The sequence below is a fragment of the Somniosus microcephalus genome, chromosome 5, assembly GCF_052327205.1.
Source record: "Somniosus microcephalus isolate GS21.2 chromosome 5, FLI_Smic_1.0, whole genome shotgun sequence".
NCBI classification, from domain to species: domain Eukaryota; kingdom Metazoa; phylum Chordata; class Chondrichthyes; order Squaliformes; family Somniosidae; genus Somniosus; species Somniosus microcephalus.
The window spans coordinates 257,988,873-258,060,961 of record NC_140991.1 but is presented as its reverse complement, the minus strand read 5'-3'; the positions used below and the strand labels follow the sequence as shown (position 1 = coordinate 258,060,961).

The window sequence follows — 72,089 nt, the reverse complement described above, 5'->3', positions numbered from 1 at the left end:
GCGCTATTCCGGCGCTGCGGCGCCCGCTGCGGTGCGGCAGGTTCGGGAAGTGCAGGCCTCCTCCTTCCCTTAAGGAGGAGCTGGCTGCACCCGGCCGCGGCCCGCGAAAATCTTTTTAAAAATGAGCCCGGCACCTCGGACAAGTGCCGGGCTTGCTTCTGTTCCGGGGGGGGGGGGGGGAAGTCCGGGGAGGGAGCTGCGGCCAGGCGGCCGGCGGGAAAGCGGCCGGCCGCCGCGGGGCCTTTAATGCGCCGGCGCAAAGTCATGTAAGACTCTGTTGCCAGAGTCTTAGTTGCGGCTGCCACGGGCGAGGCGGCCGCAACTGAATTTCGGCGCTGGGGCCCGTCGGCATGGCAACCGGGACGCTGCGCACACCGATGACGTCATCGGTGCCGGCGCAGCGCTACCGGTGCAACGCCGCTTTAGGGCCCCAGGGAATTTTTGAACTGGCCATAACTCTGGCGCTAGTCCCTCTAGCGCCTCAAAAGCGGCGCTAAGGCAACTCAATTTCTAGGCCTTTATGCTTCCCATTTACTTAGTAATTCGCTGTCTGAAGAATTAAAAGGACAGAATTCAAAATAGTAATTCTCCACACACATAGGGGTTGAAAGAGTGCTTAGCAATCAGGAAAAGTGTTGGGATTTTTCTTAAATCGCCTGTGTTTGTACTACAATAATGACAAGGATCCCAGCTATGTATTTTGTCAGCTTGAATGAAGCTGCGTGCAGCCAATGCAAACATAAGATCAATAGTGCTTGCTTACCTTTATAATGCTTGCCTATCTTTTAGTTTCCAGTTCTGATGGAGGCTTATACTGGAAGTGTTAATTTGTGTTTTCTTTCTACAAATGCTGACCATTCTGCTGTGTATTACCAGAGTTTAAAATTTTAGTTTCTGATTTTTACTTATCTTTAATACAGTTACACCTTCCTTTTCTGGCTGCTAACAAGGCCATAATACTTTAAAATATCAAAACTTATTGATCCTGCGACAGTGGTGTGCACAATTTCAGCTGGGAATGAAAGGGAACAGGAAGCGACAAAAGGCAAAACACCCAGGTGATGCCCTCTGCATTGTTGCAAGGATGTCGTCAGGGCATGCCACAGCAATCCAGTGGGTAAATCAAATACGGCAACAAATAGTCTATATACTTGTAGAGAAACGCAAAATAAGATGCGGGTCTTAAAGAGAAGCACAAAGGAAGGTGGTTCTCATATTTTGGAATCGTTTGGCCATTTTTCATAAAGGTCGTTTTGAAAAAAAGTTGTGGACCACCGTTTAACGAAAGGGAATTCCAACAGTTTGCACAACATTATGGGTTCAGTTCTGTCATCAGCTTGTCAACATATCCACAGTCAAATGGCAAGGCACAGAATGCTGTTAAAATTGGAAAGGCATGTTTAGGAAAAGCACACGGGTCCAACACTGACCCTCACCTCGCCCTTCTTGACTGGAACAATACACCAAGTAAGATACTTGACAGCTCACCAGCAAAACTAATATTTGGCAGACAAAGAAAAACACTGCTCCCTATAGAAAAACTGGAGGTTAAATTGGATAACCCCCAAAAAAAGGCATGGGGATCACAGTGCGCGATTAACCCACGCCCGATCTTTACATTGCAGGCAACACATTAAATTGGGGCTACCTGCTGTTTTACATGATTGCTGCGTGCAACCAGTGCTCCCCGTGCTGTTTGTTGGCTACACGCATCAGCAGGGGGCCCGATATCATGGATGGTTACTGCTACTTAAAGGCAGCCTGCAGCTCTTAAAGTGGAGGCCCATTGCAACTGCAAGAAGTGGTGGGAATCCTTTGTGAAATGAATCTGTGCTGTAAAAGATCGAAGAATGGCTGAACATATGAGAGAGCATGCACCATGGTTTTCTGATAATGCACTGGAGGCCTTGGTGCAAGACATGGAACGAAGGTGAGACACCCTGGGGTAGAGTTTCCGCTAGCTTGCGCTGGTTTATTCACCTGAAATCAGCCAAACCACCACAAAAAATCGAGTAATTTCAAACGCAAGTTACATCCAGCGCAAATCGAGTTTCAGCGCTGGTTTAAAAAACATCGCGCTGGAAGCCGGCCCCGCCCACAAAAGTGGCCACAGCCCTAGATCGAATTAATCACCATGGTGAGTTTTTGCAAATGGTTCCAGTTTGCGGTCCTTCAAGGAGACTCTTTAAATTAAGCTGTATTTTTTAGGTGCAAGGACATTATTAGCCAGCTTTAAATTATATAATTTACTAAGAAACTGACTGTACAGCATTAATCCAGCAACTAGCCTGTAAGACCTTCATGGTCCCTTTAAATGGCGCTGGTCGGGGGTCCTTCATTCCATTTAACGTCATGTTCAGCTATGCAAGGTTACGACAGGGCATTGGCTGGAGTGCGGAGTTAGAACATGGCAGCGGTGGCTTCAAATCAGCGTTGCACACTCATTCGCATTCACCTAGTAACAAGCTGCTTTGCATGTTACCGGCAGTCATTAGGCGTGTGCGCACAATCCCCTTTACCAAGATGGCGCCATGTACACTTCCCGTTGGAAGTGTGCGCACGCATCTTGGACCCCATTTTGAGTCATAGAAACATAGAAACATAGAAGATAGGAGCAGAAGTAGGCCATTTGGCCCCTCGAGCCCACTCCGCCATTTAATGAGATCATGGCTGATCATCCAAATTCAGTACCCTGTCCCTGCTTTCTCCCCATATCCCTTGATCCCTTTATCTCAAGAAATATATCCAACTCCTTCTTGAATATATTTAATGAATTGGCCTCAACTGCCCTGTGTGGCAGAGTATTCCACAGGTTCACCACTCTCTGGGTGAAGAAATTCCTCCTCATCTCTGTCCTAAATGGCTTACCGCTTATCCTTAGACTGTGACCCCTGGTTCTGGACTCCCCCGCCATCGGGAACATCCTTCCTGCATCTAGTCTGTCTAGTCCGGTTAGAATTTTATAAGTTTCAATGAGATCCCCTCTCATTCTTCTAAACTCTAGCGAATATAAGTCTAATCGACCCCAATCTCTCCAGTTGTTGTGGTCCATGTTGGTACAAATTACGTAGATAGGACAAGGAAGAAGGTTCTGTTAAAGGAGTATGAACAGCTAGGGGTCAAATTAAAAAACAGAACCTCAAGGGTAATAATCTCTGGATTATTACCTGAGCCACGAGCGAATTTGGCTAGGATAAATAAAATTAGAGAGTTAAATGCGTGGCTCCAAGACTGGTGTGGGAAAACGGGTTTTGCTTCTTGGGACACTGGCACCAGTACTGGGACAAGAGGGAGCTGTTCCGTTGGGACGGACTTCACTTGGCCAGTGCTGGGACTAGAATCCTGGTGAATCATATAACTAGGGCTGTAGAGAGGGCTTTAAACTAATTAGTGGGGGGGAGGTTTCTAGAGAGCAAATAATAAAAATGACTATGGAGAAGGTCATAGACTTAGGTAGCAGTGGGGGAATTAAAAAACAGAGCGTGTCAGGAAGGGACAGAAGGTATGGAGTAAAAGGTAAAGTAGTAAAAGGGGAAAAAGCAGGAACTAAGTGTCACAAAACATATTTGAAAGTTCTTTATCTGAATGCATGTAGCATTCGTAACAAAATGGACACATTAACGGCACAAATAACTACATATGGGTATGATCTTGTGGCCATTACAGAAACATGGCTGCAAGGTGACCATGACTGGAAATTAAATATACCAGGTTATTTAACAATCAGGAAGGACAGGCAGGAAGGAAGTGGAGGTGGGGTGGCTATGTTAATAAAGGAAGGAATCACTGTAATACAGAGAAATGATATTGGGTCGAAGGATCAGGATAGTGAAACAGTTTGGGTGGAGATACGGAATAATAAGGGGAAAAAAACATTAGTGGGCATAGTCTATAGGCCTCCGAACAGTTGCAACTCTGTTGGACGGAGTATTAATCAGGAAATAGTTGAGGCTTGTAATAAGGGAACAGCTATAATTATGGGGGATTTTAACTATCATATTAACTGGACAAATCAAATTGGGCAGGGCAGCCTTGAGGATGAGTTCATTGAGTGTAGTAGGGATGGGTTTCTTGAGCAGTATGTAACTGAACCGACCAGGGGACAAGCAACCTTAGATTTGGTCCTGTGTAATGAGACAGGATTAATTAAAAATGTCCTAGTAAAGGATCCCCTTGGAATGAGTGACCATAACATGGTTGAATTCCATATTCAATTAGAGGGTGAGAAGGTTGGATCTCAAACAAGCGTGCTGAGCTTGAATAAAGGAGACTATGAAGGTATGAGAGCGGAATTGATTAGAGTGGACTGGGAAAATAGATTAAAGGATAAGACGGTATATGATCAGTGGTGTACATTTAAGGAGTTATTTTACAACTTCCAAAAAATATATATTCCACTGAGGAAAAAAGGGTGTAAAAGAAAACAGCCATCCGTGGCTAAGTAAAGTAATTAAGGATAGTGTCCGACTAAAAACAAGGGCATATAAGGTAGCCAAATCTACTGGGAGGATAGAAGATTGGGAAATCTTTAAAAGACAGCAAAAAATAACAAAAAGATTGATTAAGAAAGGGAAGATAGATTATGAAAGTAAATTAGCAAAAAATATAAAAACAGATAGCAAAAGTTTCTATAGTTATATCAAAAGAAACAGGATGGCTAAAGTAAATGTTGGTCCCTTAGAGGATGAGACCGGGAAATTAATGATGGGAAACATGGAGATGGCAAAAACGCTGAACAAATATTTTGTATCAGTCTTTACGGTAGAGGACACTAAGAATATCCCAACACTGGACAAACAGGGGGCTCTGGGGGGGAGGAGCTAAATACGATTAAAATCACTAAGGAAGTGGTACTTGGTAAAATAATGGGACTCAAGGCGGATAAATCCCCTGGACCTGATGGCTTACATCCTAGGGTCTTGAGGGAAGTGGCGGTAGGGATTGTGGATGCATTGGTAATAATTTTACAAAACTCCCTGGACTCAGCAAAGGCCCCGGCAGATTGGAAAACTGCTAATGTAACACCCTTATTTAAAAAGGGTAGTAGGCAGAAGACTGGAAACTATAGACCTGTTAGCCTAACATCTGTGGTTGGTAAAATGTTAGAGTCCATTATTAAGGAGACAGTAACGGGACATTTGGATAAACATAATTTAATAGGACAAAGTCAGCATGGTTTCATGAAGGGGAAGTCATGTTTGACAAATTTGCTTGAGTTCTTTGAGGAAGTAACATATAGGGTGGATAAAGGGGAACCAGTGGACGTAGTGTATTTAGACTTCCAAAAGGCATTTGACAAGGTGCCACACAAAAGATTATTGCTCAAGATAAAAAATCACGGGATTGGGGGTAATATTCTGGCGTGGGTGGAGGATTGGCTCTCTAACAGAAAGCAGAGAGTTGGGATAAATGGTTCATTCTCAGACTGGCAATTAGTAACTAGTGGTGTTCCGCAGGGGTCAGTGCTGGGTCCCCAACTCTTTACAATCTATATTAACGATTTGGAGGAGGGGACCGAGTGTAACATATCAAAGTTTGCAGATGATACAAAGATGGGAGGGAAAGTAGTGAGTGAGGAGGACATTAAAAAACCTGCAAAGGGACATAGACAGGCTAAGTAAGTGTGCAGAGATTTGGCAGATGGAATACAATACTGGAAAGTGTGAGGTTATGCACTTTGGCAGGAAAAATCATAGAGCAAGTTATTATCTTAATGGCAAGAAACTGGAAAGTTCTGTAGTACAAAGGGATCTGGGGGTCTTGGTGCACGAAACTCAAAATGTTAGTATGCAGGTGCAGCAAGTGATCAAGAAGGCCAATGGAATGTTGGCTTTTATTGCTAGGGGGATAGAATATAAAAACAGGGAGGTATTGTTGCAGTTGTACAAGGTATTGGTGAGACCGCACCTGGAATACTACATACAGTTTTGGTGTCCATACTTAAGAAAAGACATACTTGCTCTTGAGTCAGTACAAAGAAGGTTCACTCAGTTAATCCCGGGGATGAGGGGGTGGACATATGAGGAGAGGTTGAGTAGATTGGGACTCTACTCATTGGAGTTCAGAAGAATGAGAGGCGATCTTATTGAAACATATAAGATTGTGAAGGGGCTTGATCGGGTGGATGTGGTGAGGGTGTTCCCAATGATGGGTGAAACTAGAACTAGGGGGCATAATCTTAGAATAAGGGGCTGCTCTTTCAAAACTGAGATGAGGAGAAACTTCTTCACTCAGAGGGTAGTAGGTCTGTGGAATTTTCTGCCCCAGAAAGCTGTGGAAGCTACATCATTAAATAAATTTAAAACAGAAATAGACAGTTTCTTAGAAGTAAAGGGAATTAGGGGTTACGGGGAGCGGGCAGGAAATTGGACATGAGTCTATGTTCGGAACGGTCATGGCCCTGTGGGTAACGGAGCGAGCCCAGGGGCCATGTAGCCTGGTTCTGCTCCTACTTTTTGTGTTCTAATTATGTGTTAGATTTCAGGAGATGGTTCTATTCCTGTTCCTGGCTGGGGTGGAGATCACCTTTTACAGAAGGTAAGTACTGTAGAAAATATAGGGACAGTGATCTCCTGGACGAGTTTCGATCACCTAGATGGGTCGGAGAGGATTTTCCCAGATTTTTTTCTCCCAAATTGGCCATTGGGTTTTTTATCTGGTTTTTCGCCTCTCCTAGGAGATCACATGGGTTCGGGAGGGATGTAGAGTGATAGTAGATTTGAGGTTAGGATCAGATCAGCCATGATCTTACTGAATGGTGGAGCAGGCTCGAGGGGCCGATTGGTCTACTCCTGCTCCTATTTCTTATGTTCTTATGTTCTTATGTACACCACATCCACTGGTTCTCCCTTATCTATTCTACCAGTTACATCCTCAAAACATTCCAGTAGATTAGTCAAGCATGATTTACCTTTTGTAAATCCATGTTGACTTTGTCCGATCCGGTCACTGTTTTCCAAGTGCTCTGCTATTACATCTTTTATAATGGACTCTAGCATTTTCCCCACTACCGATGTCAGGCTTACCGGTTTATAATTCCCCATTTTCTCTCTACCGCCTTTTTGAATAGTGGGGTTACATTAGCTACCCTCCAACCCATGGGGACTGTTCCAGAGTCTATAGAATTTTGGAAGATGATCAGCAATGCATCTACTATTTCTAGGGCCACTTCCTTAAGTACCCTAGGATGTAGATTATCAGGCCCTGGGGATTTATCGGCCTAAAATCCCATCAATTTCCCTAACACCATTTCCCTACAAATACTGATTTCATTCAATTCCTCCCTCTCATTAGACCCTATGCTCCCCAACATCTCTGGGGTGTTATTTCTGTCCTCCTTTGTGAAGACAGAACCAAAGTATGTATTTAATTGGTCAGCCATTTCTTTGTTCCCCATTATAAATTCCCCTGATTCTGACTGCAAGGGACCTACGCTTCACCAATCTTTTTCGCTTCACATATCTATAGAAGCTTTTACAGTCAGTTTTTATGTTCCCTGAAAGCTTACTCTCATAATCTATATTCCCCCTCTTAATTAATCCCTTTGTCCTCCTTTGCTGAATCCTAAACTGCTCCCAATCCTCAGGTTTGATGATTTTTCTGGCCAAATTATATGTCCTCTCCTTGGATCTTAAGCTATCCCTAATTTCCCTTGTTAGCCACGGTTGAGTCACCTTTTTTGTTTTATTTTTATGCCAAACAGGGATGAACAAATTCTGTAGTTCATCCATGCGATCTTTAAATGTTTGCCATTGCCTATCTACCATCAACCCTTTAAATAACATTCCCCAATCCATCCTAGCCAACTCGTGCCTCATACCATCATAGTTTCCTTTATTTAAATTCAGGACCCTAGGGCTAGATTTTCAGTTGCTTGCGCCAGCAGTTAGCGCCTTAAGAGAAGTGATTTCCGGGCGCTATGCGTGTAGCGCCCGGGCGCAGCGCAGTTTGCGCCCCGCCCCAAATTAAGTTGCCCGTTAGCGCCGGCGCAAAGTTTAGCGCCCGCCCGGATGCGCGCGCAGAAAATGACGTCACATCCTCGTGCAACGCCCTTTGGCCGCCCCGATTGCAAACTTCAGTCGGACCGCCCCATTGTGCGGCGGGCGGCCGGAGCGTTTGGAAAAAGGAACGCAACACAACCAGCGCGGGCCCCGGGGGGCGCTAATTAAAGGGAACGTCCTCTCCAGTATAAAGGCCATCCATTATTTCAGAAAACAGTCTTGTGCAACGCATTTCTGGAGACACAACAAGGAGGATAGCTAACTGGTTTCAAGCAGCAAGAGCCAGGTATTTTTGGACTCAGGCAACAGCGCTGCAAGTGGCCATTTGGAAATTAGAGTGTTTGCCAGGATTTGATGGGGGTTGCATGGGGTGCCAACGCGGAGCTGCAGCTCCATGTCCGTAGGGCTCGCAGACGTATTGTGAGAGGGGCAGCCCTGGCTAGAGGCAGAGGGGGCTACAGGCGTCGGCCACGTAGGCCTTACCCAGTCAGGCTATACCGCCAGCAGCGCTCCTACCTAAACATGAGTGCCGCGCGATGTGTTAAAAGGCTCCGATTCCGGAAGGGGGTGATTGCAGAGATCTGCCACCTGCTTCGCCGAGATCTGCGGCCAAAGCTCAGGTGCAGGACGTCTCTGTCGGTGGAAGTGAAGGTGACAGTGGCATTGAACTTCTATGCCACCGGCTCCTTCCAATACGCTGCTGGGGACATAGCAAACATCTCCCAGTACGGCGCGCATCGCTGCATCCGCCAGGTGACCGAAGCACTGTTCAGAAGGAGAAGCCAATTCATCTCCTTCCCCATGGCCCTGGAGAGCCAGCATCAGCGCGCATTGGGATTTTCCAGACTCGGGGAATTCCCCTTGGTGCAGGGCGCCATTGACTGTACGCATGTGGCTTTGCGGGCCCCTCTGGAGCATGGCGAGCAGTATCGCAACAGGAAGGGCTACCATTCTCTGAATGTGCAGCTGGTCTGTGACCACAAGCAGCGCATCATGGCAGTCAATGCCAGCTTCCCAGGCAGCAGCCACGATGCCTTTATCCTGCGGCAGAGTACTGTGCATGACATGTTCCAGGCACAGCCTCCCCCAAGAGGATGGCTACTCGGGGACAAAGGCTATCCTTTGTGCACCTGGCTCATGACCCCGCTCCGCGCGCCCAGGACCGCTGCTGAAGAGGCCTACAACGAGAGCCATCAAACCACCCGCAACATCATCGAGCTAACTATTGGGGTCCTCAAGCAGCGGTTCCGCTGCCTTGATCGCTCCGGAGGAGCTCTCCAGTATTCGCCGGACCGGGTCTCCCAATTTGTGGTGGTTTGCTGCATGCTACACAACCTGGCTATCCGCAGGACTCAGGCACTGCCACCTGACGTTGGACCAGCACCTCAGGAGGAGGAGCAGGAGGAGCATGAGGAGGAGGAGGAGGAGGAGGAGGAGGAGCAGGAGTACGTTCCCAGGAGGGAGCGACCAGGGCCAAGGGCCGCACGACGCCACCTTATTACACGGTACTTCTAAGCCCCCTGTCAGGGAATGGCCAGGGGCCATGAGGGAAGATGAATGCAGCCGCTCCGCAAGCCCTCAGCCGGCGAAGCCAACAAACACTAAGAAGAACAACCATGGAGACTGCATGAATAAAGATAATTTTTTATTAAACAAAAATGAAAAGCCCTTCCCACATGAATCCCCAAAAACAATAAACGGGCCCCACAAAAAGCCCAACAAACGACTCACTCCCACAAACTGGGGAGGAGCCACTCCACCTTTATTGAAACCGGGCCTCAACGTCGGCCTAACGCAAAAAAAAAGCCCTCCAAAAGCACAACCATGGGCAAAATAAAGATGGCCACCGCCATATTAAAGGAAAGCTGGCCACACCCTCTACTGAGTGGCCCGCGAGGGCGAGACCTTGGCCAGCATTTTGCCTCCCCTGCCCTGCCTGCTGCTCCTTCGCAAGCTCTGCCCAGTGGCTGCTGCGAGGCTGGGGGAAGGCGCCTGAGGCTCAGATGCCCTTCCGCCAGATGCCGCTGGGGGGCGGCCTACACGGCGTTTGGGCCTCGAGGGGCCGTCTCCTGAGTGGCGCGCCTGAGCCTGGCCACCATCAGCTGCAGCCGCTTGCCCTTGACGCCCCAGAGGGGGAATGGCGGCGACGGATGGTGCAATGTGGGCCAGCTGGCGTCTGGGATGCGCTGGCTGGTGCTGTGGCGCGGTGGCACTCGGCCGGGCCCGCACTGCAGGATCCGCAGCAATCAGCCGACGGCCGGCTTGCTGGGATGGTCCAGCGCGGCGCCTGCCCTGGCGATGCCTGCCTGAGACAGCGCGTGTGGCAGCAGTGAGTGGCCCTCTGGTCCTGGTGTGCGCGCGCATCACATCCGCCAGGGTCTTGACGGCATCAGTTAGCATGCGGCCAGTCGCGGCAGTTGCTGCCCCGAACTCGCGCACACTGGTCGCCAGCGACTCGATGGCCTCAGGCATGCGCCCCACCACGCTCATGAGCTCCGTGTGGCGCCGGTCCGAGTCGTCGGCCATCTGATCGAGCTTCCGCACCTCCTCCGAAGTGAAGGTGTCCGGACTGGAGTCGCGACTCTCCCGCTGGGGAGGAGGGGGCCGAACTAGGGGACCCTTGCCGCGTTGGTGACGGCGAGTGTGCCGAGCAGCAGCACTCCCCTCTGATCCTTCCCCCCTTTGGGGGGAAGGCCGCGGGCCACGCGCACGGCTGCTGGGTGGCTGGACGCCACTGGTCCCAGAAGCTGCATTGCCCTGCGACAGTTCCTCCAGGCACTCGTCCAGTGAGGAGGTGTCGAGCATTTCCTCCTCTCCTGCGGGACGTGACTGTTCCCCCGAAGGTCCGGCTTGCTCCTCCTCCTCCTCCTGGTTGGAGGTGCTGTCACTGGCAGCCTCAGGGTCCTGGTCGTCACCAGCTGAAAGCAGGAATGCACAAGAGTAGCTTCAGAGTGAGGAGACGGCGTCAGCGAGGGAGTTAGGACTGGTGGGATTCAGCGCATTGGTGGGACAGTGGCAAAGGAGGTAGCTCGGATGGGCCAGTGCGACGCGAGAGGGCCAAAAGGCGAGGTCCTTACCATTGCCGGGCAGTGGAGGGTCGGATACACCGCACGCTGTGGGGACAATCACACGTGCTCCCATGAGCACACACACGCGCTCCTCCAGCCGAGTGAGCTTCTGCAGCTTGGCGCGGCCACCCCTGGCACGGGCCTGGCGATTAAACGCTACTTTAGCCTGCAAGAGAAAGGACGGGCTGTAAGGGCGCAGTGAAGCCCTGATGTAGTGTGCACTGCCTCCCATGGTGGAATAGCTTGGACAGAGTGAAGCCCTGATGTAGTGTGCACTGCCTCCCATGGTGGAATAGCTTGGACAGAGTGAAGCCCTGATGTAGTGTGCACTGCCTCCCATGGTGGAATAGCTTGGACAGAGTGAAGCCCTGATGTAGTGTGCACTGCCTCCCATGGTGGAATAGCTTGGACAGAGTGAAGCCCTGATGTAGTGTGCACTGCCTCCCATGGTGGAATAGCTTGGCCAAAGTGTAGAGTGCCGAATGGCCATTTGATGCTCATGACTGTCCCAATGCTGCTGGCTGAGGGCTGGCCAAAAGGACTTTCAGGTCCCTTTGCCCATCATGTCAGGTGTACATGCAAGAATGAGGAGGAGACTGGAAAGGCTACTCACCCTCACAATCCTGGTCAGATCGTTGTACTTCTTACGGCATTGTGTGTGGGTCCTGGGGGCCTCGCCGGTGAATGTCACCCTCTGGGCGATCTGCTTCCAGGCTTTGGTGTAGTCGTGGTGGGTTGGATTCCTCCCACTGTCTGGAAACAAGATCTTGCGCCTCACCTCCAGAGCTGTGAGCATGATGTCCAGATCACCCTCTGAGAAGCGCAGGGCACGCTGACGGGCCTTCTCTGGCGTTGCCATGACTCCCTGGGGCTGAGCAGTAGTGTTGAGGCCTCTTTGCAAGGCTGCAGTGTGCAGGGCGTGGCAGCAGACTAATTCGTCCCTTCCCCCTTTAAGAGCTGGTCGGCACCACGGGGTCTGCTGTCAGTGCAAAAATGACCGCACCCGTGCTGCGCCCCGCCTGGGCGCTATCCCTCTGGACCGCCGGCTTAGCGCCTAAAGAGAGTAGTGGAACGCCTCTTTTAGCGCTCCACCAACCTCTTAGGGCGAAGCCACTGAATTCCCGGCAACGGGGCGCTACTTTGGGGCGGGCGCTAACTTCGGGCGGGCGCTAAAGCTAGCGCCCCAAAACTGCCTAAACTGAAAATCTAGCCCCTAGTCTCTGAGTCAACTACTTCACTCTCCATTTTAATGAAGAATTCTATCATATTATGATCGCTCCTCCCCAAGGGGCCTTGCACAACAAGATTGCTAATTAATCCTTTATCATTACATAATACCCAGTCTAAGATGGCCTGATCGCTAGTTGGTTCCTCAACATATTGGTCCAGGAAACCATCCCGTATACACTCTAGGAATTCCTCCTCCACAGTATTATTACTAATTTGGTTAGCCCAATCTATATGTAGATTAAAGTCACCCATGATAACTGCTGTGCCCTTATTGCACGCGTCTCTAATTTCCCATTTAATGCCATCCCCAACCTCAGCATTACTGTTTGGGGGTCTGTATACAACTCCCGCTAACATTTTCTGCTCCTTGGTATTTCTCAGCTCTGCCCATACAGATTCCACATCATCAGAGCTAATATCCTTCCTTACTATTGTGTTAATCTCCTCTTTAACCAGCAATGCTACCACACCTCCTTTTCCTTTTTACCTGTCCTTCCTGAATATTGAATACTCCTGGATGTTGAATTCCCAGTCTTGGTCACCCTGGAGCCATGTCTCCGTAATCCCAATTATATCAATACAAGTCTTAAAATACAAGTGCCCCACGGCCCAATTTAGCCCCGATTGACTTCTGAAACCAAAGCTGGCAGGGGGTGTAAAAGCGCAGTACCTCAAGAAAACCCAAGCAACCCAGTTCGACAATAACTAGGTTGATAATTAGAGAAGGAGATGCTGTTATTATTCAGCCAATAAGAAAAAGGAATTGGAAACCAGCACAGTAACAACAGAAAATGGATACCAGATCCTGCATTGTAAAAACTGAAGATAGGAAGGTGCTCGGGAGGATCTCATGACACCTGCAGAAAATGAAACCATTGTTTCCAAGAGTCCAGTTACATAAACACAAGTAGAGCAACTTGCCACTCCACAGTTAACATACCACAGCCACAACAGAAGGAAGGGCCATGGTTGGTAAACAACAAGACATTGAGACCAGACAGCAATTGGAGCCTATGATAGAAAAGCAACCCCCCCCCCCCGCACCCACACACATCAACAGTATCAATAACAAGTTATCCAAACAAGATGTGATAGACTAAAGTCACATAATGACAATTTTATCTATCAGTGACCCCTTGTTTGAAATGTTAACATTGAAACCAATTAATTTAACAATTGATAATAAATATTATCATTGTTGTTGATGAAATGTTCTAATTTAAAAAGCTTAATTTCATTCATATTGGTGTAACTTTGAATCCATAGTTAAGTACGAGAAGTTCCCTCTGACCTGGAAATATTTGTGTGATTGACAGCTGTGAACCATATACTAAAAATTACTGATGAATACAAACCACTGGTTTTGAAGCTCTGTAGTCTTTTCTAGTTTGTTACTAGATGAACTTAATAACAAATTTCCCATTAGGGAAAGGAAGCCTAAAGAGGGAGCAGGAGATTTGCTAGGCTTTTGACAGCTATATAGCAAGCCTTCCAGTTCAATCATGTGTTGCTTTTGCGTGACCTTGCTAACATTAAAACAAATGTCTGGACAGGCGTTAGAAACTGCCAAAATATCTCTTACACCAAATTCCCTAATGTGTAGTATTACCAGAACAAGCCAAACTGTAACGCAAACCCCGTGCACAATTTTGATCACATAATGTCAAAAAACGTACATACGAACAATACCACTGTGTCCAGCCATGGACCACAAGTCACAAGCCAGTACATCACAGCTGTGTGTGAATGGCCAGCATTGAAAGACAGCAGCTGCAATCAAGCTCTGTGGTTTTTAGTGTTAGAGTACTATCAGCCAGATCCAACTCGTGCTCTGGGTCTAAACCAGGCATCCATCCAGTTCCTCCCCACACGCTGCTATAAATACAAATACTGTCTTATCTGCGTTAAGCCAGCTCACTTCCTACGACACATGTGATGCTGTCATTAGTAGCTTCTATTTACTGGGCTGGTCCTAATTGTGTTTGTTAAGCCTAACAAAGGGTGCGTGCTAGTTCTGTAACGGACATTCAGCATTTATCTGTCAGCATTGTGGTTTGTTTGTTTTATTGCTTTGGTCGTTAAGTTCTACATTGTGTTTTCAGCTTTTAAACTGGCACCAAATTTTACATTTTACATTTTTCAAAATTAAAAAACGGGAAAAAGAGTTTCAGAAATTGTTTTCAATGCAACTGTAATTAAAGTCAAGGAAACAATATAAAGGACTTTTTTAATGTAAAACTAAATATTTAAAGGATATGGTAGTTTCAGCCTTCACCACATCCTTGAAATCCTGCAACATATGATATTGTATAAGGGGTAATTTTATAAGATTGCACTCCTGGCGCCCAGCCTCATCCGCTAGGAGTGCTTATTGGGAAGTTGTGCACACAGCCCCCATGATCTTCTGCCCATTCATTTCAAAGTCAACAGAAAATTATGTGTGTGGGGGTTGATGGGGGGGTGGGCGGGGAGCATGTAGCCGAATTCTAAATATGTCCGCGTGGTGGCTGAGGCTTGGAGCTAGGAACAAAAACCCTACAGTGTACACAAAGAGCTCACTGTGTTGGTGTGTGCACTGTAAACCAAAGCTAAACAATCACCAAAGCACTTTATACCAGTCAAACAAAGATAGAACCATAGAGGTTTAGAGCATAGGAGGCCATGTGGCTCATCACGTCTGTGCTGGCTCTTTGCTGGCATAATCCAAAACTAATCCCACTGTCCTGCTCCCTCCCCATTAGATGGCATTAATATAGTATGTGTGACGTATACTGAGGAGTGGGATTTAGGGATGGTACATCATTTGTAGTTGGTCGGTCTTTTCTCCCTGGCTGTCTTGTTCTGGCAGTGTTAGGGAAAAGGAAGGATGGGCTTGTTGGTTATGGAGGGCTAGAAAAAACTATTGTACAATTGTTGGGGCAGTCTCCTGGGTTAGTAATAAAACTCAAGCTAAGTGGGATCAACAAAAAGAGCCTAAAAGTATTAGGATGGCATCCTAGCAACTGAGGTACCACTAGTAGGCTATGTAAAGGGGAAGGTTCCTTTGTAGATCAGCATAAAGATATTGGCAGCAAGTTACCCTCAAGCTTGATCGAAAATGTACAGTTGAGAGGCAATGTACATTGCTAATGCCCGAGCTAAGGCTAGTCTGAATCACAGGAAAGTAGACTCACAGCCTTTGAAAGAAAGAACTTGCATTTATATAGAGCCTTTCATGACCTCAGGTCATCCCAAAGTGCTTTACAGCCAATTTAGTATTTTGAAGTGTAGTTACTGTTATAACTGTAGGGAAATACAACAGTCAATTTGCACACAGCTAGATCCCACAAACAGCAATGAGATAAATTACCTGTTTTAGTGATGTTGGCTAAGGGATAAATGTTGGCCAGGACACCAGAAGAATTCCCCTGCTCTTTAAATAGCACCATGGGACTTTTTATGTCCACCTGGGAGGGCAGATGAGGCCTTGGTTTGTCTCATGTTAATGATGGCACCTCTGGCAGTGCAGCTCTCCCTGCACTGAAGTATCAGAACAAGATTATGTACACAAGTCTCTGGAGTTGGGCATGAAACCATAACCTTCTGACTCAGAGGCAAGAGTGCTTCCATTGAGCTAAGGCTGACTCTTTGAATCAGAAACTGAGTCACAGAGCAGTGGGAGTTTAGTGATAGGAGTTTGGAAGAGGTCCTGAGTCAAGAAGGCGTCAATGGAAAGGCCAGGAGCCAAGCACTATAGTTCAGGAAGCTGATCCCATGATAAGTCATTGACATTGAAGGCAGAAGAAAGGATAACTGTGACAATGCTAATCCAGGGAAAGAGAATTAACTTTGTTCACAACAGGATGTCCCATTGACCTGCACTCTGGTCCTATAAATCTACTGTAAAATAAAAGTGTGACTGAACCCCATGTTTGATAAAAAAAGAAGCTCCAACTTGAAGGAAGACCACAGTGGTTAATCCTGCCGTACAGGCCTGAATAAAAGGGAGTGAAAGAGGATAATTTTTAGCTCTGAGATGAAATGGCAGATTTCCAGAGCAGGAACAGGACAGAATCCAGTGAAGATTAAATGGTAATATAGATAGCAACTGCAAGAATAGAAAAGCTTGACTAAGTAATGGATTACAGTTCAATGCTTCTTTTTATAGCAAGATGTTGGGCTATTACCAGAAGATTTTGAGAAAAGAAAGCATAAAAATAAATTATATCCATCTATTATAAGTGAAGCCTTAACCTAAACCAAAATGGCTTTAGATTGAATAAGAGTGACTGGAGTAATTACAACATAGGTAAAAAATAGCATGGGGTATTTTATGATTCGGTGCTCCCGGCATGGAGCATTGCGTGACAAGAGCGCATATTTTGAATTCGGGTGCCGACTTTTAGCATATCGGATTTGCAGCCCAAGCAATGTTCTGTCGATTAAAATTAATGGACGGAAGACCATCCAGGTCCTAAGTAAAGCATGTTGACAGTGAGACCCGAAATCCTGATATCTTTTGAAACTCTGCCAGGAGCACTAAATTGTAATATCTACTCCCATGTGTGTATTGATAAAATATGGTGTCAGTGTTGAGTAACCCCTAATTAATAAGTAAACTGGAATACCTGACTCTCCTATAAAGGGCCTGTTCAATAACCTTGTGGAGACAAGTACATGTCAATCTGAAACCTCAACAAAGCTGACCAATAGCTTCACAAAAGCTGACACTGTCCCCGGAAAGCAAACAGCCTCAAAACAGCCTTAACTGTAGGCCTATGATAAGTAAAAACAAAATAGCTACATTGAAAGTGCAGTGGGACAAGAGCATCACATAATGGCCCTGAATCTGCGGTCAGCAGCAGAACAAAGGCATTCTCTGCTGGCCCCGAAGAAAGCTGCCCACAGAGATCTCGCAATCTCTGTGATGAGAAGTTTGGCTTTTTCGATGCGTGAGTGATTTCAGCGCAGTGTAGTGGGGAATCCCTAATGCAATCTGCTGTGACGTAAACAAGCCTTTTAAGCAGCCAATCAAATTGCAGAATTCTCACAGAAAATGGGACCAGAACCAGGAAATGAGAACCTGCTTTTATCCTGACTTTTTACAGCGAGCAAAACAAAGATTGGGGCTCTCACATGGGGATAAAGTTGAACCTGAAATATCATGAACAAACTTTTAATAAAAATTATTATTTTAAAGTTTCTTAAAAATTGTAATTTTTATCATAATGGAGAAATTTGACAGTCCACAAAATTAAAATTAGTTTTTCAGGGCCATAACATTTATGTAGAAGTCAATACACTGTTGAAACCCTAGGTTACACCCAATCCAACAAGGCATAACAATTAATGGGGTATTTAACAGCGATAGGCCTAGAAATTCGATTAAGCCTGAAAACGGGCGGTGTCACCGTGGACCAAGGTTAATGACCGCCCACAAAAAAGCGCACAGGCAGTACTGGTATTTTGGTGCTGCCTGCTGATTTAAATGAGCACAGCGCAGAACCTCCCGTGCAACGGCGGTAAAATCAGCAAGAGGCCGATGGTCGGGTCTAAAGGATTTGTGCACCGTTCTCAGGAAATCGCAATTTCTTAAAGTGAACTGCAATATTTCCGGTTATGTTCCTCGGTTGACAGAGAGGGTATGAAAGATAAATCAAAGCGTAAAAATATATTACTCTGTCATATTTTAAAGAATGCAACCAATATTTCCGATTCTACTCCCGAGACTACAAATAAAAGCAACCTATTCTTTTAATACACATACATTGTGAATAAGCTTTGTTATTTCAGAGGCTTTTCACTATAAGTCTTTTTAGGAGTATACCCGGATAAGCATTTTGAAAGGGCAATGGTGTGCTGGAATTGGGAGATTTGTTTGCAATACAGGATGTCAGAGCCGGCACAGGCGATCCATGATTCCTCCCTGACTACACCAAGAGATGTGAAAAGTTTACTGGATACCCTGAACACCTGAATAACGATACAAGTAAATGGAGATGTACAAATTCCTTCAGAAACAGGAAAAAGTCGTTCGGTCTCCTTTCATTGAAAAAGTAATAAGCACACACCTGTTACTTCAGAGGAGCAGGATGCATATTCAATACGAATGTTTGAAACAATAACAGTAAAAATTTACAAAGCCCAAATATCATTTCATTTCCAGTTTACTGACACAGCTGCAAGCGACAGTAATGGATCGGGCCTTTAGATGCAGTACAAGTCCCTCAGACTGTTTGTAACTATATGTTGTTCTGAACACATCACGTGCCAGAACTCACTGACCTGCTCCGGTTGAGTGCTGGCATCAAAAGTGTATAGAACAGGCATTCAATAGGCTGATGTGTTTCTGCAGCAATCACCATGAGCCATCTCACTGGACTGGACATACTCTGCAGAGTTATTGAAGACTTTGGCAGAGATCTATAGATCTCTGCTGCTTTCGCCCAGCTCTACGCATTGGCAACGGCTGCACGCATGGATGCGCTTTGGAGAGGGTGGTAAGAGGAGCGGTGACGTCCAAAATCGCTGAGCGTGTGTCGACGATTGCCGTCACGCTCCTGGTCATTAAAATATTTGCGGCGAGAGCAGACAACAGCAGCGCTCCCAACCTGCCCAATATGGAGGCCGCTGCGTTCTGCTTGCTCCAGAAGTGGGCAGAAGCAAGGAACAATGGAACAAGAAGCAAGGCCACCATTTTTTCTTCAAAACCAGCCTTAATGGCCGGCGCCAAATGTTCCAATTTCTAGGCCCAAGCTTTTGTCAGTTTCACTGATTTTAATGATTTCACTGATTTCCGGCTATGGGGGCAGGGGTTGCCACGGCGCAGCCAGTGTCAGAGCAGTGAATGACTGACCGCAACCTCAGGATTTCTGTGTTTAGATGCACATGTGCTACATCCTGAAGTTGCAGACAGTTTCAAAGGGGTAATAACAACGAACGCTCTTAGTTTGCCGTTATTACCCAGCCCAAATTCCGGCCCAATGTAGGATACTCAAACATTCTACCATTTGCGTTGCATTAGATTAATACGTTTTTTTTTAATAACTAAAGTATGTGAAGGCGTGTTTTGCAGTAATAGTGGATTTAGACATTTCTGACGATTGTTTTTCTAGAGGTGTCGGGGAACAGCTGCCCTCCCAGAAAATGTTGATTTTTTATTTTGTATACTTTATTGGTACATTTCGCAGCATTTTGGAGATTACGACAATTCTGCTTTTCAAGCTGAAAATTTATCTTGGAAGGGCTGCCGATACATGAAATGTAAAGGTAAAGGAATTATACTATTACCTGCTGACCTGACTCAATCATACTCCTCAGTAGGGCAATTTAGCAGTGTAGTTTTCAAAGATTAAACCCACTTGAAATATTCTATTTTAATCTTCATTTTAAGAAGACTCTTTCAATAAGTGGAACAAAATAGCTGGTACAATATCCCGTAGCAATAATATAATTCAATATAATGTAATAACAATAATATAAATGAAAGAACTTGTATTTATATAGCGCCTTTCGTGACCTCAGGATATCCCAAAGCACTTTACAGCCAATGGAGTACTTTTGAAGTGTAGTCACTGTTGTAATGTATGAAAAACAGCAACCAATATGCGTACAGCAAGATCCCACAAGCAGCAATGTGATAATGACCAGATCATCTGTTTTAGTGATGTTGGTTGAGGGATAAACATTGACCAGGACACCAGGACTCCTCTGCTCTTCTTCAAAAATAGTGCCATGGGATCTTTTATGTCCACCCAAGAGGGCAGACAGGGCCTTGGTTTAACATCTCTTCCAAAAGACAACACCTCCAACAGTTCAACTCTCCCTCAGTACTGCGCTCCCTCAGTACTGCACTGGAGTGGCAGCCGAGATTATGTGCTCAAGTCTCTGGAGTGGGACTTGAACCCATGACCATCTGACTCACAGACACATGAAAAGTTAAAATAAGTTAAAAGGTATGAAGCTGTCTCAAATGCAGTAATTTTCCAGCTCCCATAATACGTTGTACTTTCTGCACCATTTGAACTGGACACAAAGGCCTAGAAGATCCGTGGGTGTCCAATCCCAGCAATTACACCAGAATCACACCACCGCGGAATTTCATAGCAGACCCCACCAAACCTTGCAGGGTTGGAGGAGGGAACTCTACGAGTGGGCTTTCGGCGGTTTGATGGTGCATCTGTGCACTCCCCCACTAAGGTCCCCGGTAACATTGTCATAAGATGGCCACTCGTGTGGGTGATGGGTAAACCACATGGAAGAAAGATTTGACTGCCTGCACAGCCCCTTTTGACAGAGAGTCACTTTAAAATGTGAAAGAACACTCCTCTCCCCAATCTTCAGATCACAACCGCAGCCTGGACCCCCAGGTTTATCCTTCTTCTACGTTACAACGCTGACACCCTTCAAAAGTACTTAATTGGCTATAAAGTACTTTGGGACGTCCTGAGGTCGTGAAATGTGCTATAGAAATCCAAGTCTTTCTTTTTTTTTCTACTGCTATTGGCCATGTCTAAACTGAGGGCCTAGGAGCAGGAACTCCTGTTGTAGGGAGTCGCTGCCCTGGCCTTGCCTCTCAGTACATCAATGAGTGGGCAGAGGTTTCAACCCCACAAGGTGACACAGTTAAGGCTATGATCCAGCGTATCTGGGTCCCGGCAGAGTTTGTAGACTCCCACCGGACTTATGAATGGAGTTCACTTGAACAACTACGAATATCTGGAGGGCCAAAAGCTTCACTGAAGTTATCAAAAGGTCTTCACATACTAGCTAGAAGAGTTCCCCTATTGCCTCTTTGGTAAAGCACGCTCTTCTGCAGAAAATACTGTCTGTGTTGCTCCTCACTGAGAGCTTTATCTTTGATGGGGTGGAGCAGTAATGTCTTGATGGGCGCAACCTCCTCATTTGCAGTAGACATAATGGCGGAGGAAAAGAGTCTTTAAACTGATTTCTACGTTCTCAGCACTATGGTGCTAACTACATGGAGCTGCACAAAGTGCTCTTTCACTGTAATGCTGCAGTATGCTGATGATTATCACAGACATGGTACCGTACAGCTGTGTCTGTTTCAGTGTAAGCTCATGTATATGTATGCTGTAGTGTTGAAGCTATGATATCGGTAACGGGCAGCAAACATAGAGTTTATGCCCTTCCAGACTTGGATTGTATCTGAAAAAAGCATTTGGAGTTGTATAACACAAGGATGTAATTCTGATGGGTATAAGTTTGTCCTTTTATAACATTGTGAAGCATTAGTGGGTATAGGTCTGTTACTACATAACACTCGAGTGAAGGGTGGGGTAGCCACTAACAGGATAGGTCGGGTATTTCAATTTCTCAAGGTGGTGGGCGTACACTTCCCAGCAATACGGACTCTCTGGGCTCGATTTTGCCAGGCCCGAGGAGGCGGGATTGGAGGCGTGTGAGGTGGTAAAATCGCAAAAAAATGGCGGGCGGGCCCCATCCCGCCTCCAAGCAATTTTCCCAAATGCGTGTTTTCTGACCCTGTTTCCATCCTGCCTCCAAGAGGCAGGATAGGCCCTTAAGGCCGTTAACAACCATTTAATTGCCTCTATAATCACATTTTGAGAGGCCTTTCTGATTTTACCACTTTTCCCATGTCCTGCACGTCTCCTCTGGAACACGCCAGTGAATCCTGGCGACCTCACAAGTGGCCTGCTTATTAACAGCTGCAGCTCCACCATTAAAAAGGAGTTTTCAGCAATCATCATTTGCAGGTGGCAGAACTTTGTTGTCTCAGGTCTGGGGGAACGTTTAGCAGGCATACCCATTGTTGTGGAAGTTTGGAGCCTGACACCCATCTCCAGTGTGATCGCCTGGGAAACCTCTCTCGCCACCTTGACTGAGCGCTTCCTCAACTGAGGCATATACCAGAAGCATGGGAACCATTTATTTCCTTTCCTCCTGGACATCAGATTCGGGCGAAGACCAGCCGTGGCAGCAGCAGAACCATGAAGAACAGCACCACCAACAGCAGCAGCAATGACAGGAGCACCAAGCTGCTGCTCACCCACCTGAAGCTGCACAGGCCAGAAGGCGCCAGCGCCCGACCACATTGCTGCCCGGGATGAAAGGGACGCCCTCATCTTGGCCAGATTTGCTTAGCCTGCACAATCAAACACTTTTGCCTCGCACCTTCTTATCAGATCATCGACAATGGCCAAGAACCTGCGGATTCCTATCATTCTGACCACATACTGACAATTGCAAGTCGCCCTAAGCCCTCAATGTGGAAGTCCCATTAGCGAAATGACACACGCCACAACTGCAACAGTTTGCCATCAGAATTTTTTATGACAATAAGCAACTGATGGCTTTCAAAATTAAACACAACATTACACCCAAGTCACTACCCTTGTGATTACTTGTGCATTATCTTCTTCTTACACGTGGTGCTTCCCCTGTTGCTTCAGCAGATGTGGAGCCCCTTGCTCACTTTCTTGCTGCTTCTGTCTCGACACCTTTGGCGGGCGTCCTCTGGGGTTGCGAACCTGTGAGGTCTCAGCAACAGTCTGCTGCTCCTGCGGCTGTGCAGGGATTGAGACGCCGATTTCAGTTGGGTGGGGACTCTGGTGGGGCTCTGACCGACGGCTCTGCAGTGGCATGGTCGTGTGAGCGCTTGGAGAGGAGCGCCCCCTTCCTCCTGGACAGTGGAGACGGGGGCTCTCGATGGTCCTGTGGGGAATAAAGGAAAGAGTTAGAGATGTGAGGTAAAGGTTGCATGCACATTGAATTGTGCAGATGATCATAAGTCAATCTGTTAGAGCATCAGAATCATTATCAGTGACTCATGCAATGTCAATGAGAGAGATGCCAAACTATTCTCTCACCAGCTTGCTGTGATGCGCCCGCCTGTCCGTTCCCGACTTGGGAATCCTCCTTGATCCCGTCAATTTAAGGGCCGCCTCCTCCGAAGTGGTGAGCTGGTCTACTGAGGGTGGCCCTCCTCCTGTCCTCGCTCTTTCCCTCTTATTGTGGGCTCTCTTTTCCTGCAATGAGGGACAAAAGTGGAGTTTGAATGAGAATGAAGGAGTGAGTGTAGAGAATCCATAGCATAGATGCTTAGAAGGAGACAAAGGGCTCTCCCTGTGTGTTGTAAGTTGACATTGTATCACAGTGATAGAGAGTGTGAGGGCTGCATGGTCAAATAGTTAAGTGAATGTGACCATAGAGAGGATAGGAATGGGTAAGGATGCAGGGATGTAAGTGTCAAGTGGGATGTGGAGGAAGAGGTTGGCAAAGTAGAGTGCTGGTGAGGAGAGGCGATGGGGATCAGATTGAGGGTGATGGGAACATCATATTCATTTTTCCTGTGCAGAGAAGGTCATGAAACCTCTTCCTGCATTGCAGCCAGGTTCTGCGGCTCATTGATATGGAGTTGACCTCCTGGGGCACTTGCAGCCACACAGCTTTTGTTGTATCCATGTGATAATAGAGACACTGAAGGCAGGAGTTGGTTTCACAGGTGTTTACTGAACAAAGTCTGGAGGTGAACTAACTGATACAACACAATATACAGGCTTATATAGCCCGAGTGGCCATTACCGGCATTACAGTACACAGGGGGCTCTTAAAGGCACATACACTACAATTCCTCCCCTTTTAGCCAACCAGTACATAATATTTTAAGTAATCATTAATTACATGTTACAAGAACAATAATCTACACATTGCTGCAGTTAATCAATTATAAGTCAGTCTCTCTGGAGGCTTCCTGACTCGGTCCGGATAACGCCTCGGTGGTGTAGTAGTTTCTGGTGGTGTAGTAGGTTCTTTTGCAAGGCTGATTCGACTTGAATGCCAGTGTCGGGTTCATCTGGTTCCAGTATCACCGGATCGGAGGTAGATACTATGGGTATCTCTACTTCATCATTAGGCGTATAGAGTTGTGGTGTAGGTTGTCCCTTTTCGGATGACTCTATGATCTGGTCACCATGGCGCCTTATTATGCTTTCTCCAATGTCCACGGTATACATCAGCGGTCCTAGTCGTGTGCAAATAGTTCCAGGCTGCCATTTCTCGGTATGGTAGTCCCGGGCCAAAACTTGTTGACCTATCTGGAAGGTTCTAGTTGGCCTTTCATTCATGCCTTGAAATTGCCAGTTCTCCACGTCCCTTCTGATGTTTGGCTTGATCAAATCCAGCCGGCATCTTAGGCTTCTATTGAAGAACATCATGGCGGGAGTTTGGTTTGTAACCATATGTGTTGCATTCCTGTATGCAAACAAGAAGTTATCTACCTTATGCTGAAGTTTTATGTCTTCATTACCCATGGCCTTTATGGCCTTCTTGAAGGTCTGGACAAACCTTTCAGCCAATCCATTGGTGGCGGGATGGTATGGGGCGGACGTGTAGTGCTTAACCCCATTGTTTTTTAAGAACTTCCTGAATTCTTCGGACACAAATTGCGGTCCATTATCAGAACAGATCTGTTCAGGCAGCCCATTCCTGGCAAATATGGTCCTTAATACTGTGATGGTTTTTTCCGTGGTGGTGGAGGACATCTTTATTACCTCCGGCCACTTGGAGTGTGCATCAACCACGATTAAGAACATTGAGTCCATAAATGGACCAGCAAAGTCGATGTGTACCCTTTGCCATGGAGATGAGGGCCACTCCCATGGATGTAGAGGGGCTTGTGGTGGAGCGTTTTGGACCTTCTGGCATCCTAGGCAGCTCTTGGCCATTTCTTCGATGTCTCCATCGATACCTGGCCACCATACAAATGCCCTGGCTAGGTTCTTCATTTTCACTCCACCCAGATGCCCCTTGTGAAGCTCCTTTAGCACTTTATCCTGGAGTTTGGGTGGAATCACCACTCTGGATCCACACATCAAGGTTCCTCGGCACACTGACAGCTGTTCTCTTCTTTGCGAGAATGCTGGCAACAGTGGTTCGCCATGTGCTGGCCATCCCTTCACTGTTAAATCGTAGACTCGTGAGAGAGTCGGGTCATTTCTCATTTCCCTTTCAATGGCAGAATTTGTTACTGGTAGACATTCGACTATGGTAGAGTGGAACATCGCCACTGGGTCTACTGTAGGTGCCTCTTCTACCGTTGGCAACGGTAGGCACGATAAACCGTCAGCATTCCCATGCTGTTTTGATCCTTTGTATTCTATGTCATATTGGTGTGCCCCTAGAAAAAGGGACCACTTCTGTAGCCTTTGCGCTGTCATAATGGGAACACCCTTTTTAGGGTTGAATATGGAGATGAGGGGTTGATGGTCAGTCAACAAGGTAAATTTTTGTCCGTGTAGGTAATGGTTGAATTTCTTCACTCCCCATACCAGGCTGAGTGCTTCCCTGTCGATTTGGGCATAGTTACGCTCAGCTGAGTTCAATGAGCGTGATGCAAAAGCTATCGGCCGTTCCAAGCCATCAGGGAATCTATGCGATAATACCGCTCCTACGCCGTAAGGGGGTGCATCGCACGCCAGTCTGATTGGCAGTGATGGGTTGTAATGAGCCAAAACTTCCTTGGACGTGATTAAGTCTTTGCATTTATGGAAGGCACATTTACAGTCTTCGCTCCATTTCCAAATTACTCCTGTTTGTAGCAGTTCATTAAGAGGGTGCAGAAGAGTTGATAAATTACTATAATAAATTTTTACCGAACTTATCAATCCCAGGAACGACCTTAATTGTGAAACATTTTCAGGTGCTGTGGCTTTTATGACCGCTTCAATTTTTTCAGGTGACTTATGCAACCCTTCCTTATTAATTATGTGGCCACAATATGATATTTGTTTCTGGAAAAATTCGCACTTGGGGCGATTTGCTCGTAGGCCCCGTTCTCTCAGCCTAGTGAGCACCTGCTCCAAATTGGCAAGGTGCTCGTTGTCGTTTCCTCCTGTTACAAGGATGTCGTCTAGGTAGCATTGAGTCCCCGGAATCCCTTGGAGGACTTGCTCCATAGCTCTTTGCCAGATAGCTGGAGCTGATGCTACTCCGAAAACCAGTCGATTGTACTGGTACAGGCCTTTGTGTGTATTTATCGTGAGATACTTTCTAGAGGCCTCTTCAACCTCCATCTGTACATATGCCTGTGCCAAGTCAATTTTGGTGAAACGTTTCCCTCCAGATAGTGAGGCGAAAATATCTTCTATCCTCGGAAGAGGATACTGTACCATGTGAAGGACCGGGTTTACAGTCACCTTGAAGTCTCCACAGATGCGAATTTTTCTCTGTTCTTCAGATTTATCATTATTCAATGTTTTCTTCATGACCGGGACGATGGGTGTTGCCCACTCGCTCCAATCTATCTTGGATAATACGCCTGCCTTTTCCAAATTCTCCAGCTCTGCCTCGACTGCTGGACGAATTGCGTATGGCACCGGCCTTGCCTTAAAAAACTTGGGAATTGCCGCATCTTCCACTTTTATTGAGGCGGTGATGCCTTTCAAGGTTCCTAGTTTCTCTTGAAACACTTCCTTGGCGTTGGCCAAGATGTCTTTTAATCGTTCAGGTATGACGTCATCATCATTTTTTTTCTTACTGGTCACCGTCAGTGCCTGAATGGAGTGCCAGTCTAAACGTATCTTCCTGATCCATTCACGTCCCAACAGCGGTGGACCACCATCTTGTAGAACGTATAAATACAACTTCTGTATTTCCTTGCCGTTGTATACAACAGGCACCCTTATTTTTCCTTTGGGGTATACTTTCTGCCCCGTATATGTTTTCAAGATAATGGATGTGTCTTTTAAAGGTATATGCGGGAATAGCCGCTCGTAATCCCGTCGATTTATGACGGTCAGAGCTGATCCTGTATCTAGCTCCATTTTAACTGGGGACCCTGCTATCGTGAGGGTAACCCAAATGGTCTGGTAATCTTCTTTGGCAATTACATTATGTAATTTGAGACAGCTTAGTCTCTTGTTTCCGGAGTCGCTATCGCCCTTCTGGTCTTCGGAGCTACTGTCCGTCATCATTTGTACCTTTCTGTACTTTTCTTTATTGATTTTTTTTTTCCTGTCTGTGGATTGTTTTTGTCCAGATCAGCATACCCGTGCAATGTGTCCAATCTTTCTGCATTGCCTGCATGCTTTGTCCTTGAAGCAGCAGTCCCTCTGGTCATGGGTGGATCTGCTGCAGCGATAACATCTCTCGAAACCCTGTGTCATTTCATGGGTGCCGAAGTCCTGTGTCTTTTGCTGTATCTCTGCAGCTCCTCTTGTGGCTGCTTCGTATGATACAGCCATACTGAAAGCCTTGTCCAGTGTCAAATCTTTCTCAGAAAGCAACCTTTTCTGTGTTCCTTCACTTAGGAGACCGCAGACGAATTTGTCTCGAAGAGAATCTGCCAGTCCTGCCCCGAATTGGCAGTGCTTTGATAGCTTTCTTAATTCGGTGAGGTAATCAGCGTTACTTTCATTCTTGTGCTGATTCCTCTTGAAGAATTTGAATCATTCCGCTATCAGCAGCGGTGTTGGGTTTAAGTGCTCCTGTAGGGTATCAACAATTTCCTTAAAATTCTTGTCCTTTGGTTTGGCTGGAGTGATTAAGTTTCGTAACAGCCCGTATGTCTTTGCGCCCATTAGATTTAGAAGTACTGACGCCTTTTTATCATTTTCTATTCCATTTGCTGTGCAATATACCTCCACTCTTTCCACATATGTGGTCCAATCCTCTATATCGTTATCAAAAGCATCAATATTGCCAGCCTTAGGCATCCTGGAAAAAAAATGGCGCTTCCCGTGCTTTTCTTTCTTTCCTGCAGAAAAGATATGGCGCTTCTGCTGCTGACAACGCTGTTTTCCGCGGTTTTTTATTTAAAATTTTTTTTTATTTTTATTTACAGATGGAGACTCGTTCCCGCTGGACTCTCTGGGACTTTTCCCCCCCTCTGCTAGGTCCGAACGCCGACCTGCTTTGCAGCACCGGCCATCTCCCGAGTGCTCCCCCCCGTCTGTTTCTGCTTGCCTCCGCCTTCGCTGCTTGGCCTCGCCGCAGAGCCAGCCGATGGAGCCCCAGCCCACCCAGGAAGGATTATTGCAGTACCTGCCACCAGCTCGGCTAGCTGGTGAAACCACAGTTTTTTTTTCTTGCTTTTCTTCGACTTTGGACGTCTGAGGAATCGATGTCCTTGAGGTGCTGTCGAATTGCAGGTAAGTCCGTTTCCAATTCGTCGCCACTGTTGTATCCGTGTGTTAATAGAGACACTGAAGGAGTTGGTTTCACAGGTGTTTACTGAACAAAGTCTGGAGGTGAACTAACTGATACAACACAATATACAGGCTTATATAGCCCGAGTGGCCATTACCGGCATTACAGTACACAGGGGGCTCTTAAAGGCACATACACTACAGCTTTAGTCTGCTGGGGTGGCTTTTTTCTCCCTGATGAAGGGAACAGCACCTCCTTATTAGATCTTGCTCTCTGCACCAGAGCTTGGAGGGAGGGCTCATCAAAGCGAGGTGTAGACTTTTGCTTACTGGTCGGTAAATGAAGTCCTTCATACAATGTCCAAAGCGTTTCCAGTTTCCAGAAGAAGCAAGGCTGCTTGCAGGCCTTAAATCCAGCAGCACTGATGACGTCATCGGAGGCGACTTTCTGGATGGAAAGGCTAATTCATAGATTCATAGAAGATAGGAGCAGGAGTAGGCCATTCGGCCCCTCGAGCCTGCTCCGCCATTCAATGAGATCATGGCTGATCATCCAATTTCAGTACCCTGTCCCTGCCTTCTCCCCATATCCCTTGATCCCTTTAGCCTCAATAAATATATCCAACTCTTTCTTGAATATATTTAATGAACTGGCCTCCACCGCCCTCTGTGGCAGAGAATTCCACAGGTTCACCACTCTCTGGGTGAAGAAATTCCTCCTCATTTCAGTCCTAAATGGCTTACCCCTTATCCTTAGACTATGACCCCTGGTTCTGGACTCCCCAGCCATCAGAAACATCCTTCCTGCATCTAGTCTGTCCAGGCCTGCCAGAATTTTATAGGTTTCGATGAGATCCCCTCTCAATCTTCTAAACTCCAGCGAGTATAAGCCCAATCGACACAATCTCTCCTCATATGTCATTCCTGCCATCCCAGGTATCAGCCTGGTAAATCTTCGCTGCACTCCCTCCATGGCAAGAACGTCCTTCCTCAGGCAAGGTGACCAAAACTGCACACAATACTCAAGGTGCGGTCTCACCAAGGCCCTGTACAACTGTAGCAAGACACCCTTGTTCCTGTACTCGAACCCTCTTGCTACGAAGGCCAACATACCATTTGCCTTCTTAACCGCCTGCTGTACCTGCATGCTTACCTTCAGCGACTGGTGCACAAGAACACCCAGGTCTCTTTGCACTTCCACTTCTCTCAATCTATTGCCATTCAAATAATAATCTGCCTTCCTGTTTTTGCCACCAAAGTGGATAACCTCACATTTATCCACATTATAGTGCATTTGCCATGTTTCTGCCTAATCACCCAACCTGTCCAAATCGTATTGGAGTTTCACGACATCCTCCTCACAGCTTACCCTCCCACCCAGCTTTGTGTCGTCTGCAAATTTGGAGATATTACATCCAATTCCCTCATCCAGATCATTAATATATATTGTGAACAGCTGGGGTCCTAGGACTGATCCTTGCGGTACCCCACTAGTCACTGCCTGCCACTCGGAAAACGACCCGTTTATTCCAACTCTTTGCTTTCTGTCCGCCAACCAGTTCTCTATCCAAGTTAATACCTTGCCCCCAATCCCATGTGCCTTAATTTTGCACGCTAATCTCTTATGTGGGGCCTTATCGAAAGCCTTCTGAAAGTCCAAATACACCACATCCACTGGTCCTCCCTTATCTATTTTACCAGTTACATCCTCAAAAAATTCCAGATTAGTCAAGCATGATTTACCTTTTGTAAATCCATGTTGACTTTGTCCGATCCTGTCACTGTTTTCCAAGCGCTCTGCTATTACATCTTTTATAATAGACTCTAGCATTTTCCCCACTACCGATGTCAGGCTTACCGGTCTATAATTCCCTGCTTTTTCTCTACCACCTTTTTGGAATAGTGGGGTAACATTAGCTACCCTCCAATCCATGGGTACCGTTCCAGAGTCTATCGAGTCCTGGAAGATGACCAGCAATGCATCTACTATCTCTAGGGCCACTTCCTTAAGTACCCTGGGATGTAGATTATCAGGCCCTGGGGATTTATCGGCCTTCAGTCCCATCAATTTTCCTAACACCATTTCCCTACAGTTGGGCCAGGGGTTCCCACACGCTGGAAATCAATTGCCTAATTAGGGGAAAATCGCAATTTTTCAGCACTTCACTTCGGAGTCGGGGTCCTGATACGAATCCCACCTGACACGCCCCAGTCTGCCCCCACTGGCAAAATCGAGCCCATAGAATTATCTCCCGAATGTCTAACTGTCTCAAACTATTGTGAAATATCTGTCTCATTGTACTGTGAAATGTCTGTCTCATTCTATTGTTAAATGTCTTCCTCATTCTATTGTGAAATCTCTGACTGTTTCATTGTGGTATAGTACATCCCTCTTTGCGGTTCTGCCCTACTCCTTCACATTCGATTGGACCAGTCCTACATGCTCAGTACATAAATCCTTGGCTCAGCATTGGGTGTACTGCCAAATGCATTCCCAGGTCTTTGATACAGATCAAATCATATGCTATTCTCTGCCAGCTGCTTTCAATTTTGTAGATCATTCCTTTTATTAGTCTAAGTTGCTTTCAGACTCTATTATTGACTGTGGCATCCTCAGAGGCAAAATTGGCAACTACTTCTAGGTCTGTTCTGTAGTACTGCTTAAAAGAGACAGTGCTGGATTACGGACGCATTTTTGGAGAGGAACATCACCACGATTCTGCCATCGTCAGAGTGCAGCTTCAATTCATTTGGGTGTGCTGGACAGTCCGGCAACAACAGGGCGTACCATTTCAGCCCTTTCCTGGAACCTGTAATTCTCCAACAGAAACATGTTCCCCTCTAGGAACTGTCTGCTGCATTTGGGTCTGACTAAGATTGGGCTGGGTCGAATCAAGCGGGGGATGAGGGGTGGGTTGGTCGCTAACAGGGTCAGGTCGGCCGGAGAGCTGCGAGCTGCTGGGCAGTATTGGGTCAGGCAGGGAGCTGGCTGCAGCAGGGTCAGATCGGAAAAAAGGATAAAAGATCCACCCACACTGGAAAATTCACTGATCAAAATTCTGCGGAAACACTGACAAAAGTCAGAGAGCGCAAGTTTGTTCCTCTGTTAAAATAATTACATCCAGCGATACTTTACTATTTTTACAACTCAAGGGATAATCTTCTGGATGAATCCCCACAGCTCTCCACCAAGGACTAATCTGTGCCACCAATTGTGGGAGCCATGCCAAGCCGTTTGGCCACACACATAGGAACATAGGAAGATAGGAACAGGAATAGCCCATTCAGCCCCTCTAGCCTGTTCCACCGCTCCATTCGATCGTGCCTGATCTGTATGTCAACTCCATTTACCTACCCTTGTTCCATATCCCTTGATACATTACCTAACAAAAATCTATCGACCTCAGTCTTGAAACTTTCAAAGGGAAGGGCCATCGCTGCAGGCTCTGCATTGGGACCAGTTAGCTGGTCCCCAATGGCAGCTGAGATCCGGCCTGATCAGCCCCATACACTCCAGCAGAGTGCCGGGCTGATCGATCGCGGCCCAGGAGATTTGAAAAAAATTGAAAAACACCATTTTGGAAATTTTCCTACTTACCTCGGCAACCTCCCTTTTTTCTTCCGCCCCCGAAGCGCCCGGCCTCCCGCACAACGCCTCCTGCAGCTATCGGTGTTTTTGCCCGCTGATGCTGCATGGGGTGGAACCGAAGTTCAGGTCCAGGGCAATACCGGGGCAACGCGCACTGCAATGACGTCTCAATCTCCAGGTGCAGGAGCCCGTGGCGCAAAGTGTTACCGCCGCCACAAACCACCTGGCCAAGTTAGCGGGAGTCGTTCACCCGGCCGCGCCCGGGCGGTAAGCCGTCAGCGCCCCGTTATCGCCCCCCAGAGGTGCTAACGGGAGGCTAATTTCTAGCCCCATTTGTTTTAGAGATGTTGGTTGAGGGATAAATGTGGGATTAGTGAATTTACCCTGTTGTGCAAGACAAATGTCTATCATATGATTTTCCGTAAGTGTGTAGTTCTGAATATTAAGCATTCAAGCCCAGAAATCCTGCTTTTCCGACTACACACTTATGGAAATTCAAATGTGGGAATGGCCAGGACACTGGAAGGTCTCCCCTGCTCTTCTTCAAAATAGTGCGGTGTGATCTTTTACATCCATCTGAGAGGGCAGATGTGGCCTCGGTTTAACGTCTTATCCAAAAAACAGCACCGCTGACAGCCTAGATATTGTGCTCAAGTTTCTGGAGTAGCGCTTGAACCCATGGCCTTAGAAGCAAGAATGCCACACTGAACCAGGGTGTAGGTTCTATTATAGGCCTAGTCAAAGGGAGCAGAAAAATCAATAGAGGAGATTGATTACCTCGTTAACGTAGGCACTTTGTCCCCTAGAGGAAATTCACAAAATTGCCAGCCGTAGCTCTTCAGCTTTTCCCAGGTCTCCGTTCTGTCATCAGGACAGCATGCCGATTTTCCCATCTACCGTTGGGGCGGGCACCTCTGATGCATCAATACATGCACAGGATGCCCGTCAGAATATTTACACCGACCCCACAATTTGGACATGGTTTATGCTGCGCTCCACAGGCGGAAGGGAGCTCCACTCAACTGCACTTTCCGTCGGAAAAGCAGGACTTCTGGGCATGAATGCTTAATATTCAGAACTACACACTTACGGAAAATCATATGATAGACATTTGTCTTGCACAATAGGGTAAATTCACCAATCCCACAATTCCAGCAAGGAGTCATTGGGAAATTAGCACATAGTCTTAGCTCTATTTCTGACTCGTGCGCAAGTCCTTGCTAGGAGCATGGGTTTGGTCAATTTACCCTAATCTAAATGTTAGTTCTTGCCTGCCGTGTTTTCAGAAGACACATCACTTGAAGGAACCTCTATAGTGTCACATGTTGTTGGAAATGACACATCCGCAAAGGTGGAAGTTGACACTGTGGCATCAATCCCTGCAGACGGGGCTTTGGAAGATTCTGAATGGCTAGATCCTGGAACTGGGAGGATAAAGCTCTCTAGCCTCTAAGTGTGGTGAATTGATTAGTGACTAAGCCAACCTGCTCCTCCAACTGCACAACTGTGTACAATCAAATTGGATGATGTGATGCTGAGGCCCCAAATTTCCTTGAGGCCAGTGGTGCACTCTCAACATCAAATGGCAGGGAGAGCGGCGAAGGGAGCAGACAATTCACCCACAGAGGGCCTGATGTAGAATAGAAGGCAGGGCAGGCACGATTATGCCAAATTTTCCGCAGCTCCTGCCTCCTATACCCACAGCGACCTGAATACCAGATAGATACTGGCAGTCAGGTCATTTGAGGGCCACAAGACTGACCAGGCCTGGGTCTTAGTCTGGAACACCTCAGAAGATGCAGATTTCCACTGATCCTTCAAACTTCTATGAGTCATGCCAGCTTCACCACCCGCCCCCCACCCCTGATCGACTGGGAAATGCCACATCTTCCTGCCATCTCTCTAGCCAGCAGCCAAGGTGAGCCCGAACCGATGCAGGCAGCCACCAGGTTTATTAGAATGAGCATGTATCCAGCAGAAGTCAGCAGAGGTCAGTGGCACTTCATGATTATAAACAGAAAATGCTGGAAACACTCAGCAGGTCAGGCAGCATCTGTGGAGAGAGAAACAGAGTTAATGGGCTGGATTTGGTGAATGGAGATGAGTTGGAGGCGGTGTAGTGTATGTACCTTTAAGAGAGAACTACTTTTACAGCTCCTGTATACTGTAGTACCGGCAGTGACCACACCTGTATATAAGCCTTGAGCATGCCTCTGTACCCCAGTCTTGAGACTACCCTACTCCAGTAAATACCTGTTGATTGTTAAGTTACAGCATCCGTGTGGTTATTGAAAAACATCATACTCTCAGAATCACGGATCTAACAGTAGCGACGAGTGTCGATTCAAATCTACCTGCAACTCTGCATTTCCCTTCGAGGATTCGCTCCGGAGGGCGGTGGAAGAAAGTCGCGGCCAGAAGCACGGGCGTCGACCACGAGCAACCGCCCAGTCGTCCGGCAGAGAGTGAACATCGCAGGGGAGGCTGTGGAGAGCCGGGCTTGGTTCCCCAGCCACGACGATCAGCAATAGACTGACGAAAGGTACAGCGCAGACCCTTCCCGGACAGCGGCGGCTGGAGCGGACCGACGGCGGAGAGAAAGCCGAGCAGCGTCGACGGGGCAAGACAGAGGCGCAGCCGGGGGTTGAAAACCGAGCGGCGTCGAGGAAAAACAAAATGGAGAGAGAGAGGGTAAAGCAGCAGTCAGGTTCAGGACCGAGCGGCGGAAACGGGAAAGGCGCACAGAAAAAAAAACAAAAAAAAATGCGCAGAGCACAGCCAGGGCTCAAGGGCTGAACAGTGTCCGCGGGGAGAAGCAGGGAGAGTGCGGGAGATGCCACTGAGCCGCGGAGAAGAAGGAATAGCGTGGGAGACGCCATTTTTAGAAGCCGCAGCGGAGAAGAAGGGTGAGCGCGGGAAGGAAGGAAAGCGCGGGAGACGCCATTTTGTGCCAGTGGAGAAGAAGTGGAAGCGCGGGAGATGCCATTTTTGACAGTTAAATCACACCCAGGGATGCTGAAGAGTGGCAATATCACAGCGTTCGACAATGAAGTCGAAGATTGGGCGACATATGTGGAACGTATTGAGGTGTACTGCAGGGCGAATGAAGTGCCAGATGCTAGGAAAGCACTGGTTTTGTTAAATTCCATGGGTGCAAAAACTTATGGGTTACTGCGAAACCTAATAACCCCAGAGAAGCCTGTGGACAAGAATTTTGAAAAAAAAGTAGAAATCCTACAGGACCACTTAAACCCCACACCGCTGCTGATAGCAGAACAATTTAAGTTCCATAAAAAGAACCAACACAAAGACGAAAGCAATGCTGAGTACTTAACGGAACTGCGCAAGCTATCGAAACACTGCCAGTTTGGAGTGGGACTAGCAGATACGTTAAGGGACAAGTTTGTGTGTGGGCTGCAAAGTGAAGGAACCCAGAAACGGCTTCTATCAGAAAAGGATCTTACGCTGGACAAGGCTTTCAGTATGGCAGTATCACACGAAGCAGCCGCAAGGGGCGCTGCAGAGATACAACGGAGACCGCAAGAATATGGCACCAAAGAAATGTCCTATGGAACAGGGAGGTGCTATCGCTGCGGCAGAACAACACACGACCAGAAGGATTGTTGGTTCAAGGACCAAGTGTGCAGACAGTGTGGAAAAGCAGGACACATAGCAAGAGTATGCAGGTCTGGGAAGAAAGCCAACAGTAAGGAATCTCCACAGGAGAAGTACAAAAAGGTACACAAGGTGATGGACAGTAGTTCAGATGAACAGAAAAGTGACACCGACTCCGGAAGCAAGGAGCTGGGTTGTCTGAAACTACATAAGGTAACCAAAATGGAGGATCACCAGACTATCTGGGTTACACTCAAGATAGACGGAGTCCAAGTGAAAATGGAATTGGACACAGGATCAGCCCTAACAGTCATAAACCAAAGGGACTATAAGCGGCTATTTTCACATATACCCTTGAAAGCTACAGAGATTGTCTTGAAGACGTACACGGGGCAAAAAGTCTACCCCAAAGGAAAAATAAGGGTGAAAGTGATATATAAAGGCCAGGAAATACCTAAAATGGATATATATGTATTGCCAGATGGAGGACCACCACTGCTAGGACGTGAATGGATCCGGAAGATACAATTAGATTGGCATTCCATACAGGCACTGAAGGTTGAGGCCAAAAAGGATGACAACGTCACACCTGGACGACTGTCAAAAATGCTAACTGATGCAAAAGAAGTGTTCCAGGAGGGACTCGGAACACTAAAAGGCATAACAGCAACGATTAAAATAGAGGAAAATGCAAGCCCAAAGTTTCTTAAGGCCAGACCAGTGCCTTATGCAATCAGACCAGCTGTCGAAGCAGAGCTGGAAGGATTGGAACATTCAGGAGTACTGTCCAAAGTAGACTGGAGCGAGTGGGCTACACCCATCGTTCCTGTAATGAAGAGGTTGTTGAGTAATACGCCTGGGGAACCAAAGAAGGTCCACATCTGTGGGGATTTTAAGGTGACAGTGAACCCAGTCCTTCACACGGTACAATATCCGCTTCCATGAATTGAGGATATTTTCGCCTCGCTATCTGGAGGTAAACGCTTCACCAAAATTGATCTAGCCCAGGCGTACTTGCAAATGGAGGTAGAAGAAGCCTCGAAACAATACCTTACGATTAACACTCATAAAGGTCTCTATCAATACAACCGGCTGGTGTTCGGGGTAGCATCAGCTCCGGCTATTTGGCAAAGGGCGATAGATCAAGTCCTGCAAGGGATTCCAGGGACCCAGTGTTATTTGGATGACATCCTGGTCATGGGCGAAAATGACAGTGATCACCTCGCCAACTTGGAGAAGGTGCTCACCAGATTAAAGGAATATGGGCTACGAGCTAATCGCCACAAGTGCGAGTTTTTCCAGAAGCAGATCTCGTATTGTGGCCACGTCATCGATGAAGAGGGGTTACATAAGTCCCCTGAAAAGATTGAGGCAGTAGTCAAGGCTCCAGCACCGGAAAATGTGTCACAACTGAGGTCGTTCCTCGGGCTGGTAAACTACTACCATAAGTTCTTATCAAATTTGTCCACGGTATTACACCCACTGAACACCCTACTGCAAACAGGGGTACCATGGAAGTGGAATGCCGAACGTAGACGAGCTTTCCAGAGGTGTAAAGAATTGACCACATCAAAAGAGGTTTTGGCCCATTTCAACCCAGCGCTACCAATTCGTTTGGCATGTGATGCATCACCCTATGGTATTGGAGCGGTGCTGTCGCACAAATTCCCAGACGGGTTGGAGAGGCCAGTAGCCTTTGCGTCTCGGTCACTAACCTCAGCCGAGCGCAACTACGCCCAGATTGACAGGGAGGCCCTCAGCCTAGCATGGGGAGTAAAAAAATTCAACCACTATCTGCATGGGCAGAAGTTCACCTTGCTGACTGACCACCAACCACTTGTCTCCATCTTTAATCCTAAGAAGGGCGTTCCAGTGATGACTGCACAACGGTTACAAAGATGGTCCCTGTTTCTAGGGGCGAATCAATATGAAATAGAATATAAAGGCATGAAACAGCATGGAAACGCTGATGGGCTATCGCGCCTGCCACTGCCTACTGTGGAGGAAGCACCAGCAGTGGACCCTATCGAGATATTTTATTCGTCAATAATTGAACGATTGCCAGTAACGAACACGGATATAGAGAAGGAGACCCGCAATGATCCGACGCTGTCTCCGGTATATGATTTGACGGTGAGGGGATGGCCAACACATGGCGACTCACTGTTGCCAGCATTCTCATCCAGAAGAGAACAGCTGTCAGTATGCCAGGGGACAGTGATGTGTGGATCCAGAGTGGTGATTCCACCCAAGTTAAGGGAGAGAGTGCTAAATGAGCTACATGAAGGTCATCTGGGGGGAGTGAAAATGAAAAGCCTTGCTAGGGCTTATGTGTGGTGGCCGGGAATCGATCAACAAATTGAAGACCTAACCAAGAGCTGCTCAGGATGCCAGAAGGTCCAAAATGCACCACCACATGCCCCTCTACACCCATGGGAGTGGCCCTCCTCTCCATGGCAACGGGTGCATATTGATTTCGCTGGTCCATTCATGGACTCAATGTTCTTAATAGCCGTGGATGCTCATTCGAAGTGGCCTGAGGTGATAAAAATGTCCTCAACCACTACAGAGAAAACGATTGCAGTCCTACAGACCATATTTGCCAGAAACGGCTTGCCAGAGCAGATTTGCTCTGATAATGGACCACAGTTTTTGTCCGAAGAGTTTCGAAAATTTATGAGAAGGAATGGGGTAAGGCATTACACATCCGCCCCATATCATCCAGCCACAAATGGATTGGCTGAGAGGTTCGTACAAACCTTTAAGAAGGCGATAAAGGCCATGTGTGACAATGAACTTCCACTACAGCATAAGGTGGACAATTTCTTATTAGCCTACTGAAACGCGACACATGCAGTTGCCAACCAGACCCCGGCCATGATGTTCTTTAACCGAAGGTTGAGATCTCGTCTGGACTTGCTCAGACCAAATGTGCGAAGAAATGTTGAGGATAAACAATTCCAGCACATCAATGAGAAGCCGACAAGGAGCTTCAATGTAGGACAACCAGTCTTGGCCCGTGACTACCGAACAGAGAAATGGCAACCCGGAACGATATGCACAAGGCAGTGGCCATTAATGTACACAGTGGATGTCGGGGAGAACATTGTGAGACGCCACGTCGATCAGATCTTAGCGTCACAGGAACGAGTCAACCCCATGTCTCGAGTACCTGGGGATGAACCCGACATACCGATAGCATCTACCTCAGAACCAGTAGCAGTGGAAACCGATGAACTAACCGATGAAAAGGGGCCAGAATCGCCTCCGCACCAAGAACAAGAACCTCAGGAAAGGCGCTATCCCGAAAGGATCAGGAAGCCGCCCCAAAGACTGAATCTATAAATGGACTATTGTTGTTTAATGTACATGTTAAAGTGTTAATTGTTATTTGAATATGATGGGTATGTGGCGACATGCCACCATTGGACATAATCCGCTCACGGCGGCACGGACAGTTTACGCAGGCGCACTGCCGGCAGCAGCCGCCCCCAGCCGTGGGCCCTTTCCTCCGGCAGCTTGTTTCCCGCAGGGACAGGCTGCCGGGAGCACTTCCTGTCTGGGGAGTATTTAAGTGGTTGCGCGGGCTTTTCAAGCTCTCTTTTTGCCATGATGTAAATTAAAGCAGTTGTGTCCCATCAACTCTGGTCTCGACTCCCACGTTTGCCACGGTATCTCAACACTGGTGACCCCGACGCTCAGGACGAATCCTAAGCTAGCATGGCGGATACAAACGCAGTCACGGTTAAACTACCGGACTTTTGGGAGAACCTGGCCGAGGCCTGGTTCGTTCAAGCCGAGTCCAGATTCCGGCTGAGAAGCATTACAGTCGACGCCACGAAGTACGACTACCTCGTCGCCTCTCTCACCTGCGCCACAGTCCCTAAGGTTTGGGCAGCGCTGCAGGATCCACCAGAGGAAGGCAAATACGAACATCTGAAGGCTGCGCTCCTTAAAAAATTTCAGGCGTCCTCCTACCAGCGCAACTGCCAACTCCTCGACCTCCCAAGCCTTGGTGACGCTTCACCATCAGACCTGCTTTCCCACATGCTGTCCCTCTCGGACGACAAAAAACCCGGCGCCCTCTTTCGCACGCTTTTCATTCGGCTGCTCCCCGCCAGCATCCGCCCGCTCATTGTGGAGTCTGGCTCCATGGACCTGAATGAGATAGCCGAAAAGGCCGACCGGCTGCTCTCCGCGCAGACCGTCCACGACGTCGCGCCCGACCTCACGGCAACGACCACGCGGTCCCCCCGGCTCACTAGGCCCGACCGCCCTTCCACTCCGGGTCACTGCTACTACCACACCCGTTTTGGCATTAGGGCCCAACGCTGCACGCCACCTTGCACTTTCAAATCCCTCCCCGCACCGGCCCCCACGATGGCCGCGGGGCAAAAGGGGCCCCTACTGTACGTCACCGACGACAGCACCAACCGCCGATTCCTGTGCGACACAGGAGCCCAGCACAGCATCACCCCCGCCTCCGCCCTCGAAATCCAACGCGGTGCACGGGGTGTTACGCTGGCTGCAGCCAATGGCTCTGACATCCGCACATACGGCACCCACATGGTCATGCTCGACCTCGCAGGCCGGCGCTACCGCTGGGAGTTCCTCACAGCCAAGGTCCTCTGCCCACTCACCGGCGCCGACTTCCTACGCGCCCACGGCCTCCTTGTCGACATTCCGAGGCACCGCCTCGTCGACATCAACACTATGGCCCCCATCCCTGGCGCAGTCACCCCGGCCCGTTCGGCCGGCCTGACAACCTACTGCCTCGCCAGAGCCACGGACGACTACTCGGCACTACTAGCCGAGTTTCCCGCCCTCACTAACCCGACCTTTTCGGCCAAAGCCGCCAAACACGGTGTGGAGTACTATATTCCCACCACCGGCCCCCCGGTCGCTGCCCACGCCCGCAGACTCGACCCGGCCAAGCTGGAAATCGCGCGGGCCGAGTTCACCACCATGGAGCAACTCGGCATCAGCAGCCCTTGGGCCTCGCCCCTCCACATCGCCCCCAAACCCGGCGGAGGCTGGCACCCCTGCGGGGACTACCGCCGCCTCAACGGTGCCACCACCCCCGACCGATACCCGGTGCCGCACATCCAGGACTTCTTGGCCCGATTGGCCGGACGAACCGTCTTCTCCAAGGTCGACCTGGTGCGCGGTTACCACCAAGTCCCCGTACACCCCGCGGACATCCCCAAAACAGCCGTCATCACCCCATTCGGCCTGTTCGAGTTCCTGAGGATGCCCTTCGGCCTCAAGAATGCAGCCCAGGCTTTTCAGCGCCTTATGGACTCAGTCCTCCGGGACCTGAACTTTCTATTCGTCTATCTAGACGACATTCTCGTGGCCAGCTCCTCCAAACAGGAACACCTCGAACACCTTCGCATCCTGTTCGGGCGCTTAGCCCAACACGGGCTTATCCTCAGCCCGGCGAAGTGCCAATTCGGCCTAGCCGAGATCGATTTTCTCGGCCACCACATCACTCCTGTTGGGGCCGTCCCCCTGCCCAACAAGGTGCAGGCCGTCCAGCAATTCCCCCGCCCTAAAACCATCAAGGGCCTCCAGGAGTTCCTCGGGATGGTGAACTTTTACAACAGGTTCATCCCCAGAGCTGCAGCCTTCATGAAGCCCCTATACGATTCCCTCCGAGGTAAATCCGGCAAGATGGCCGTAGCCTGGACCGCTGACACGTCAGCCGCCTTCGACGCCACCAAAAACACGCTCGCCGACGCCACCCTGCTCGCGCACCCGAGGGCTGATGCCCGGGTCGCGCTCACCACCGACGCCTCCGACCATGCGGTCGGAGCCGTGTTCGAGCAGTGGGTCAATGGCATGTGGCAGCCACTTGCCTTCTACAGCCGCCAACTGCGCTCCCTGGAGGTCAAATACTCTACTTTCGACTGCGAGCTTCTTGCGCTCCACCTGTCGGTCCGCCATTTCAGGTTCCTCCTGGAGGGCCGCCCCTTTACCGCGTACGTGGACCACAAGCTGCTCACATACGCGATGGCCAAGAACACCGACCCCTGGTCCGCTAGGCAGCAACGCCAGCTCGCGGCCATGTCCGAATTTACCACGGACATCCAGCACGTCTCCGGTAGAGACAACGTTGTCGCCGACTGCCTTTCCCGTCCTGCCATCTGCGCGAATCACCTAGCGGTCGACTACGCGCAACTAGCAGCAGCCCAGCTCACGGACCCAGACCTCCTCTCGGCGGCTACCAGCCTGCCAGGGCTACGCCTAGCCAAGGTCGCGCACGGGCCCGAAGCCACGGCAGTCACTTGCGACGTCTCACTCAGCCAACCCAGGCCGGTCGTCCCTGCAACCTGGTGCCGCCACATCTTCGACGCACTCCACAGGCTCTCCCATCCGGGTTCCCGCGCATCCGTTAAACTCCTCTCCCAGCGCTTCGTCTGGTGCGGCCTCAGCAAAGATGTTCGGACTTGGGCCAACTCCTGCCTCACCTGCCAATGGGCTAAGGTGCAGCTGCACACAAAAGCACCCCTGGGAGGCTTCGAGGTACCCAGCCGCTGCTTCGACCACGTACACGTCGATATCGTCGGTCCTCTGCCGCCATCGCAAGGCCAAACCTATCTACTCACGATGGTCGACCGCTACACACGCTGGCCTGAGGCAGTACCGCTGACCTCCACCACCACAGCCGACATCGCCAGGGCATTCGTTAACACCTGGGTCGCGAGGTTCGGCGTACCAGCCGACATAACCTCCAACAGAGGCGCCCAGTCCACCTCCGAACTCTGGACGGCCACAGCACGCAACCTCGGGGTGACGCTCCACCGAACCACGGCGTACCACCTGCAGGCCAATGGGCTGTGTGAACGCTTCCACAGGTCACTCAAGGCCTCACTCCGCGCCAGCCTGCAGGGCAGTACTTGGACTGACCGCCTACCGTGGGTGCTACTAGGCCTACGCACTGCGGTCAAGGAAGACCTCCAGTCCTCAGCAGCGGAGTTAGTCTACGGACAACCGCTGCGCGTACCAGGCGAATTCCTTCCGGAGGCTACCACGCCTTGGTCGGCCGAACAGCAGCGGCTCAACTCTTTCTCTTCCGCGCAACAGTTCGCCCCACTTCCGGTCAACCGACACGGCGAACTCGCACCTTACGTTCCGCCAAACTTACAGCAGGCACACTTCGTCTTCGTGCGACATGACGCACACTGCGGACCCCTGCGAGCCCCATACGACGGATCGTACGAGGTACTACAAACCGGGGACAAGGTCTTCAAGCTGTGACTCGGCGACAGGGTCGAAACGGTCTCCATCGACCGACTCAAACCAGCACACACAGATCCAGGGGAACAGGTCCCCGTGGCCCGACCTCCAACTAGAGGCCGTCCCGCCAGCAAGCTAGCACAGCCGGCGGCGAACCGCCCGGCCCCACCAACTAGACCGGCGGCCACTCAGAGCCGCTCCAGCAGAACCATTAGACCACTGTCACGACTCGTCCACTCCTCCTAAGTGAATTCTGGGGGGAGCTCTGTGGCGACATGCCACCATTGGACATATTCCGCTCACGGCGGCACGGACAGTTTACGCAGGTGCACTGCCGGCAGCAGCCGCCCCCAGCCGTGGTCCCTTTCCTCCGTCAGCTTGTTTCCCACAGGGACAGGCTGCTGGGAGCACTTCCTGTCTGGGGAGTATTTAAGTGGTTGCGCAGGCTTTTTAAGCACTTGTTTTGCCATGATGTAAATTAAAGCAGTTGTGTTCCATCAACTCTGGTCTCGACTCCCACGTTTGCCACGGTATCTCAACAGGTACTACTAATCTAAAAGGGGAGGAATTGTATTGTATGTACCTTTAAGAGAGAACTACTTTTACAGCTCCTGTATTCTGTAGTACCGGCAGTGACCACACCTGTATATAGGCCTTGAGCATGCCTCTGTACCCCAGTCTTGAGACTACCCTACTCCAGTAAATACCTGTTGATTGTTAAGTTACAGCATCCGTGTGGTTATTGAAAAACATCATACTCTCAGAATCACGGATCTAACAGGCGGGACTGCTGCTTGTCGTGTCAATGTCCCGCCTCCATCCTCGCATGACCATTCAGAGGGATTTTCCCCTGATTGAGCTTGTTAAGCCCACCCTGCAGGCTCAGCAGGCCAATTAGGGAGAAAGTCACTGACAGAGCACGTCAATGTCAGACGTGCTATTTGTCAAGTCTTCTTGAAAGAAGAAATGTCAGCATTTGACAGCTCTGTGAAGCTGTCAAACACTGACATTCTCTGTAGTTTGATGAGACCTTGGGCTAGAAATTCAGTAGGCTTTGCGCCCAGTTTTCACCCAAAGAGGGCTTTTGCGCCACTTGCTGAGCTTTCGCCGATATTCAGCGCTACGGTAATGGCGGCGTTAGCCAGTAGCGCTGCGCCGCCACCGATGACATCATCGGTGTGCGCAGTGCCCCGCTACCGCCCCGCTACCGGCCCGACCGCCATATTTAGTTGCGGCCGCCTCTTCCGCAGCGGCCGCAAACAGCGATCAGAAAACGGGGCCGCACTGTAGCCTTAGTGGGGTGCTTTAAGGTGGAGGTGCGGCCAGCCGCTTTTTCGGCGGCCGCCTGCCCGCACCTCCTTCCCCGGCCTCCTCCACCCCCCCCCCGCGGCATTGCCGGCTGCTTTCCGCGAACCCGGCACTTCTCCGTGGTGCCGGGCTCATTTGCCGGCACTATCCAGCGGCGATCTCCCCGTTGCAGGCACCTCCCCCTTAAGAGAAGGAGGAGGCCTGCAGTACCACAGCCTGCCGCTCCGCAGCGGGTGGTGCAGCGGCGCCTAGAGCGCTGAAATTCAGTTTCAGCGCCCCAAGCGGGGGCGGGCACACCCTGGAATAGTGCCCGGTTCCGACTTGGGGCGCAAAAACTGAATATCTGACGGGCGCAACTGGCTCCGCGCTCAGCGCTAACTTTTGGGCGCACGCCAGCTGGCGGGCCCGAAGTGAATTTCTAGGCCCTTGTGTTCAGGACTCATCAAACCTTTCAACTTTGTTGATTTCACATGACTGTTGGTTCGGAGGTTCCAACAGCCAGTCTGTGAAATTGACAAGGAGGATGTCGACTCTCCCGATCCAGCACGGCTGAAGGTTGTAGGAAGAAAACAAGTTAAGTGAACACTTTTTAAAACTTATCACTCACCTTGCATACTTACCACTCCACACTTGCACCCATCACTCACCTCTACACCTTACTTCCAGGTACCTCCGACCGCCGCAGGTCTCCTCCACGTCTCCTCCAACCCGTTGGGGTTCTCCAAGGTCGGGAAGCCTGAACTTGAAAAGGTAAAATGGCACTAATCCTTTTTTCTGTTAACAGGCAGTTAAAAGAATGAAATGCCTTTCCCGCCTCCAGGAGACGGGACCCGAAGCAACCTGGCAAAAGGGTACGGAGGCGGGATGGGGGCGGGTTTGCCATCCGCCCCCACTTTCTCCGAATTTACCGGCTGTCCCGCCTCCATGCCCACCTCCTCGGGGCTTGGAAAATCCAGCCCATTAATGTTTCAGGTCGATGACCTTTCATCAGAACTTCAGGAGTCCTGTTCCATTGCAGCAGCAGAGCAAGGACAAGTCATTTCCACCCCTGCCATCATACAACTGTGCCTGTGAGTGAAATCAGACTACACTGTCCCCAGATATCAAATAGCTTTAAAGCGTAAGTCCAATGTTTTTACCTTGTGCGTTATATGTATGGGAAAGGAGTGAAGAAGAGTCAGCATTGATCCATCATGGCTAATGTGTTGTGGTATCCCCTTCACTAGACTCCCTGACTTGTATGAGACATCCAGAGATAGCTTTGTGGTACATCTTGCCAAAGGTATCAATCATCGCCTGACTAAAAGCCCTTTAGAGTGAACCACAGGGGCTCGATTTTTCCATTGGGGGCGGGCTGGAGCGTATCAGGTAGTTTTCGTGTCAGGACCCCGACTCCGATGTGAAGTGGGAAAAAAGTGCGATTTTGCCCTAATTGGGCACTTGATTTCCAGCGTGTGGAAACCCCTGACCCAATGAATCTTTTCATACAGAAAGTCGCCGCCGATGACATCATCAATGCTGCTGGATTTAAGGCCTGCAACAGCTTTGCTTCTTCTGGAGACTTTAAACTTTATGCCCATTGTTGTGATCGCTTCATTCAGCAACTATATCCAGCAGTAGGCCAAAGTGTGCTCCAAGGGTCGATGAAGTCTCCCTCCAAGCTCTGGTGGAGGGAGCAAGATCAAATAAGGAGGTGCTCTTCCCTTCCCCAAGGAGGAAAAAGCCTCCCCAGCAGACTAAAGCTGTGTGGATGCAAGTGGCCCAGGAGGTCAACTCAATCTCTATGTGCCGCAGAACCTGGCTGCAGTGCAGGAAGAGGTTTCATGACTTTCTCCGCACAGGAAAAGTGGGTATGACTTTCCCATCACCCTCAATCTGATCCCCATCGCCTCTCCTCACCAGCACTCTGCTTTGCCAGCCTCTTCCTCCACATCCCACTTGACACTGACATCCCTGCACCCTTACCCATTCCCGCTCTCTCTATGGTCACATTCACTTTAATATTCTACCATGCAGCCCTCACATTCTCTATCACTGTGATGCAATGACAACAACTTACAACACACAGGGTGATCCCTTTGTCTACTTCTAAGCATCTATGCTATGGATTCTCAACACTCACTCCTTCATTCTCACTCAAACTCCACTTGTGTCCCTCATTGCAGTAAAAGAGAGCCCATAATAAGAGGGAAAGAGCGAGGACAGGAGGAGGGCCACCCTCAGTAGCCCAGCTCAACACCTCGGAGGAGGCGGCCCTGGAAATCGCTGGCGTCGAGGAAGATTCGCAAGTGGGAGATGGACAGGCAGGCGCATCACAGCAAGCTGGTGACAGAATAGTTTGGCATCTCTCTCATTGACATTGCATGAGTGACTGATAATGACTCTGATGCTCTAACAGATTGACTTATGATCGTCTGCACAATTCAATGTGCATGCAACCTTTACCTCACATCTCTAACTCGTTCCTTTACTCCCCCACAGGACCATTGACAGCCCCCATCCCCACTGTCCAGGAGGAACATCCTGAGTTTCAAGACTCCTCAGAGGAAGCTGCAACCTCTGAGGGCATAGCGTCAGCAGAATTCAGCGCAGCCAGCACCAGCGCAGACACTCACACCTCGGTGAGACCTTCGCGAGATAGAGTAGTGTTGTCACCTGGTGTATCATAGCTCACAAGGCAGCATCAGCAGATGGTAAAGACAGAGACAGCAGTGGAGAGTCCTCATCGGAGGGCGCAGGACTCTCCCAGCTCGGCTCAGCTGCATGTCGACCCTGTGCCTCCGGGTCCATCCAGAAGGAGAGCGGTGCTGGAAATCCAGGAACAGGTGCAGGAGTCTCTGGCAGGTTTTGTCTCCAGGGTCGCTGCGAGTGTGGAGCGAATGGAGGAGTCCATTGCGAACATGAGCAGAGCCTTTGTGGTGGCATTGGCGCATGAACGCAGTGACATAATAAAACTCACTACACACTTGGTTTGAGCATAAAGCAAGGCTTTAATCAACTTGTTTCAGAACATGGAGGTTGTACTTCACTAGTTCCTTGTCTTACAAAATGTCCCTGGTAAGCTGGGCCCACGCCCGAGTATTTATATTCCTTGGACGGCGCCACCAGCTGGCCGTCCAGCGTTATTTCATGAGTAGTTTCTTGATGATGATGAGATTTATAACATTCTACCTGCCTAAAAGATTTGGAAGTCTGACGACTTCCTCTTAACGGATTAGGCGGATCACGAATAGCCGCAGTCTTTTAGATTTTTGTTTATGGCTAGAAGGCACGTCTCCCCGGACCGTGTCTTGGTCCCTGGGCTGCTTGATCTGTACTGGTGGATCGACAGGGCCCGTGTTGCTCTGATCAACCCGAGGGAGGCTGGGGAGATCGTGACTCCGGGTGCGGGACTCCACAGGCGCAGAACTGGCTTCATCCTGTTTGATAGCCGGGGATTGACCGGCGTCCTGGCCTCGGGTGGCCATCCCATGGGGAGTGCTTGGCTCCCCAAGTGGATCCGGTGGGGCAGCTGGCAGATCTCTCGATGTCCCAGGTAGGGCATCATCTTCGGGGGAGCGCAGAGTGTCGGCACCATCCCCATGGGTCTCTCTATCAGTTGGGTCCGTGGAACCAGCTGGACAGGGAGCCAGGTCCCGGAGCGAAACGGTGAACTCCCGGCCATCAGGGTACCGCACGTGCGCATACGTGGGATTGACATCAGTGAGTTCTACCTCGTCGACGAGAGGATCGTTTTTAGACGATCAGACGAATCTTCGGAGCAGCACGGGGCCGGGAGCTGCCAACCATGATGGTAGAGACATCCCATGGGTGGAGCAACGCTGGAAGCTGAAGAATCCCTCGTGAGGTGTGACATTGGTAGATGTAGAAAGGAGAGACCTGATGGAATGCAACACGTCAGGGAGCATAGTTTCCCACTGCTGGACTGGTAGGTTGCGTGACCTCAGCACAAGATGAACAGCGTTCCAAATGATAGTGTTATATCTCTCAACCTGTCCATTACCGATGGGATAGTACAGTGTTGTTTTACTTGTGGCGATTCCCCGTTGGGAGAGATAACTTTTGAGTTCACTTGACATGAAGGAGGGACCCCGATCAGAGTGGATGAAATTGGCCGTACCGCAAAGGGAAAAGACTTTATCAAGGCATTTGATCACTGTGGAAGTAAGCATATTGGGACAGGGGAAAGCAAAGGGAAAGCGTAAATATTCATCCACCATAGTCAGTAAGTAGGTGTTTCGCGTTGAGGAAGGCAATGGCCCTTTAAAGTCAATGCTGAGTTGCTGCATAGCGTGTATGAGCGAGCCATCCGATGGATGGAAGAATTGCAGTTTTAATTCCGCACAAAATCTACAGGAGGAGCACGTTCTTTTCACATCTTCCGTAGAAAATGGGAGATTTTTAGATCGCACAAAGTGCAACATACGGGTAACGCCAGGATGGCATAAGTCAGTATGAAGATCCGCAAGATTCGAAGTTGACATAGAAGAGCAGAATGCACGCGTGAGGGTATCCGGGGCCACATTCTCTTTGCCGAGCCGATAATGTATGGTGTATCCAAAGGCGGCCAATTCCATCCTCCAGAGTTGTATTTTGTTATTCTTGATCTTAGTGAGTTTCCGGTTATCCAGCATAAAGGCCACGGAGCGCTGATCGGTTATAAGTGTGAAATGGCGACGAGCGAGAAAATGACTCCATTTACGTACAGCTTCGATGATGGCCATAGCCTCCTTCTCGACAGGAGGATAATGGAGCTCGCTACCCTGCAAAGTTCTGGACAGAAATGCAACGGGTCGACCACCTTGATTCAAGCTAGCAGAGATCGCCACATCCGATGCATCGCACTCGACCACGAAAGGAAGATTTTCATCAATGGAACAAAGCGTGGCTTTTTCCAGTTGTCGCTTGAGGAGGTTGAAAGCTGAAATAGCCGTTGCCTCCAATGGAAATGACTTCGCGTGAAGCAGGGGCTGGCTCTTGTCGGAGAAGTGGGGTATCCATTTCGCATAATAGATGAACATGCCGAGTGCCCAATGAAGAGAGCCAAGATTTGTAGGGGGAGGGAGCTCCTGAAGCGGACGAAGTCGCTCCGGATCCGGTTTGATGACACCGTTGCCCACCCAGTAGCTAAGGATGTTGACTGATGGTACTGATTTCACAGATTTGGACTCATTTAAGGTTAAGTTGCGATGACAGAGAACATCAAAAAATTTCTGGAGGTTGGCATCATGCTCCTTCTGGTCATGACCAGCAATGGTGATATTATCCAGATATGGAAAAGTGTCCGTTAAGTTCTCCTGTTTGACTAGGCTATCCATTGCCCATTGAAAGACGGCCACCCCATTGGTGACCCCAAATGGAAGGCGACAAAACTGGTAAAGCCGACCATCGGCCTCAAAGGCCGTATACTTTTTGTCAGAGTCCTTTAAAGGTACTTGATGATATGCGCTCTTTAAATCAAAGGTTGAAAATACCTTGTAGTTAGCAAGGTTATTGACCATGTCATCGATGCGTGGTAGTGGGTAAGCATCCAGGACGGTATACTGGTTAATAGTTTGCGACTAATCGATGCAAAGACGTTTCTTGTGTTGCTTCAGGGGATTTTTGACAACAACGACTTGAGCCCGCCAGGAAGATGAACATGGCTCAATGATACCGTCAGCTAGAAGGCGAGAGATTTCTGCCTTGATAAAGGATCGATCATCTTGGCTGAAACATCGTGATATTGTGACTATGGGCTTACATCTGGGGGAAAGATTGGCAAACAAGGAGGGCTCGTCGAACGAAGCCGCCGAAAGCGCACAAAACGGTACTTTGGAAATAGTAAGCTCCGGCTTTGACCCTCCAAACTCGAAAGTGAGTCTTTTGTGTTGTTTCTGGAAATCCTGTCCCAGGAGCACATCACTGCATAGGTTCATGAGCACCCTGAGCCAGGTGGAGAAATAAGTGCGGCCATTGAGAATAAGGTCGACAAGACAAAAGCCGGAAGAATTGGTGGTCAGTGTCGTCAGAGCCATTGCAATTTCCCTGTCCGAGGGGTAAATACGCAGTTTTAACTTACTGACAGCCCGCTCACTAATGAAGCTATCAGAGCTGCATGAGTCGATTAGTGCACTCAAAATGTGTCCATTTACCGAAACCTTTGTGGCTGCATGGGACAGACTTTGGGGAAAAACAGCTGTGATGGGAGGAGGGGCAGTTTTACCCTTGACAGCTTAATAGTGGTTCTTGGGGGAGGAGCAGTTTTATAGATTGCAGCTGTAACCTTAGTAGTGGCCCTTGGGGGAGGAGCAGTTTTATAGATAGTAGCTGCAAAACTAACAGGAGCTCTCGACCGGTATACCTTAGAAAAGTGGCCTTTCTTACTAGCAGCGGCTCTTGACTGGCATACCTTAGAAAAGTGACCTTTCTTGCTGCAATGATTGCAGGTTGCGTTACGAGCAGGACAAAATTTCCTATAATGGAACGCACCTCCACAGAAGAAACACTTCCTTCCAGATTGCCAAGATGCCGCTAGGGCGGGGTCGTCATCAGTGTATGTTTCTAGGATAGGGTTGTCATCAGCCAGGTTGGAGTCGTCATCCATGAGGGCTTCCGCCCGAGGCCTATCGAAAGAGTCACTAAAAGTGATAGCAGCAGCCCGTGCATGGGGTGAAAGATAGGTATCTGCATTCCTCTTTGCTAAGTCCAGAGAACATGCCTGGTCATAGGCAGCCTGTAACTTGAGGGTTTTATTCTCCAGCAGACGCTGACGTATGAAGGAAGACGCAATCCCATTAATAAAGGAATCACGAATTAACTCCTGGTACTGCTCAGCTGTAACAGCTTTAAGATTACAATCCTTGCTGAGCCTGCAAAATTTCTGAAGGAATTCGTAAAGTGATTCCCCAGGTTGTTGTCGAGTTGTGGCCAGTAGATGCCGAGCAAAAATTTCATTTGGGGACTTGACATATAGCTGCTGTAGTATTTGGATAGCGGCGTCATAGTCTACACAGTCTTCGATATAATCAAACACATGAGGGGATAAATAATTAGCAAGTATCTCTAATTTTTCAGGAACATTCTCACCACACACCCTGAGGAAGTTGCTGAAAGTACGATACCAGTGTTTCCATACCTTAGCAACTGTAAGTGAATTCGGGTCCAGGTCGAGACGGGCGGGTCTGAGTAGTTTCTCCATGATGGATCGATTACTTGTCTGAGTTCCCTTCTATGGTTCGAGTCGTAGCTGGCTGTTCCCGAAATCACCCAAAGCGTGGAGTCGATATCAAGTTGATTAAATTGACGAAATAAAACTCACTACGCACTTGGTTTTGAGCATAAAGCAAGGCTTTAATCAACTTGTTTCAGACCATGGAGGTCTAGTTGTACTTCACAAGTTCCTTGTCTTACAAAATGTCCCTGGCAAGCTGGGCCCACGCCCGAGTATTTATACTCCTTGGACGGCGCCACCAGCTGGCCGTCCAGCGTTATTTCATGAGTAGTTTCTTGATGATGATGAGATTTATAACACGCTTCACCACGGAAAGGATGGCAATCTCCATGAAAAGGATGGCTACGGTAGAGGAGAGGATAGCTACGGCCATGGAGGAGCTAAGTCGCCAGAGAGTTGAAAACATGGTCATTGTTCAGAATAGACTGGCGTGTCTTGAGGAGCGATGGTCAGCTACTGAGCATAGAAACCAGACCTTCATGGAAGTGCTCTGGAGTAGGACTTCCAGTGCAGAAACGGGTCCTCATGGCCCCCCTGTAGTGCAGCAAGGTGCTGTCAAGCCACTTGCTAGCTCTGAATTGGGGCTGACCCATGAGAGGGATGTTGGTGGCAGACAACAAGGAAGTGGGGGCTCCTCTCCAAGCACTCACATGACCATGCCACTGCAAAGCCCTCGGTCAGAGCCCCACCAGAGTCCTCACCTGAGATGGGCGTCTCATCCCCTGCACAGCCACAGGAGCAGCAGACTGTTGAGGAGCCCTCACAGGTTCGCAACCCCAGAGGATGGCCACCAAAGGTGTCGAGACAGGAGCAGCAAGAAAGTGAGCAAGGGGCCTTCACATCTGCTGAAGCCACAGGGGAAGCACCACGTAGAAGCACACGTAAGAGGTAGATAATGCACAAGTAGTCACAAGTGTAGTCACTTGGGTGTTATGTTGTGTTTATTTTTGAAAAGCCATCAGTTGCTTGTTGTGATAAAAAATTCTGATGGCAAACTGTTGAAGTTGTGGCCTGTGTCATTTCGCTAATGGGACTTCCACATTGAGGGCTTAGGGCGACTTGCAATTGTCAGTATGGTGGTCAGAATGATAGGAATCCGCAGATTCTTGGCCATTGTTGATGCTCTGGTAAGAAGGTGCGAGGCAAAAGTGTTTCATTGTGCAGGCTAAGCAAATCTGGCCAACATGAATGCGTCCCTTGCATCCCGGGCAGCAATGTGGTCGGGCGCTGGCACCTTCTAGCCTGTGCAGCTTCAGGTGGGTGAGCAGCAGCTTGGCGCTCCTGTTGTTGCTGCTGCTGTTGGTGCTCCTGTTGTTCATGGTTCTGTTGCTGCCACGGCTGGTCTTCATCCAAATTTGATGTCCAGGAGGAAAGGAAATAAATGGTTCCCATGCTTCTGGTATATGCCTCAGTTGAGGAAGCGCTCAGTCAAGGTGGGGAGGGGGGTTTCCCAGGAGGTCACACTGGAGATGGGTGTCAGGCTCCAAACTTCCACAACAATAAGTTTGCCTGCTAAAAGTTCCCCAGACCTGAGACAACAAAGTTCTGCCACCTGCAAATGATCATTGGTGAAAACTCCTTTTTAATGGTGGAGCTGCAGCTGTTAGATCCACTTGTGAGGCCGTCAGGATTAACTGGCGTGTTCCAGAGGAGACGTGCAGGGAAAAGTGTTGAAATCAGAAAGGCCTCTCAAAATGGGATTATAGAGGCACTTAACTGGTTGTTAAGGGCCTTAAGGGCCTATCGCACCTCCTGGAGGCAGGATGAAAACGGGGTCTGAAACCCCAATTCTGGGAAAGTTGCTTGGAGGCGGGCTGGAGACAGAATCGGAGTCGCTCACCATTTTTTGCGATTTTAACACCTCACACGTCTCCAATCCCGTCTCCTCAAGCCTGGCAAAATCGAGCCCCAGGTCTTCATCTTTAAGGGCTTGGGTCTGGTTCATTCTATCTTCTGATTCAATGTTATATGGTATCACCTAACACAGATTCCAACAGTTTAGATGGGGAAGAGTCTGTGAGACATAACAAAGTCTAGTTCATTTGGACAGCTCGAGAACTGATGTTTTTCCTATTAAGAATGTTCCAGGAGACAGGTGATCATAATTCATTTAAGAACATAAGAACATAAGAAATAGTAGCAGGAGTAGGCCATTTGGCCCCTCAAGCCTGCTCCGCCATTCAATAAGATCATGACTGATCTGATCTTGGCCTGAACTTCACTTTCCCGCCCGCTCCCCATAACCCTTGACTCCCCTGTAGCTCAAATATCTGTCTATCTCCACCTTGAATATATTCAATGACTCTGCCTCCACAGCTCTCTTGGGGAGAGAATTCCAACGATTCACGACCCTCAAGAGAGAGGAAATTCCTCCTCATCTTATGTACCTCAAGCACGTTGAGCACAGAGAGCATTTCCAAGATATTCCAAGATATTTCCTAAGTATCATAAGTAAGCATAATATAGAAGAAAATAAAAACTGCTTGATTTATTATTTCTTGTTAATTAGCACAGTTATTTTAAACCATTATACACATAATTTCCCACAATGTGAACAGACAGGGAACATGTTTCCAGAACATTATACCAGACTTTTTCCTTACTAGGATTAATGAGGGGATGGGGTAGGGTAGGCCTATCAGTACCTCAAGTATTGATGGTCTTCTCTTATCACTAGTACATTGCCCGTGGCATTGCCCACAATAAGTTGATGAATATAACATTTTTGGATACAAAATTGCAACAGAATTGGGAGAGAAATTTCAGAGACTCACTCCACCAAGCCACCTAGTGGGCAGAGCCTGCACTACATTGTGACAGTTGACATGGCAAAATTGAATGGGAAATGTTGACAAAGCAATCTATAATGGTAAATGCGGACAGAAAATTGGACCTACAGCGAAGACAATGGGAAATAAGATTTGTAGACAAGAAGTGTATGATCAATGCAAGATTTTAAATAATTTATAGATGTACTGTTTTCATTTTCGTAACATGTTTTAGATTGTTGATTCTGCATTACCTTGTACCATGACTAGTTTCACTGACATATTATTTGATGGCCTACCATAGCCAGGGGCTACCAATGTCCTCTGTTGCTCTTGTGCTAAATCCATGGGGGTCATTTTAATCTAACCCATCCGATGGGAAACTGACGAGGTCGGATCAGCCATTTGTTTTGCACCCTACCCAATTGTAGTTTCAATTTCATTGTGCTACCTTCCATCTTTGTAGGTTTCCCACTGGATTAGGTTAAAATGAACCCCCCCCCCCCGCCCCGGCCCATGTTTTAGTTTAATCTGAGGTAAATTTTATGAGCTGGCACTACCAGGGTGCAGACTCACTCAAACAGGACACAGATCAGGCAATAGGGTGTAGAGGGTCATTGTACCCATTTCCTGACATGCTTGGTCAGTAATTAAGGTTCTCCACCAGTAGTAAATTCATAAAATCGGCCTCCCAGTCCTAATTTTAGTCTCATCCATTGATCCCAAATGTGTTTTTGTTTTACTTGGAAAAAAAATTTAGTCAAATATTTAAGGGTAAATGTTATGATTTTGCAGTCCCCGCACAGAGCTTTGCATGACACAAGCTCGTATCAGGAATCCAAGCCAAAGCTAGCATGACCTCATTGTGCCCCTTCAATTTTCCACCCAAAGTAGTTGGCTGCCCATCGAGTGCATTGGCCCTCCTGCCCAACTTCCCAGTACATGCTCCAGGCACACGAAGCTCTCTGCCAAATCACAAGATTGGCTCCTTCAATTTTGATTTTGATATTTTCACTTCAAAAAGAAAATAAAAGACTTGCATTTCTATAGCGCGTTTCATGACCTCAGGATGTCCTAAAAGGCATTACAGCCAATTAAATACTTTTAAAATGTACTCACTGTTGTAATGTAGGAAAAATGACAGGCAATTTTGTGCACAGCAAGGTCCCGCAAACAACAATGAGATAATGACCAGATAATCTGTTTTTAGTGATGTTGGTTGAGGGATAAATATCATCCAGGACACTCAGGCGAACTCCTCTGCTCTTCTTCAAAATAGTGCCATGGGATCTTTTACATCCACTTGAAAGGGCATATGGGGCCTCAATTTAACATCTCATCTAAAAGATGGCACCTCTGACTGTGTAGTAGCCCTCAGTATGGTATTGAAGTGTCAGCCTAGATTTTACGCTCAAGTCTCTGGAGTGGGACTTGAACCCACAACATTCTGACTCAGAGGGTCAGTCTCTTCAAGATATTTATTTCAAAATTTAGGCTCCAAAAAATGTTTTAACAATCCTGTTTCTCATATTTTTCACAAAAATGCTGAGAAATAATCAACAGCTTAATAATGCTGAGTAACAGCTGAGACTTTGTTCTTCAGGTTGAATGTTCACCACTTTTCTAAAAGTTGGGGATTACTGACCGACGGTCTAGTCTTAGAAATATATATATATATATTTTAGTTTCAGGCTTGTTTATTTTTGAATTTTCATCTTATTTTAGGTGTAAGGGAACATTTTGAGCCTCCGCTCCAAGCAAAGGGGTCAGAGATAGGGATGTAACACTACAAAGCAAATTCTGCAACCTGTGCTCCTGTATCGCCAGGCTCCACACAGAGAATGGAGACTCAAAAAATTAGCACTATGGTCTTCAGAAGAAATTGGTGTCGATTTTGACTTTGTGCGGTAATGTAAAACGGGTGATGGCGAATTGGTTGTCTGTTTTACATCTCTCCTGATTTTTATTTCCATTGAAGTCAATGTCGCACAAAATCAAAATCTGTCCCGTTGAGTCTTAATTTGTTGCCAAAAATACGTTGTTTTTATCAATTACTATTTGGTCCTCAATTTTACTGACAAGAACAGTACTGTCCTATGCACCCTTCAAGAAACGTTTTAATGTTTAATAGGCTTCTTATCAACATACTCACTTTGGATCTATTGCTCCGTCTTCTGCATATCATTGGCTTGATCCTAAAAGGATCAATTATCCTTGAAGCTGCCATGACCTCCAGCAGCTGCACGATGCATTCTCTGACTCACGACTTGCCCCCTCAGTGCCTGACTCACACAGACTAGCCTCTGCTCTCATTACTGATTCATATGTTACTTTCAAAGGCTGAATTTTCTTCCTCTTTTATATATTTTTGCCTATGAGAAATGTCAGTCCCACTGACGGAATCCTGTGATGGTGATATTCTTAGCCGACAGTCTACAAGAACATACCACGGCAGTTGGGCTACTTCCCATTTCATCTTTTCAACTCAGCCTTTCAGATAAATCAGCTGCTTGTTCTTAATTTTTATTCTGCCACTGTTACATTTCTTATTCCGCAGACTGGAACCACTTGGAAGAAAAAGGGCAAGGTTTCTTGCTGTCTTCAGAGTGTACTTGACGACACTGGAAATGTTATGATCTAGAGCTCCCAGCACAAAGATTCTTGGGATGGGAAGTGTGCACATTGGGAATTTGGGCGCGAAAGTCAGTGTGCCCATTTTGCGGCCCACAAATGTTTCCCCCAATAAAATTAATAGCTGGAAAATTGTTTCCACTGGCAGGAGGATCGGTAACCAGAGGACACAGATTTAAGATAATTGACAAATGAACCAGAGGGGAAATGAGATTTTTTTTACGCAGCAAGTTGTTAAGATCTGGAATGCACTGCCTGAAAGGGTGGTGGAGGTAGATTCTAATAGTAACTTTCAAAAGGGAATTCAATATATACAACAACTTAAATTTATATAGTACCTTTAGGGTAGTAAAACTTCCCAAGGCGCTTCACACGAGCAATTACCAAACAAAATTTGACACTGAGCCACATAAGGAGATATTAGAACAGATGACCAAAAGCTTGATCAAAGAGGTAGGTTTTAAGGAGCGTCTTAAAGGAGGAGAGAGGTGTAGAGAGGCGGAGAGGTTTAGGGAGGGAATTACGGAGCTTAGGTCCTAGGCAGCTGATGGCACGGCCGCCAATGGTCTTGTACTGAAACCTATGGAGGCTGTTGTGCTAAATCAGTGCCCGTACACAGAATAAGTTTGCATAGAAATTACTGAACGTGAACAATTATTGCATGGTTCTTCACTGATTTTAACTTACACTGTGCAGTTATCCACAATGTTTTCATTTTTTGAGGAAGTTATCAGGGAAAAGCTGTAAGTTTAAAACAACATTCAGATTTATTTTTCTCTCACTGCACAATTAACCCGATTTCTTGCGGGAGGGGTGGGGCATATTCCACAGTTGCCAACAACCATCTAATATCTCACATAAGTGGCTATCCTTCATGTGTGAACCTACTTGTGTGACTGTTGGCAGGCTATTAAAACAAGGAAGGCACCTCAGCCGAGGCCAATCCTATCTTTACCCAGCCTGCATGGAGGCTTACTTCCCAGCTAGAATAGCAATCAGGAAGGCGGGACTGACTTGCTCCTCCCTAACTCAATGTTACCGAGGTCAATTGTGCCACGCCAACTGCTGGCCCCGTTGAAGTCAGCTAACTCAGCAAGGAACAGGTCTCAAACCTTGGACTATCTTGGCTATGTGACTCAGGTTCACTCTGTGCAGGCCAACTGAGCTACCGGGGACCCGGTTATCAAAGCATTATTCCCTGAGCATCCAAAATATAACCAGGAAGGTTTATATGGAACAGGAACCATGACTGTCCAAGCTGTAACACTCTGGTGAAACACTTTCTAGTTGCTGTTCTGCTTGTTAATTGTGCTGATGTTCCTTTGCACTGCTCTTGGATTAGTGGGAAAGTTCAAAATCCACCGATGAGGGAATGGTACAGAGAATAGCCCTTTCCAAACCATCTAGGCCCTCTAAATTCAAACAACTGAATCCGGTGGAGTAAGAAATTTGAGGGTAAATTTTCCAATTGAACAATCCCAGGACAGAGCTTTGCTCAGCGGGATAATCGGGCGCGGAATGTCAGCAGGCGCAATTTGCGGCCTTCCTAATTTTCTAACAATTCTGACCAGAAAACTGAGAGGGCTGCAGATTAGGATCGCTGACTAATGAGCTCGATTGTCCAATCTGCTGTCCCGTAGGGCAAGGCTTTGTGCCTGGATCGGTAATTGGTCAAATCTACCCCATAAGCACCAAATGTTGAAGGAGAGCAAAGCCTCCAGCCAGCCAGCAGTGCAGCTGAAATGTGATGATAGCCTTTCATTCCCACAACATAGGCATTCATTTGCCAGATGACATTTTAATTACACAATGAATGTAATTACACAAAATTAGCCTTTAAATTAGCAGCGGTGCTTGGTAACAAGGTGCTTTGTGGCGTAATTGTTTACAGGGCTAGTTCTGCAATTGTACGCTCCCAGTGGGGAGTCACACTTGCAGAGAACACTAGTCAGTGAATTTGGGGCTACAATATTGCAGCCTTAACTTTGACCGCCACTCCCTTTCAACACAGTGGGCCAAATCTTTCTGAAGCGGGGCATGTGCCGTTAGTTAGACTTTTTCCTGCACCCTTTAGCTCAAATATAATTTGCACAGTAACTTGCTGAAAGTGCGAGCTGATAATGGCGCAGCAAGGCAATGGGGCATCTGAGAGCTTGGTGAATGGCGGGACCAACCAATGAGATTAAAGGACTGAGAAAGAAACAGAGGAACGACGGAGAAGGAGAGTGAATTAGAGTGGGTGAATTAGAGTCAAATCAGGTACAGAAAGAGAAATAAAGAGAGGGAAAAAAAGATTGGATTAAGAGAGAGAAAGGAAAAGTAAATTTTAAAATGTAAAATTATAAACTAAACTGTTTCTAACAATAATTTACTACATGCAGGAATGAGGCTCAACAGTTTAAATTGTTCCCTTTGTGGGTCAAAGAGATTAATTGGCATTGCATTAACACTTAATATTTTGTTAAAAAGGTACTTGCATTATTAATTATGAGCCTTAACATTCTGCGGCAAGTTTAATGGACAATTAGGGCTGGATTTTACCAGCCCCGAGGAGGCGGGTATGGAGGCGGGACTGCCAGGAAAGTGGCAGAATTTGGGGGCGGGTGGCAAACCTGCCCCAACCCGCCTCCGTGCCCTCTTGCCAGGAGGTGGGAAGCCGTCCCGCCCCGGGTCCCGTCTCCTTGGAGGCGGGAAGGGATTAAAGCCCATTCTGCCTGTTAACAGGTAGTTAACAGGCAGAAAATGGGATTATCCCCATTTTTCATCCTAAAGTGCGGGCTTCCCAACCTGGGGGAACCCCGCCGGGGTGGAGGAGTCGAGTAGGAGGTCTGCGGGGGTCGGAGGGTTCTGATAGTGCGATGTAGAGATGAGTGATGGGTGCAAGTGTGGAGTGGTAAGTATGTGAGGTGAGTGTAAAGTGTTAGAAAATGTTCACTTACCTTTGTTTCTACCTACAGCCTTTAGCGTTGTTAACACGCCACTATTTTGCCAGCAAGATTTGGCCCAATAATATGCACCCAGAGGAGGCATGGTGGTTAAAAAGTATTAGGAAGGTACATTAAAAAATGGTTGTAACTGATGTATTATGAGCAGATAGTTTGAGAGTATGATGGGAGAATGAATTGATTAATGTTTCCAACATGGATGCCACAGTTAATGTGGATGAAACTGAGATGCCTGGCTATAATAATCTGTTCTTTGTGGAGTAGTTTTCCTTAAATTTGATCTCAGGATGTGGGCGACACTGGCAAGGTCCCAATTATTTGTCCTGAGAAGATGGTGGCAGGCCTTCCTCATAAACCACTGAAGTCAACATGGTGAGGAAATGGCGATATAAGTCTAATTCAGGATGGTGTGTGACTTGGAAGGGAACTTGGAGGTGATGGTGTTCCTACAATATTGCCTTTTTGGTGGAAGAGATTGCTGGGCTGCGAAATGCTGGAGCAGTCAGCTTTGTCAGCGATGCACAGATGAGGTCCTATAGTGGGGGTACGGGCCAGACTCCTCACGTGGTATCGGATGAACCTGGCTCCTTCTCATTCTCCTCTTCTTCCTCTTTATAGCCCACAGAGAGGGCAATCACTACAAAATAAAATCATTGTGCTGAGTGCCTAAAGACGAAAAAAAGATAAGCCCAGCAGCAAGTTACATTAACTATAACATCTTCACATGATTGCCTTTAAATCCATGTCTGCCTGCTGGCGGGCACCTACCAACCCCAAACACCTCTTCTCTATTGGTGTTCAATTCGAGAGGTGAGCCACAGGTGGCAAGGGAGGAAAACTGAAGGTTGCATATTAATGGAGCATTTCAATAATGTTTGAACCTGGCGGGCGGTATCACAGTGGGTGTTGCTGACTCAACATCGCCTTGAAGGAAAATGTTGATGTCGGTTTTTAATTGTGGATGTTTGGCACTACTCTTTCCTGACACACTTTCCTCTTCTGGTCTTTTTTGCCCCAATTTTCCCTTCTTCTCCTGAAGGCATTGACCTCTTGCTGGGATACTGTTCCACAGGTGCCAACAGCCCCCTTGTACTTAGCCCAAGTGTCCATTCTCCGTGTACGAACTGAGACAGGGAGTGTTAGCAAGCTCTTTGATCATGGCAGACACCGCAGTCTCACCTGACATCCACAAGCACGCACTTTCCAGCAGTAGTCATTTAAGTGGGAACCCTGGCTGTTCTTTCCCTTTCCAAGTCAAGGATGCTGAGGCTGTTGCCACAGCTAAAGTCAGGCAGGCTCCAGAAGATCACAGTTGCCCATGACTCATCACAGTCTCAACAAACAAGACACTTACCCCCTATAACTGGAAATGTCCTCTTCTCTCAAGATCCTGTCAAGTTTCCTTTAAAAGGACGGCAGTGTGTCCATATTTACATGTCTCGGCAGTAGGTTCCATTTTGGCATCTTCATTAGAGAAGTTTCAACCTCTTGTGACAAGCACTTCATTATTTCTTTTACATGATTGATTTGGACAATTTATGCAGAACATTAAGCAAAAAACAAACATATTTGAAACTTGCACATTATTTATGAATACGTAGTATACCTGCTTTTGACTTTTGACAGGACATTTTGGTTTTGATGATCTCTTTGTCCTGATTAAACTCAGTGTTACCATAATAACATGCTTTGCCATGTTTACTCTAATATTCCCTCCCTAAACCTCTGTGCCTCTCCACCTCTCTCTCTCCTCCTTTAGGACTCTCCTAAAACCTATCTCTTTGACCAAGCTATTGGTAACCTGTCATAATCTCCTTTTATGGCTCAGTTTCAATTTTGTCTGATTACGCTCCTGTGTAGCGCCTTGAGACGTTTTAAAGGTGCTATATAAATGCAAGTTGTTGTTATCCAGAGAATTCTGTGATAAGATCTAGCACTCCTAGCAGTGCAATGATGTTGTTCCATCAGAGATAAGAATACAAGGGTAAATTTCGAAAGGCCTGGCACTCCCATTGGTGCCTCACATGCAGCCAGCGCATATCAAAATCGGGCCTTGCAAAACTTATCTCGTCTTTGGTAATTTTCTGGATTACACAGCGTAAGAAATAAAAAGAATCCAAGCAAAACTATAAAGAAACAAATATACATATATATGGTTCATGTCCCACCCCACAGACTTAACCACTAAATCTAGGCTGACACTCCAATGCAGTACTGAGGGAGTACTGCACTGTTGGAGGTGCCATCTTTTGGATGAGACATTAAACCAAGACTCCGTCTGTCCTCTCAGGTGGACATAAAAGATCCCACGGCACCAATGTTCCCTCTAAGTTGCGCGGCTGTGTGGCTGTGCAGCTGTCTGCTGGTCCCACACAGCCCGGGAATGGCTTTTCAAATGTGAAATTTCACGCATGCACGAAACTTTGAATGGGCTGCGCAGCCCGTTAAAGGGACTGCGCACCCAAAAAAAAATGAGGGGCACTATTTCAAAGACAAGCAGGGGTGTTCTCTCCAGTGTCCTTGCCAATATTTATCCCTCAACCAACATCACTAAAACAGATTTTCTGGTCATTATCTCATTGCTGTTTGTGGGACCTTGTAAATTGGCTGCCGTGTTCCCGACATTACAACCGTGACTACCAATGTTCCCTCTAAACTGCGCACGTGCGTGGCCACACAGTAATCTGTAAGTTCCCGCGCAGGCCGCTCACAAGCTTTTATATTGGAAATACCACGCATACGCAGAAATTTAAAGAGACCACGCATTGAAAGAAACAGGCCACGCAGAACATGGTGCAGCTTACAGGGAACATTGGTGACTGCACTTCAAAAGTACTTCTTTGGCTATAAAGCACTTTGGGACGTTCTGAGGTCATAAAATGTGATGTATAAATGCAAGTTCTTTCTTTTTAAAAAAACAAATGAGTGAATATCACACTGTTACAACTTAGGGGGAATTTTGCCAGCCCTGGGGAAGCAGGTATGGAGGTGGGACTGCCTGGAAAATGGCAGAAACTAGGGGCCCGATTTTGTGGATTGTGTGGGAAATGGTCGGCTTCCCCCGAATGTGGGGTTCTGACACACAAAAAAATGGGTCAGCCAGCTGCACGCAATTTTCCCTCAAGTGGCCAATTAATTTCCAGCATGTGGGCAGCCTTGCTAATTGTCCATTTCCAGTCAGGAAGCCCCACAGTATGATGTCATCATTCGTGGTGCTTTCAAGGTCCATAGCAAGCACTGCATCCTCTGAAGGCTTCCAAACGAACCATACAGGATGGTAGAGGAGCCTGCAGCAGCTGTGGCCTGTGCCAGACCCCTCCCTGCCTCCAAATTCGATGAAGCTTCACTGCAGGCATTATTGGATGGGGTTAGGGCCCACAGAGAGGTCCTCTTCCCTAGCCCTAGGTCAGGCAGGAAGAGGCCTCCCACTGAGACCAAGGCTGCATGGATGCAGGTGTCAGCAGATGTCAACTCGAATGTGCATGTAACCTTGGCATCACATCTCTAACTCCTTCCTCTACTCCCCCACAGGACCATCCAGAGCCCCCGTCCCCACTGTGGAGGAGGAAGAGGCTGTGCAGCCAGACTCCTCAGAGGAAGCTCCAACCTCTGAGGGTGCAGTGTCAGCAGAAGTAAGCGCACCCAGCACCAGCGCAGACACTCACACTTTGGGGGGACCTTTGGGACATAGAGTAGTGTTGTCACTTGGTGTTTCACAGCTCACAAGTGAGCCTCAGCAGATTCTGGAGACAGTGACAGCAGTGGAGAGTCCTCGTCGGAGGGCGCAGGACTCTGCCAGCTCAGCTCAGCTGCGCTGCATGTCGACCCTCTGCCTCTGGGTCCATCCGCAAGAGAAGAGGTTATGGATCTCCATGCACAGATGCAGGAGTCTCTGGCAGGTTTTGTCTCCAGGGTCGCTGCAGGTGTGGAGCGAATGGAGGAGTCCATAGCGACCATGAGCAGAGCCTTTGTGGAGTCATTGGCGCAGGAACACATCACCATGGAAAGGTTGGCAACCTCCATGGAGGAGATAACTCGCCAGGGTACGGAAAACATGGTGAGTGCTCATAAGAGAATGACATCTCTTGAGGAGCGTTGGCCATCTATTGAACAGAGAAACCAGACCTTCATGGAAGTCCTTCTGAGTAGGACTGCCAGTGCAGAAACGGGTCCCCATGGCCCCCTAAAGTGCAGCAAGGTGCTCTCAAGCCACTTCCAAGCGCTGGCCCCTTCTGGCCTGTGCAGCTTCAGGTGAGTGAGCAGCAGCCTGGTGCTCCTGGTGCTCATCCTGCTGTTCCTGGGTCTGCTGCTGCCGCCTCTGCTGCTGGAGATCCTCTAATGGCAAGAAGGGAAGGAAAAAAAGGCGTCCCATGCTTCTCGTAGATGCCTCCGCTGAGGAAGCGCTGAGTGAGGGTGCCGAGCGGTACTTCCCAGGAGATCACATTGGAGAAGTGTGCGAGGCTCCAACCTTCCACAGCTGTGCCTAAGCCTTGAAGAAGTAGCCCCAAGCCTGCAACAACAAGGTCCTTCAACATACAAGTGCTGTCCCTTTAAATCGCAGCTTTCCCGAATGACCTGCAGCTGACAGCAAGCAAGCCGGCAAGCTTCACGCCAAGTTTCATCAGCAGGGTTCCCCGCAGGCGTGTTTAGCATGGGGAGCCCCTGAAAATCACAAGGGCACCCTAAAATGGCATTAAACATGCCAATAATTGGTGATCAGGGTCCCGACGGCCAGTCCCGCCAGCGGCGGGCGGGACTGATTCGGGTCGCGGAGAAACGGCGGTCCGAAAGTCGGACGGGGCGGGGAATCAGGCGGGGGTGTCGCGACCCCCTATTTCGGCGATTTTCGGCCCCCGCCTGCATGAAAACCCGCCCGATGGCTGGCAGAAAATCGGGGCCTAGGAGCGGGTACCATTCTCCAATGCAACAGCCATCTGATTTCTGCTCAGGAAAGAGGTTTTGTGAGTCTTCAGTACAAGGACTCACCATAGAACAGAGATTGTCCGTGTTTGACAGCTTCTCAAATGATGACAATTCATTTGTCAAAAATTTTTGACAGATGAAACGTCATACGCTGACGTCCTCTGTCACCGGCTTTCCCTTAATTGGTCTGCTAAGCCCGCAGGGCGGACTTAACAAGATCAATCAAGGGGAAATAGCATGGGTTGGCTGGACGTCGTTGGGGGAGGGACTGTAACCCGACAACCAGCAGTCCCACCCCCTATGCGCCCCCATTGATAAAATCCAGCCCTTAGTGCTCCCGGTTCAGAGCTTCCCACAACAGGAGTACATATAAGGAATTCAAGTGCGAAGGTGGGTGTTCCCAATCCACAGCCTGCACAATTTTCTATCCGTTGTGGAGGGAACGTTCACAATTATATATCTGCTGCAGCAGCCTGCTTGTGATTTTCCGACATACGTGGGCCCCTAAAATGAAACCACATAAAAATTCTCACGTTGAAGCAGAAACATTCACCTTCAGACTAACAGGACAGGGACAAATCCTCACACAGTACTGGCACATATTACACCTCCTGTCTGTGGAACTCTCTCCTATGCCAGGAACTCTTGCCCCTTGTGCGCAGCGGTCCAAGCAGGAAGTCACCCATCACCAGGTGAGCTGAGGGCTGAGCCTTGGCACCCAGCAGCACACTTCAGGAAATTGTGGCTGTGCTCCGCAGGATTTTCCATCTATTAAAATTAATGGATGGAAAATCGTTCAGAGCACGAATGCAATTCCCCAATAAGCGCCCCTGGCAGGCAAGGCTCCACGCTGGGAGCGTGCATTTGGAAAATTAGCCATTTAGTGTTAATGGAGATTGACTTCAGCCATGAGAAGGCTCTGGCCTTGCTGCCTGACATCCTGCGCAATTCTGACGGGCCTTCTGTGCTTTCAGCAACCATTAAGATCAAGCTTGTGAGACTTGAAAAATCACCATAATGGCAAGCGACTCTTCAACTCACTGGCAATAATAATCTGTGTAGAATCATCCTTTAGGATAGGCCATTAACATTTCTTGAATTACAAAGCCAGGAAGTGACTCTCTTCTTGATCATCGTTTGGTTTCTTTTGTCGTATAATCAGTGTGATAAATGTAGCTTGCCACAAAGTGCCGTGCCGTTGTAGTCCCTGCCACAGACAAGACAGGCAAGATTTTCTGTGCTGGCTGTCTCCATTTTAAGGAGCTGAGAAATACACAGTGATAAAAGAAACGAGCTCTCTGTCGCCCTTAAATCTGGCATTTATTGAACTTGTGAATGGTCTGCAGGGCAATGTAATAAATATATGTACATTTTACTAAAAAAAAAGTATCCCTTTTACAATCCTTTTGTAACATATTGCAGGAGGGCCGATCGTTAAAGAAAACAGAGTGAACAGCAATTTAAAAAATAATACACTTTGACATTATTTTTACTGTGCCCACTGTCTTCAGAGTAAGGCGCATAACATGAACACAGAAGCAGCATTGATTCAGTCTACAGAACAGCTGGATGAATGAATGGAAGCAAGTATTTCAAGTGTCCTTTGTTTTTAGTGCATTTCCTTCTCTATTAATTAATAGTTGGACAAGACATTTCTATTTTGTTTGTGTTGAAGGGGCTATCTGTTGTCACCAGTCATACCATCATTTCTGGTGATTAACTGCCACTATGATCTCCTGCAGGATTGTAAGCCCATGCAGCGATGTAATGGATTCCAGATTTGCTCTAACCTTTCATACTTGCTCATCCTCCTGTTTTTCTTTTCATGCTTTGCCATGTCTGGTAATGAGTTAATCGGCAGCTTTTTCGGAGGGATCTGCGTGCTGTGACAATTAAACTTTTTTGAGTGTCAGTGAAGAGCTTGTGTAATTGCAAGCTGTTGATCTTGGAGGAGTTTTAGTTTTAGTTCTGTTAGCTTGCATGTTATGTAATTTAGAAAGGAAAAGATTGCATTTAAACAGCCCTTTCCAAGGCCTCAGCGTGTTCCAAAGTGCTTTACGTGCAATTCATTACTTTTGAAGTGCAGTTACTGTTGTTATGTAGGCAAATGCAGCAGCCAATTTGTCCACAGCAAGGCCCCACAAACAGCAGATGAGAATAATGATCCCTTAATATGTTTTTGGTGTTGCTGGTTGAGGGGGGAATCCTCACCAGGAAACCAATATGACTTACTACAAATGGTGTTAATAGAATCTTTTCCATCCATTTGAACAAGCAGACATGCCTTCGGCTTAGTGTCTCATCGGAAGGATGTCACTTCCAACAATATAGAGCTCCCTCGGTCCTGAAGTGTCAGCCTAGACCATGCAGGAGTGGAGCTTAGAACCCACAACCTTGGAGGCCAGAGGGTTACTGACTGAGCCAAGCTGAGAATTAAAGCAGAATTAAAGATCCCATGGCACTATTTCAAAGAAGAGCAAGGGAGTTATCCTGGCCAATATTTATCCCTCAACCAACATAACAAAAACTGATTATATAGTCATCATCACATTGCTGTTTGTGGGACCTTGCTGTGCGCAAATTGGCTGCCGCGTTTCCCACATTACAACTTTGACTCCACTTGAAAAATACTTCATTGACTGTAAAGCACTTTGAGACGTCCGGTGGTCGTGAAAGGCGCTATATAAATGCAAGTCTTTCTTTCTTTATAAAATCATGCAACTGGCAAGTTAAATCATAAAAGTAAAAGTGAATGTCATTTATTTAAAAAGAAGGTCTGCTCAATGGGATGATAAAATGATAACTGTGGTTAAACACTGCATACCACAGCGGGGCTGTAGCAAGTGCTATTTCTGTAACGAAACAACACCCATATATCTCACTGCAGTGGTTACACTGCAGTTCAGACCCTTGATCAGGCTCCAAAGCCAACTGCCAAAACCCGGTGTAGCTGTGTTGTCTCCTATGATGCAAATTGGCTGCCAGTGTTTAAACAAAACCCACCTCACATATCGGTGCCAATTTAGCGGAAGAACTCAAGGCTGTATCACTCCCCCCTCCACCCACTGTAATTGTTGAATTCTGCCCCCCCCCACCCCCGTTGCAATGATCAGTAACATGTCAATCTAGAATGGTACACTAGGTGGAGCTGTATGTTGCTGTATGTAGGACCTGTATGTATATAAGAGTGGGACTACCCACGATGCACTAGGCTACCCACAAGGCAGTAGTCAAGATGGATGCTGTATAGAAGTCCACATGGCTGAATAAATGGCTAGCTCAAAACTAGCTGTTCATAATGAAAATGTCTAGTTATTTATGAACATAACATGGTACCAGAAGTGGTAAAATCTGCTGAAAATTGTGAAACGTGACATGGAGACTTTGAAGCCACCGGAGGGTTTGAAACTCATGGGGAATGTCGACTGCAATTGGCGGACTTTCAAACAACAATTCGAACTCTACATTGCTGCCATCGGGTTCGGTACGAAGCCAGACATAAGGAAAATAGCGTTGCTGCTCACGGTTGCAGGCCCGCAGGTGATAGAGGTATTTAATACATTTGTATTTAATCAAGAGGAGAACAGAAAAAAATTGGATGATGTGCTAAAGAAGTTTGATACACATTGTTCTCCCAAAAAGAACGAAACCTATGAGGGGTACGTGTTCCGTTCACGGACACAGCAGCAAAATGAGACTTTTGATAGCTTTATGACCGATCTGAAACTGAAAGCACAGACATGTAATTTCTCTGAACTGAAATCATCCATGATTCGTGACCAGATTGTGTTTGGTATTTATGATAAAAAGGTCAGGGAACGTCTGTTGAGAGAAACCAAACTAACATTGGAAAATGCTGTGAAAATATGCCAAGCCAGTGAGCTAGCTCAAAAGCACGCGAAGACTTTCAGTGAAAATAATAATAATACGATTGTAGTAAGTGATAGTGCTGCTGTCGGTGCTGTGTCCTACAAAGGAAAGAAACGTGCGCAAAACAGAAATGAAAAGCAATCGGAGGAAGGAATTTTTAATTGTAAATGCTGTGGTTACAAACACCAGTCACGAAAATGCCCAGCATTTGGGAAAATGTACACAAAATGTCATGGAAAGAATCACTTTGCCAAATAATGCTTTTCAAAAGTAAAAACAAAGAAAGGGCAACAAGTCCAAGTCAATGTGATTGAGGACACTGATTTAAGTGAGACATTTTCTGTACGAATGGTGTCATGTGACAATATAGAAAAGGATACAGAAAATGTGCAGCCCTCAGGAATGGACAATGCTGAACATAAAGTTAATGCAGTAAAAGAGGACAAATGGATGATCCCACTGCAGGTAAATGGAGCATTAGTTACATTGAAACTAGACACTGGGGCAAAAGCAAACTTAATCAGTATGAGTGACATTAAAAATATGAAAGAAAAGCCCAAAATACAGAAAAAGTCAGTACTACTGAAGAACTATAATGGACAGAAAATAGATAGCTTAGGTGTATGCAGACTTAAAGTGACAGTCAAAGACAAAGTGCATCATCTCATGTTTTCTGTTGTGGCTGAAGGACTTGATTCACTACTAATAATAATAATAATCAACTTTATTGTCATTGTTAGTGCACAAGTGCAGTACAACGAAATGTAGGCTTGCGGCTCCTGAGAGTGTACATTTAGATTAAGACATTTAAACATTCAACATTCATTTGGCTTGTAATACATTAACATAAACTTAATAAAGTGCATTGGCAGATGTGCAGGCTTTAGAGTTTATTTGTGGAGTTCAGTAGGATGACAGCCCTGGGAAAGAAGCTGTTCCTAAATCTGGTCGTTCGGGTGCGAATGCATCTGTAGCGTCTCCCAGATGGCAGGGGGTGAACAGACTGTGGCTGGGGTGGGTAGGGTCTTTGATGATGGTCCGTGACCTCCGTAAACAGCGTTTCTGGTATATGTGCTCTATGGTCGGTAGCCGGGTGACAAAGCTTGTGAGGACTTAGAACTGGTCAAGAAAGGCTACCGTATAAACTGTGCCATAAGCAGACCAGATGACTCAGTGGATTCTGTAGTGAGTAATTTCCAGGATGTGTTCAAAGGATTTGGAGTTCTACCATTCACTTACAAGATCCAGCTAAAGGAGGATGCTCAGCCAGTGGTACATGCTCCACGGACAGTTCCAGCACCCCTGCGTGAACGGCTCAAGAATGAACTGGACAGAATGACCACACTAGGAGTCATCAGGAAAGTCGAAGCGCCAACAGACTGGGTTAACTCCATGGTATGTGTAAAGAAAAAGAACAATGATCTAAGAATATGCATGGATCCAAAGGACTTAAATGCAAACATAAAACGTGAACACTACCAGATTCCCAAGCGAGAAGAAATCACCAGTGAAATGTTAGGTGCCAGATACTTCACAAAGCTCAATGCCTCACAAGGATTTTGGCAACTAAAACTGGATGAAGAAAGCACCAAATACTGTACCTTCAACACACCATTTGGCAGGTATTGTTTCCTCAGAATGCCTTTCAGGATAATATCTGCATCTGAAATCTTTCATAGAGCGATGGAACACATAATTGAAGGTCTGGAAGGTGTTCGGGTCTATGTTGATGACATCATCATCTGGGGCTCCACACTGAAAGAACACAATGAGAGACTGACTAAAGTGCTACAGAGCATACGCCAGAATGGACTGAAGCTTAACAAAGCCAAGTGTCAGTTTGGCGTCCAGGAAGTCACTTTCCTAGGAGATTATCTGGTAAAGAAATAGAGCCAGATATGGAAAAAGTAAACGCCATACTCAACATGCCCCGACCCACTGATAAAAAAGGAGTGCTACGCATCATGGGGATGATAAACTTCATTGGAAAGTTCATTCCTAACTTGTCAGCCAAGACAGCCTGTCTGCGAGACCTGCTACGTAAAACAAATGAGTTCGCATGGACAGAAAGACATGAACAAGAGTGGATGAATCTCAAAACAGTGCTGACAACCACACCTGTACTCACCTTCTTTGACCCAACAAAGAGAATCAAAGTGTCAACGGATGCATCAAAAGATGGCCTAGGTGCGGTCTTGCTACAAGCAGAGGGTGAAGATTGGAAGCCTGTTGCCTATGCCTCCAGGTCTATGACTGATTCTGAGTGTCGATACGCCCAGATTGAAAAGGAATGTTTAGGCTTGGTAGTTGGACTAGAAAAGTTCCATGACTACATATATGGACTTCCCACCTTCACAGTTGAGACAGACTACTGCCCACTGGTTGCCATCGTTAAAAAAAACCTGAATGAGATGTCTCCAAGGATTCAACGACTCATGATGAAGCTGCAAAGATATGACTTTGAACTGATCTATACACCAGGCAAACACATGGGGCTAGATTTTCAGTATAGACAGTTTTGGGGCGCTAACCTTAGCGCCCGCCCGAAGTTAGCGCCCGCCCCAAAGTAGCGCCCCGTTGCCGGAAATTCAGTGGCTTCGCCCTAAGAGGTTGGTGGAGCGCTAAAAGAGGCGTTCCACTACTATCTTTAGGCGCTAAGCCGGCGGTGCAGAGCGCAACACCCGAGCTCGGGCGCAGCGCACGGCAGACACTCTGGTGCCAGTGAGCTCTTAAAGGGGAAGGGTGCATGTGTTTTTTTCAAAGAAGGAGGATGATGATGATGATGATGAGGAGGACGACGACGAGGAGGAGGAGGAGGAGGAGGAGGACGACGACGACGAGGAGGAGGAGGAGGAGGAGGAGGAGGAGGAGGAGGAGGAGGAGGAGGAGAACATAAATACACCGTTCACAACAACACACTGGATCCTTCCAGACAACACATGCAGACTGCCTTTTATAGTGCAGGAGGAGTGCCCTTTAATTTGCGCTCCCCAGGGTGTGGTGCGTTCCATTTTACAAACGCTCTGGACGCCAGCCGCACAATGGGGCGGTCCGACTGAAGTTTGGATTCGGGGCGGCCAAAGGGCGTTGCACGAGGATGTGACGTCATTTTCTGCGCGCGCATCCGGGCGGCCGCTAAACTTTGCGCCGGCGCTAACGGGCAACTTAATTTGGGGCGGGGCGCAAACTGCGTTGCGCCCGGGCGCTACACGCATAGCGCCTGAAAATCACTTCTCTTAAGGCGCTAACTGTTGGCGCAAGCAACTGAAAATCTAGGCCTTAGTGTTAGCAGATGCACTATCCCGAGCACCCACAATGAGTCATGTGAGCTCTACTGAGGAAGACGTGGATGTTCATGTGAGTATGGTCACTGCTGCGCTGTCTGTGTCAGACACAAAATCAAAGCAAATAGCAGAAGAAACAGTAAAAGATACAGGGCTAGATTTTCAGTATAGACAGTTTTGGGGTGCTAAGGTTAGCGCCCGCCCGAAGTTAGCGCCCGCCCCAAAGTAGCGCCCCGTTGCCGGAAATTCAGTGGCTTCGCCCTAAGAGATTGGTGGAGCGCTAAAAGAGGCGTTCCACTA

The 72,089-nt window shown here is 47.8% G+C and overlaps 1 protein-coding gene across 1 annotated transcript; it reads right to left on the bottom strand.

Annotated features, from left to right (window-relative positions):
* Positions 1 to 22,578: 22,578 nt before the first annotated feature.
* Positions 22,579 to 56,438, bottom strand: LOC147117670 (uncharacterized). The gene is made up of 3 exons (XM_085987150.1): positions 56,289 to 56,438; positions 23,128 to 23,286; positions 22,579 to 22,972 (listed from the first exon to the last, which is right to left on the bottom strand). Exons 1-3 carry the CDS (start codon positions 56,361 to 56,363, stop codon positions 22,850 to 22,852), a joined length of 357 nt encoding a protein of 118 aa, XP_085843276.1. The 5' UTR covers positions 56,364 to 56,438; the 3' UTR covers positions 22,579 to 22,849.
* Between the last annotated feature and the right edge of the window lie 15,651 nt (positions 56,439 to 72,089).

What these genes read in the sequence shown, in the direction of transcription:
- LOC147117670 (XM_085987150.1), bottom strand. Translation starts at nt 56,363, where the DNA reads ATGGCAGCTTCAAGGATAATTGATCCTTTTAGGATCAAGCCAATGATA. An exon ending in GACGGAGCAATAGATCCAAA is followed by an intron (nt 23,287 to 56,288) that starts GTGAGTATGTTG and finishes CCCTCATTGCAG; the next exon opens with GAAAAGAGAGCCCACAATAA. An exon ending in GGGCGCATCACAGCAAGCTG is followed by an intron (nt 22,973 to 23,127) that starts GTGAGAGAATAG and finishes TATTCCCCACAG; the next exon opens with GACCATCGAGAGCCCCCGTC.